General features: G+C 45.4%; 1 protein-coding gene across 1 annotated transcript; it reads left to right on the top strand.

Annotated features, from left to right (window-relative positions):
- The first annotated feature begins 15,894 nt into the window (after nucleotides 1-15,894).
- On the top strand, nucleotides 15,895-50,236 carry TBC1D21 (TBC1 domain family member 21). Its single transcript, XM_033167882.1, has 11 exons — nucleotides 15,895-16,150; nucleotides 21,030-21,137; nucleotides 26,492-26,595; nucleotides 27,874-27,968; nucleotides 33,514-33,624; nucleotides 34,408-34,508; nucleotides 37,879-37,975; nucleotides 39,573-39,670; nucleotides 47,412-47,528; nucleotides 49,847-49,936; nucleotides 50,174-50,236. Exons 1-11 carry the CDS (start codon nucleotides 16,058-16,060, stop codon nucleotides 50,213-50,215), a joined length of 1,056 nt encoding a protein of 351 aa, XP_033023773.1. The 5' UTR covers nucleotides 15,895-16,057; the 3' UTR covers nucleotides 50,216-50,236.
- The last annotated feature ends 21,853 nt before the right edge of the window (nucleotides 50,237-72,089 follow it).

Here is a 72,089-nt window from a genome sequence, read left to right on the forward strand (position 1 = left end):
ACAGGAACACAAGAGCACTCTCCACTGCTGTGGTTTCCAGGAACTGGCATCTAGCAAGATACTGCCTCCAACCATGCAGACAGAGCGGAGCCATCATGACTTGGAGCCATTGATAGCCGTAGCCTGGTGGAACGCTCTGTCGCAAGAGACCAGGGCCCTGCAGGGTTGGACATCTTTCCACAGGGCCTGCAAGACGGAGTTGTTCCACCAGGTCAGGGCTCAGTCTGACTCCTCTTTTTGTATAAGAACTAGTATGGAAGAGGCCTCCCAGCATTCTCACAGGCCCATATAAGAACAGCATAAACAGTTGGGCCTGGTGAGCATTTACTCTTCCCAACCCTAATCCTGCGGAAAGCCATCTAATTAGATTTTAATTTGATCCTGACATGTTTTTAGGAGGTAATTTAATTCTTGTTTGATTGTATACCGATGTTATATATCTGATGGTAGCCGCCCTGAGCCCAGTCTCGGCTGGGGATGGCAGGATACAAATAAGTTTATTTAGTATTATCAAGTTGGTGGTCATCACGGCCTTGCGTGGCAGTGAGTTCCATAGCTTAACTATGCACTAGGACAAGATAGTAGCCTCAGGTGAGTCCCTCTCTCCTTCCATCTAAACTACATCACAAGTGTGTTGGTAAAGATGTGAGTCGATCTACAGTGGCTGTCCATGAAACTAAATAGGAATGTGGCCTTTATTCATGTCAATCAAGGGGGGATGGTTAGACTACAGTTGATTAACCTATTGCTTGAATAATAACAAAAGCTTGCTGCCCAAAGAGCAGTATTTCAAATGTTATTTTTGGTGCAGCCTCAGGAGATAAATGCACACAGCCATCTCAACGTCCAGTTCAATGCAAAAGCAAGTTTCTTGATGCTACAGCTTTGTTGGGGGGGGGGGAAGTAGGTTGCTGATGTCAGGAAGAAAAGGTCTCATTTAGAGCTTCCTCTTGGAGCCTTGGCTCAGTCTGGCCACTAGACCCCTTCAAGTCTTTCAACATGACTGATGCCGAAGCAGCAATTTGAGAAGCTCCACGTTTATTATTAAAAAAAGAAAAGAAAAACTTTTCAATGGGAAAAATCATTTTCCCTCTTGATTTTCATCTCCCGTGTTTCTTAACTTTTTGGGCCACATCCAACAGCTCCCTTAGAAGGTTAACTGAGGGCGACCTCCTTTTTTTTAACTACAGGAATTTTATGGAAACAAAGCCCACATTGATGGGGGAACTGCAGCAAAAATGGAGAAAAACGTAGGGGGTAATTTAGATATTCTAATCTGACTATGCGGTGGTGGTGGCTGGTGCTTATTGGAAATCTAGGTTGGCATCATCCACTAATTCTAGTTTTGTCTCCATCCTCCTCCCTGGTGGAGCCTACGAGAGCAAAGATGAGACTATGGAGCTGATCTCTCCACTCCTTGGAGTGGTCCTAAGAAAGCAGATAGAGGCAGGCACACCAACTCTATATTTGTTTGAAGGGGGCCCAGCCAGTGGCGTTGCAAGGTGGGGGTGGGGGTGCGCCCCGGGTTCCATGTTTGTGAGGGTGACAAGAAGGCACCCCATGGGGTGCTTGCCCTGCCGTCCGGGCGCAGCGACATGAGCAGCCATCGTGCCTCCGCAGCCGCATGTAGAAGATCCTCCGTTCACTGCTACAGCCACGAGCATAGGATCCCGCCACCATCCATACAGTGTTCGATTGGCGCCGGCGGCAAACCGCTATGTACAACGCATGCTCAGTGTCGCACACATGTACTGTGCATAGCGACGACACACATGCACTGTACATAGTGGTTTGCCACCCGCGCTGCTGGAGCGCTGTATGAACGGCGGTGGGATCCCTACACCCCCTCCCAGCTTCCCTACCTGGCTCGCTATAAGCGGCTCCCACTTTACAGTGAGCCGGGGAGGGGTTGCGGGAGACAGATGGGAGCCGTGGCTCCCGAAAGGATGAAGCTTTGCCAGCACCCCAGCAAAGTGGCATAGCTCCCCCTTCCTCCGATGACTTGGGGTACTTGGGAGTTGTGGGGTGGGGGCGCAGAGGTGTAGGAAGGGGGCAGACATTCGGCACCCGCCCGCAACTCCCAAGCCTACCCCGAGCTGTCGATGGTGGGGTGAGAAAAAAAATCGCACCGGGTACCACCTGGGCTTGCTGCGCCTCGGGGGGACTGGTGCATCTTGCACCTGCCTGCGCCATGCCTCCCATCACCTCACAGGCCTTTGCAGCCTTCAGATGGACTGCACCAGTCCCCGCTGCGTTTCCCAACGCTGCTGAGACTGGTGCAGCCTCGCAGAAGACTGCACCAGTCTGCATAGCATCAGGAGACATGGCAAGTTACTCAGCACCACGCACCAACCCCTCCAGTCTTGGGGGCAACCCGGCACCACTGGGCAGAGGTTGGCAGACTAGTGCCTCATTCATCCAAATGGGCAAGCCTCCACAGCTATTTGATAATTGAATTCTACCAAACACTGGAAAAAGAGGAGTCTTGGTTTGGGGCTGGATCCTTGCCTTCCCCACACCCAGAACGGCCCAAAGCATTTCGGCCCTTGAGTCCACATTAAGGTTATTTTAAAAAATTTTATTAAAAAAAAACTTTTTTGCTATCACTATCAAAAGTAGAGCAGGTGTTGTGGGGGCAGATCAGCTTTATCTACTCTTGCAAAGTTTGTTCCTCTGTTCTGTACTCTCTCCCAGCCTCCCTCACCCCTATTTTTGCACATTTCCTAGTAACACCTGAACAAGCTGGTGGCAAGTTTGAGAGAGAATATGAAAGATTAATGGAGCTTTGTGTCCAAAGACTGGAAATTAGGCTGTTCCAGAATTTTAAGTTTTTCCACTTTCCCTGTTGCTGATTTGGCACATTAAGCCTTGAAGAAACTTGCTTTTCCGAGCAGTTTTGACCAGGGTGAGAGCTGCAGCAGCAGGGAACCTTGTGCAAGAGCCAAAAACGGGTGGGGAGAGAGTTTGCTGAAGTTTTGTCATTTCTTGAGGTTCACTTCTGCTTGTAGGATATACACTGATAACCTCCTAGAATCGGGGCCAGACTTGATGGGATGTGGGATGCGAGAGCAGTGATCATGTACCCCCGCATCTTCTTATACTGCTAAAACTGGGGTGCGAAAACTCTTTTCATCCTAAGGGTCACATTTCCTTCCGGGCAAGCTTCTGGGGGCTGCATGCCAGTCACGGAGAGGGCTAGAGACAGAAAAGGATGGTGTAATACAGGCATAGGCAAACTCGGCCCTCCCTCCAGATGTTTTGGGACTACAACTCCCATCATCCCTGACCACTGGTCCTGTTAACTGACCCCATGGACCAGAGCACGCCAGGCATGCCTATCTTTCACTGCCTCCTGCAGTTTGGCCAAACTCATGCTGGAGGGCTACTATTCCTGCAAGAAATAACACTCTGCCTTATGCTGCGTCATACCATTGCTCAGCATAATCTACACTAACAGGCAGGGTTTCAGAGTCTTTCCCAGGCTTGCCTGGAGGTGCTGAGGATTGAATTTAGGACCTTCTGCAGGCAAAGCAAGTTGTCTGCCACTGAACTGCAGCCCTTCCTCCAAAAGGAAGATCCACACATCCCTATGTGTGAAAAGAAACAATTTGGAAGCTCCAATGGAAGAGGAAGATGAAATGTTCTAGGTGGAATTAGCTAGAACCATTAGTGCAATCTTGGAGGGCACATGAGTCTTCTGCCTGCTAAATGTGTGCCTCTTTGCTGCTACTCATGCTTTGCAAATACTGCAAAGTCTCTAGCAGTCCCTCGTCCAAAGAATGGTAATCCCCATAATCACTGCTCCAGAATCTTTTCAGCACACAGGGAAATGCAGATCGTAGCCCCAGCTAGGCTTGCCAAGATTTTCGACTACATGCGCACAAGTGAATCAAAATATAGAATAGAAAAAATAGTATCCAAGTAACCCAGTTCCAGGGACACGGGTGGCGCTGTGGTTTAAACCACTGAGCCTAGGGCTTGCCGACCAGAACGTCAGCAGTTCGAATCCCCATGACGGGGTGAGCTCCCATTGCTCTGTCCCTACTCCTGCCAACCTAGCAGTTCGAAAGCACATCAAAGTGCAAGTAGATAAATAGGTACCACTCTGGCGGGAAGGTAAACGGCGTTTCCGTGCGCTGCTCTGGTTCGCCAGAAGCGGCTTAATCATGCTGGCCACATGACCCGGAAGATGTACGCCGGCTCCCTCGGCCAGTAACGCGAGATGAGCGCCGCAACCCCAGAGTCATCCATGACTAGACCCGTTAGCTTTAACCCAGTTCCACAAGCTGCAGTAATGGATGCAAGGCATTTCCAAGTGCTTGCTTGCTTTGCACGGTTCAAGCAGGATCTGCAACAAAACAATGCAGGACGGAATGCCTCCATTCAGGGTTCCAGCCAGCCAAACAGCCATGTCCTTTTCCAGCATTCCATGGTGGCTGGAGCTGATGGAAACAGGAACACTATGGGAAGGACCCCAGTTTTCCCAATACTGGTTTGGAGTATTTATTAATTAGCTATAAAAAGATGGTCCACAAGGACACAAAGGACACCAGGAAATCTGTGTTTTAGTAGCTACATTGGAATATATTAATATACCATAATATGTTGATCTTCATTTTAACAGCAGGGTAATCTGGGGCCCTCTAGCTGCTGCTGGACTCCAACTCACAGCATAACCAATAGCCAGCATAAGATGGGAGTTGTAGACATATCTATTTGGGCCACTGGTTAGCCATCCACATTCTACAAAGACTCCTGGGCTGAGTCTTTGAACAAAGGTCAACAGCAATGTTGCCCACTATTTATTGAATTTCATCGCTAGCAACCTGAAAATTTTAGGCACTTTCTCCGGCATAATCACATTGATAGCACCATAATTACTCTAAAGGAGCCTCCATTTTTGTTCCTGGAAAGCTTGCGTGTGTCCCCTGCCAAAACAAAATAAAACAGCCCCCAAAACTGAATGGTGTGAAGAATTAACTTGGATTTGACTTTTACTGCATGGATATAAAACCCTGGCTTTACCTTTGCTTCTTTTATAAATGTAAGGAAATTGACTTGGGTGCTGATGGAGAAATAACTAAATAAAAGGGCTTTTAAACAATTTATGGGCCCGTAAAAGGGTATGACAAAGGAGCAGAGATATCTCAGGCAAGGTTCGCTTTGTGCTTCAGCTAAAGGTGACCAATGGGATTCAGAACCCAAGGACACAGATAAGAATGTAAGAAGAACTCTGCCAGATCAGGCCCAAGTTCCATCTAGTCCAGCATCTTGTTCTCATGGGGCTAAACCAGTTGCCTTTGGGAAACCTGCAAACAGGACCTGCAAGCAACAGTGCTCTCTCCACCTGAGATTCCCAGCCACAGATATTCAGGGAGATGCTGCCTCTGATGCTTCTGGCCACTCAAAATCCTGGTATGGATGGGCTTCCCTATTCTCTGCAAATGACAAAGAGTGTTGTTCAAAATTAATGCGCAGTAGAGTTGAAAATATAAAGCTTTCCCTGTCAATAAAGTGAGTGGGACAACTCTCTGCGCCGCCACCTCCCTCCCAGTGTGGCCAGTGTGGTGTGAGAGCCAGTGTGGTGTAGTGGTTAAGAGTGGTGGATTCATAATCTGGTGAACCAAGTTCGCTTCCCTGCTCCTCCACATGCAGCTGCTGGGTGACCTTGGGCTAGTCCCACTTCTCTGAAGTCTCTCAGCCCCACTCTCCTCACAGAGTGCTTGTTGTGGGGGAGGAAGGGAAAGGAGATTGTTAGCCGCTTTGAGACTCCTTAGGGTAGTGATAAAGCGGGATATCAAATCCAAATTACTCTTCTTCTTCTTCTTCTTCTTCTTCTTCTTCTTCTTCTTCTTCTTCTTCTTCTTCCCTTTCTTTCTCTTTCTCCTCCCAAACCCACTTTGTTTTCTGTATTAGTTTTGACTGAGAGTTGACATGAAAAAAAAGAGGAGCATGCATCTTGAAAAACTCCACCCACTGCAAGATGAAAACTTCTTTCCCCACTATGGAGATAGTTTGGCAGTCTCACAAAATGAGTTGAAACCCTTTGCCCTTTCAGAGTGGAGGCAGGAAGGATTGGCCACACTCTGGTTTGGCTTTGGGACAATAATTTGATGTCATCATGGTAGCTTTGGGATCCATGATTAGATGGCTCATATATGATCAATGAAAGGAAGAAGGCAAGGAGCCAAAGCAGCTGCCAAGAAGCACAGTGAAAGAAGAGTGAACTGGTGTGAGATAGTTCACTCCTTAAAAATCTTCTCTGCCCTAACTAATCCTTTCTAATTAATTCATAAGGTGGGGTCCTGAGAGAACCCCTTGACAACATGGGACTGCTAGAAAATAGTTACAGGCAGGTAGCTGTGTTGGTCTGCTGTAGTAAAAACAAAATTAAAAAATTCCTTCTAGTAGCACCTTAGAGACCAACTAAGTTTGTTATTGGTATGAGCTTCCGTGTGCATACTTCAGATAGAAAATAGTTAATGGGAAGATAAATTCAAACTTGTAAACCACGTTTTTGCCTAGTGAGTTCAAACCAATGTGAAAATCAGCCGGCGCTATATCTTTGGTCTCCTTTTGCACAAGTTCCTGTTTACCTAGCTCCAGGTTTCTGCATTTTCCCCTCAGCCAAACTGTCCACTTTCCTCACAATAGCTGCACTGAATGACAAAACTCCTGCAAATGACACTTGTACTGCAGCTGTCACATTAGTGAACATTCCATGACATAGCAACAGTCAAGCCAATGAGGTCGCAGGTAACAGGCAACAAGAACATAGCATACAGTCATACCTCAGGTTGCGAACATGATCCACAGCGTTTGCAACCTGCAGTGTCACATCTGCACACGCACGTGATGCAATTTGGTGCTTCTGCATATGCGTGTGATGTCATTTTGTGCTTCTGTGGATACGCAAATACCGAAACTTCCGGGTTCGGCACAGTCCGCAACCCGAAAACGCACAACATGCAGCATTCGCAATCCGAGGTATGACTGTATATTATAGCCAAATTATGCTTTCTGATTCTCCCACATCTAATCTTTCTGAACTGTTCTCTGGGAAGCCACACCAGAAGTGCAGGCCCAATCTGCCATTGTTTGTGGATGACACATCAACTGCATTATAATCACATTGACAAGATTAGAGTCACAGCGGGTGGCACTGTGGTCTAAACCACAGAGCCTAGGGCTTGCCAATCAGAAGGTCGGCAGTTCGAATCCCCGCGACGGGGTGAGCTCCCGTTGTTCAGTCCCAGCTCCTGCCTGCCTAGCAGTTCGAAAGCACATCAAATTGCAAGTAGATAAATAGGTACCGCTCTGACGGGAAAGTAAACAGCGTTTCTGTGCACTGCTCTGGTTCGCCAGAAGCAGCTTAGTCATGGCAGCCACATGACCCAGAAGCTGTCTGTGGACAAACGCCAGCTCCCTCGGCCTATAAAGCAAGATGAGCACCGCAACCCCAGAGTCATCCGTGACTGGACCTAATGGTCAGGGGTCCCTTTACCTTTTACCTTTACCACTACAGATGAAGTCAGGTAGTTTCAACTGTGCCTCTGATTTTGGGTTTTTTAGGACTTGGGATTGCCCCCTGTTCCTTTGTCATAAGCAGGGATGGGAAAACTTTTTCAGCACAAAGACCACATTCCAATATAGACAACCTTCTGGGGGCACACGTAACATTGGTGTGTGAGGCCAGAGGCAAAAGTGGGAAGAGCAGTGGATGTGAATCAGACCTCATGTAAAGGGCTGCAGCTCCTCCAGACACATTTCACTATTGTTGATCCAGAAGCATCACTGCCCTTCAAGGACACATTCCAGCCATTGGAGCAGATCCAGTGAGGGGTGTGGCCTGGAGAGAGTGGGTGTGTCTTCTGGGATGGGAGTGTAGCTAGGCACAGTCCTGAGGGCCATGCCTGGAGGGTTGCATTCAGCCTGTAGACCTGAGGTCCTTCAGCCCTATAATAAAGTACAGCCTCGTTCTTCTTTACACATGTTAAGAGGATACTTGCCGTTTCCATCTGTCTTGTCTCATCTGCTGTGATCACTACTGTTGATGTCTACTGCTGCAGGTGCTGCAGCTGTTGTTTCTCATGGATCCTCCTCCTCCTCCTTTTCCTTTTCTGTACCTTAAATCAAAAATGAGATGTAACAGACATGGGCACATCTCTTCTGAAGAGACTGCCCGTCCCTCGACAGCTGCAGCGTCAGTAGGTACCTGTGATGCATTTGCTGGGCTAGTGACTGAAGGGATTTCCCTTTGGATTCCTCCGCCATGGATGGCAAATGAGCAGGCAGTTGGGGGCTTTGCAAGAGTTGGGGATGAAAAAGGGGGGGGGGGGGCAAAGAATCCATCGGAGAACATTCACCCGGAGAGACTGCACGTCAGCCTTTGTAACAATGACAGCTTTATTACAAAGAAAAAGAGGAGTCCCCACACCTCTTCATATTCCTTCAGGTCTGCTTCGAAGAAATAAACTCATTGACTTGTTGTCAGCATTTGCGGCTCAACAAAACCCTAACCAACAGCAAAGCCTCCAGTCACACCCACACCGTACATTCATTTTTAAAATATTTTTATTAACTTTTACATAACAAATTTAAATTCAAACACATCCTTCTCCTCTTCATGTCGGATTCTCTGAATCCTTTGACTTCCCTCCGCCCTTCCATGGTTACCGTTACCAATCTTTTTTCCAACTGCTTTTCTTCTTTTGTATAATTTGTTAAAGAAATAATAATCCATTTTCCCATAGTTTTCTGTACATTACAAGCATTACTCAAATCCTGCCAAAGTTTCTAGTTGTTTACAGTGTTCTCTTAAGTACATTATAATTTTTTTCCATTCTTTCTTGAAATTCTTCTCTTCCTCGTTTCTGATTTCCCCAGTCAGTTTCGCCATTTCGACATAGTCCATCATCTTCATCAGCCATTCCTCTCTCGTTGGAACTTTGTCTTCTTTCCATCTCTGGGCCAGTAATATCCTCGCTGCTGTCGTCGCTTACATGAATAGTCGTTTCTGCTTCCTCAGAATCTCTGAACCTAAAATGCCTGACAAAAAAGCATCTGGTTTTTTCACAAATGTCATTTTAAACATTTTTTTCAACTCGTTGTAAATCATTCCCCAGGAATACTGTAGTTATCTTGCACGTCCAACACATATGGTAGAAGGTGCCTTCTTTCTCCTTACATTTCCAGCAAACATTGGAAGCAGTTCTATACATTTTTGCTAGTTTTACAGGTGTCAAATACCACCGATACATCATTTTCATATAGTTTTCCTTCAGCGCACAGCACTCTGTAAATTTTAAGTCTTCCCTCCATAATTTTTCCCAAGATGAAAATTGAATATTGTGCCCAATGTCTTGTGCCCATTTTATCATTACTGAATTGATTTCTTCATCCTTAATATGCACACTGTACATTTGAAGCATATGGCATCCCCACCCAAGAACCATTAGAACTGTTGTTTGTTGAAGGTGCTGAGAATTGGGTTGCTGTGATGGGGCAAACTACAGTTCCCATAATTCTTTGGAGGGAGCCATGTGCATTAAATGTGTTTCAATGGGAATCATATTAATGTGATGAGTTTCAGTGATTTTGCTAGAACTGAATAAGACCAGTAGACAAACGTGGCACAAAAAATGCACAATGATCTCTCTGAGCCACATTTAGGCCAAAGTTAAGTTTTGGTTCTCTCCATTTTTCATTTTTCCAGTTCAGTTCAGTTCACCATATCTCTGCATCAGCTGTCATTTTTTATTTTTTAAAGAAAGCCCTCATGAAAATGTATTGGAATTTTAGTGCACATTCTCTCACCCAGTGGTCTCAGGGTTGCCCAGAACAGTGTCCTTCAGCCATCAAACGCCCAGGTAAATAGGGTTGTTTTCATATTCCTCCTGAAAGTCATTAATAATAGAGACACATGCCTCACCAGGGAGGGCATTCCAACAAACAAGGGACCACCAACGAAAAGACCCCGTCATGAGTCAACGCTAACCAGGCACGTCCATTAATTTCCATGGGTTTAATGAGAGTAGGACTAACACCGGCTACAATCTGAATGTCAGTGTTAGGCTTCAAAATACATATTGAAGGGAACCTGGCACTCTATTTACAATGCTGAACCAAAATCAGAGCATCGCCTGGGAAGAACATTAGGATCAAAATGGTCAAAACGGAAGGAAATAAGATTTGTGCCAAATCCTTCGGATGACTTTTCTTTAGGACACTTTTTGCAGGGAGGCAGCAAATGAATTGCTTATCAGTTTTGCAGCAGCAAAGCTGTGCATTGATAGCAGCGGTTAGCTGCTCGGCCCTCAGTGCCTGGATGAAGCACACAAGTCCCTCCCCCATTCCACTCGCCTCTTGCGGGCACTAAATAACCAAACAATTCTCTCAAGCATTTAGAAGTGGAAGGAGAAGAATTACGAGAGAACATTAAATTTTGTTAACTGGGGAACATTAAACTTTGATGGCTCCATGTTCGTTCTGTGCAAACCTGTGGGCAGAGACTTCTTTGGCAATTTCCCATTAATGCATCTTCCAGAGTGTTGCCGGGTATGTAAACTTTAAATAGATGGCTCAGCGGCTGAGAACTGAGCCTTTCATAGATCTCTTTGATAGAGCAGTTTTTTGTTTTGTTTTTTTAAGGATAAAAGGTTTTTTAAAATACAGGCAGGGAAAGGAATACTCACCGCCCTCCATCCATTCAAGATGGACGAGGCTGTCAGAGAAGCTAAAAGAGTTATTATGAATATGCTGGATACATGAACTTGCAATAAGAAACTCACCAGCACCACCTCTCCTTTTACCTGGTGGCAATATTCTACCGTATTTTTCGCTCCATAAGACACACTTTTTTCCTCCTGAAAAGTAAGGGGGGAATACCTGTGCGTCTTATGGAGCGAATGGTGGTCCCTGGGGCTAAATTGCCCAGGGGCCAAAAGCAGATTGTGCTTTTTATTTTACAAAGAGAAAAGGGGGTGTTGAAAGGACCCCGCTCAGCAGCTGATCAGCAAGAGATCGGGAGAGAGAGTCCTGGCTCCCTTTCAGCCCTGCCCTCCTTTGTTGAATGTGCTGCAGAGGGAGGTTGTTTGTTTCCCCAGGACATGTGACTGGCTGATTAGATTGGCTGATTAGATTATCTGTCTGCAAACAGTAGAAACTGCTCCCTTTCCTTTAGAAGCTGCAGAAATGTGAGTTGAACCCAATAAAAATGGGGCTTTTCCTCTTTGCTTTTCCCCCTTTGCAAAAAGCTGCAAAACTTTTAGCTGATCCTAAAAAAACCAGGGCTTTTCCCTTTGCAAAAAAAGCTGCAAAACTTTTAGCTGATCCTCAAAAAACAGGGCTTTTCCCTTTGCAAAAAAAGCTGCAAAACTTTTAGCTGATCCTCAAAAAAACAGGGCTTTTAGAGGAGGAAAACCAGAAAAATATTTTTCCCTCTGTTTCCTCCTCTAAAAATGAGGTGCGTCCTATGGTCCAGTGCATCCTATGGAGCGAAAAATACGGTACTTGGTCCATGGCTTCATTGTTTTCATGACATCTGGGCAGCTAGTTCCTTTGCAAGCCGTTTTCTTTGGTCAGACATTGAATCCTGCAAGACTGGGAGCTGGGAACACTGGAAGCTGCCTTATATTGGCCCATTTTGCTCAGTATTGACTGAGGCTGGCAGCAGCTCTTCAGGAATTCAGGCAGGGGATATTCCATACCCTACCTGATGTCAGGGAAGCACAATTTGCACCATCATATGTGATGCATGTCCCCATATCTATTTCACTGCACCTGCATGTGGCATAATCACATTAGGAATTCATAGCCATTTGCAAGCCCCCATAAGTTTATTAATCTCTATGATTTTTTTCCCCTTGTCCAAACAGGTCTCTCCAAAGATGATCCGGAAAGTCTTAAATGAAGTGTTTTGGATTTAGTTGACAGCTGTCTACTCTGATTTTGTCAGGTGCTGTTTATGAAATCTAACATGCCACCAACCATCAAATAGTATCCATACCAGGCACCCCCAAACTCGGCCCTCCAAATGTTTTGGGACTACAGTTCCCATCATCCCTGACCACTGGTCCTGTTAGCTGGGGATGATGGGAGTTGTAGTCCCAAAACATCTGGAGGGGTAAGTCTGGGGGTGCCTGATCCATACCATTGCATGGATCAAACCTGAGCATTAAATACTATTTCATGTCTGCTATCAAAGACAGGGAGGTGCTAATTGTTCTTCAAGTCATATATCAACTTAAAATGAAAGCTCGTTGTACATCTGATATTGAGCATTTGGGATATATTCACGTCAAATATTTGAATATTCAGAGAATTCCCAGTGACTATATGACATCAGTGTTGCTGGTGGAAAATTGAAGGAAGACCTTTGGGAGCAAATTGGGTGTTTGGTTTTAGAAAGAAGACTGAAGCCCTATTGGAAAGGGTAGAGCATGTGTTTGGGGTGAAGATGGTCCCAGATTGAATCCCTGGCATCTCCAGGCAGGACTGAAAACTCTAGAGTGCTGCTGTTAGTCAAATGAATAGAGTACTGAGCTAGATGGACAAATGATCCAACTCAATTAAAGGACAGCTTCCAATGAGCTAACACAATGATTTCCTTGATGTTTCCCTTGCCTAAATCAGCAAGTATATTGCTATTTTCTCTTTCTTAGTCATCGTCCCCCCCCCATATTGTTTGCAACCCAGTGATCAAAGCGCCTGTGGAGGTCTAGTAGCCTCTCCCATTTTGCTTTCTTGAAATGAACATTACTAGCAAAGTGCATTATTTTTCCATTAAAAATTCATTTTCTAGTGTATCACTTTCAGGGCAGGTAATTAACCAACAAGCAACACTGCCTTCTCCATTAACTGTCTCCAGAGTTTAAAGAGGTCCTCTGCTTCTGCTGTTTTTCTCTTTTCTTCTTCATTTCCTCTTCATTTCATACTCTTCCAATCCATTTGCAATTTCTTTCAGCTTCTATGGCAAGGAAAGACTCCATATCCACTACAGCTGGGCATCTGCAAAACTTCACCACTGAAGCTTCCTGAAGCCCTAAAAGCTTCACTGGTGATGGCATCATAATCTAATTTGATGGGGTTGGGGCCCATCAGATGCATCCATAAGCATCAATGAACCATTATCAACCTCCTTTTAGGGCTCCCTCAAATGACCCACTTATTATTTATTTCATTTATGAGCATTTATTGAGCAATCATCCTCATTTGCTTCCACAAAGTTTATGCACAAGTTACATTATATCCTGCCTTTATTGAGCATTCATTCTGCTTCATTATATACTCATCCTGATTTGCTTGCGATGTACTTATGCATCTACCTGTATAAATATCTATCATTCCTTCCGTACGCTGCAATGCATTTCCCCATGGCTTCCCTAACCACAGTGTCAGGCGGCAGAGGATCCAACCCCCACAGCAGATTGCCAGGAGCAGATAAGACAAGGGAAAGTCCTTACCATCTGCTTTTTATTTAATATTCACAGAGAGAGGCTTGGGAATGCAGCCTCTTGGAATAATGGTGTTGTCCTGAGTGAGTCTCCACCCTCCCGTCTATCCCACTTCCTCATGAGTCATTGATACGGGTGCAGAAAAGTTCCCTCTGACTTTGAGCTCTTTGCTCTCCTTCAATGCTTGCTGGGTTCTGGGAGGGGGGGGGGTCTGGAATGCTTTTTAAATATACTGTGTCCGTCATCTGCTGCCCTCCTGGTGCTTCCTCTCCCTCTTCCTCCTCCCCCATTATTCCCTGCTTTTCCCCTCATCTGCCTCTGAGCTCTGATCTCCCTCAAACCCCTATTGTAATTCTGAACTGTCTTCTTCTTCTCTGGAAGGGTCAGGCTGGGGAGGTGGTCTCCACCATTCCTCCTCTGCCCAGTCCCTGACACACAGAAAGCTTGCTGTGCTTTGATGAGACAAGACTTCATTTGCACAAACCTACATTTCCTGCCATGCACTTGAATCCCTTTTGCAAAGTATTAACTTACTTACCTTTGTGTCAGTATCCTCAATAGACGTGGCAACCAAAGGGCACACAAATAGGGACGTGTGGACCACAACTCACACACAATCTGTACTTATCCATGGTGCCATTTTTACCAGTTTCCAAAGGAAGCAAGTCCCTATAGACTATTCTATGATCCATAAGAACATAAGATGACTCTACTGAATTAAGCCAATGGCCCATCTAGTGGCCAACCAGGCTGCTATTGTGTGTCGAGACCTCGCGGCCGCCCCCTCGAGGATGAAATAAAACACAAGGACACAGGATATAAGGTTAATGTTATTGGGCAAAATTTGGCCACAACTTTATTGGTTACAGAATGTGAGCGGTATTGTCTTAGGCATTGAGCGGACATGACTATATCTGACTCCTGCCTGCAGAGCAAGAAGTCAAGTAAGGGTAAACCATTGGTAGGGGTGGAGCTCCATCGATTCAGACCAACTCAAGCTCCACCTGGGTTCCCAAGGGGTCACGGAATGGCCCTAGCCCCGCCCCGGGCTTCGGACAAGATCCACACCCCTGGATTCCTTTAACGGAATACCCTTAAGCTTGGAGGGGCAGGCGATGGCCAGGCCTCCCCTCCCCCATCATAAGGTCACCCAATGTCTAACCGCAACACCTTACAAAGTTGTGACAGTTGCTAAGCGGTTGGCAAAAGCCACATGACCAAGCCAATCTGCCAAGTGGAAAAATTCCTACCAGGCCCCTGACAAGGGCAGGTGACCAACCGAAGTCCAGAGCAAGGCCATTGAAGGAAACCTGCAAGTAGGGAGGGAGGGTGGGAGATTGAGGAAGCCCTCCGGCTTGCGCCTCTGTTTTAAAGTGGGTGCTAGCCATGCCCCCCCAGCCGGCCAATTGTCCGGCTGTTGACTTACGTAACCAGGAATCCTCCGGGCAGCGAGGGACAAAGTCCCCCGCCCACCCGGAAGTGAGAGGGCAGCCACGCGGTCCACCGCAACTCCTCCCCACAGGTAAGTGGAGCGGATTTCTCAGCAACTGATATTCAGCGGCATACTGTCTCTCACATGTGCGTATCTGCTGGAAGATCTGTTGATATCTACATCCAGGAGACTCTCAGGGATCCAGCAGCAAGGATCTCAGAGCAAAGACAGGATTCTAAAATATACTCAGGTGGAGAGAGACAAGAGGATTGTGGGCAAAACTGAAAAACAAAGGCTACAAACCAAATCTGTGTGAATGTAGGGTGTGGAGCCTCAATGTTTGCAGAAATGTGGAAACAATTTTAGGAGAGAAAACCTAAAGGGCACTCCAAAGAAAGAAAGAAAGAAAGAAAGAAAGAAAGAAAGAAAGAAAGAAAGAAAGAAAGAAGATTTATGAAGACTGAGCATTTTTGGTTGCTATGTAATGCTGGGGGGGGGGGTTGTCTCGGAAGATGACATAGCAAGCTGGGACAGGAACCCTCTAACATTTTGTTGCAGGGCCCACTTGCACATGCCCAAGATACACACTCTCTGCATGTGAAAGAGCATCAGTCACCACCAACCAGGTAAAGCAACTCTGGAGAAGGCTTTGCCCCTGGTGGAGGTAGGGCTGATGTTACACCAGCTAGTTTGACTTAAGGACAGTGACCCACCTCATCCCACCAGTAAGCCACTTCTGCCCATTTTCTAGAGCAGAGATGGATAACCTGTGGCCCTCCAGGTGTTATTGGACTCCCATTTTCCATCAGCCCCAGCCAACATAGTCAGGGGTCAAGCAACATCAGGAGGCCACAGCTTCCCCAACCCCATTCTAGAAATATAGAAACATCTCTCACACTAAGTATCTCCAAATGCCCTTGCCCCTTGAGAGAACATCCATTCTGCAAATCCTTTCTTCATCCAGTGACCTCATGCCTCTGTGACCTCATGCTACTATGGTAACCACTTTCAGTTCTGCAGGGGGAAACAGTTGACTTCATCTCCATGAGTCTCATTCATTTGATGGAAAGACAAAGGAGAAGATCAAGGGAGCCTTTGGCTTCTCTAAGAAGTGTAAAGGGAATTCAGATCTGTTTGGTTTGGAGTGGTATAAGACTCTTTTTGTGGGACGATGCGGAAAGGGATTTCTGCAGAAAAGGTTGAAGGCCCAACGTCCTCTGAAGAAAATATTGTAGGACTCAGGGCTTCTATCTCAACTCTACTGGTGAGTTCCCCTCCATTAGCATAATGAGGACCAATTGGGAGAGCTGGTGTTGAGGAAATCATGATAAGGCATGATAAATGTCCTCAAATATCTGAAGGGGTGTCATGCAAGAAGATGGAACAAGCTGTGTTTTGTGGTGCTGCAACAAGGGGTGGGAATGGCAGGGAAGCATATTTTGTGTAAACATCAAGAGAAACTTCCCTGACCATTGGCCAGAGATGCCCAGCAAGATGTTGTCTACCCATGGTGTAAACCATAGTAAGCCAAATGACCCAGCAGTCCTACTCAGTGCAAGTATATGTAATGGTGATGGTGGCAGCAAGGGCTTCCTGTTTGGCATTGACCCCCCCCCCACCTTCTATTTGTGTGGTCACCTGTTGGATTTGCATTGTCATCATGGGAAGCCATGCAAATACCCAAGGCTATCAAATTACCAGTAGGTATAAATGTAGCATTCTCTCCTAGCAGACTATGGCCAGCTCTCAATTTCCCCGTCAATGATTTTTCGATCCGAAGAGATTCCTGTGCCTTGAAAATCCCATAATTTCTTTTTCAACTCCATAGGCCACAGACCTTCTGTGATTCTGATGAGATTTGCTTAAATGGCCCCCTCTACCTGATGTCATTAATTTTATTTCCTCAGTCCCTCTCACCCAGTTGTTTGTAACTAATTACACCTTCAGTTTTGAAGCTCCTTTGTAACTAAACCTAAGTACAAATATCCCAGCTCAGGTTTCTCAATTGGAAAATGTACCGTTTGAGAAGGAAGTGAGAAGAGATATATATGCACACAATGTTTATATACTATTTGATTGTAATAAAACCTCAGAGCAGTCATATAAACATTTTGTTTGTTTGTTTGTTTGTTTGTTTGTTTGATATACCACCCTTTATCCAAACATCCCAGCGGAGTGTACAAAATTAAGATCATAATTTACACATAAAAACATAATACAGCATAAAATAACAACAACAACAGGCCCTCCACCCCACACTTAACAAACCATAGATTACTTAATGGCTGAAGAGCTGGGTAAAGAGGAATGTTTTCACCTGGCACCTAAAGTGATGTAATTATGACACCAGAACAGCCTCTCTGGGAGAGCATTCCATAGATGGGCAGCCACCGCAGAAAAGGCCCATGCTGTCACCCTCCAAACCATGGATGACAAGTGCAGGGTCCTGGTTAGTTCATATAGGAAGGGGCGGTCCTTAAGACATTGAGGTCCTGAGCCATGTAAGCCTTTATAGGTTAGCACCAACTCTTTGAATTGGGCCTAGGAACTAATTGGCAGCCAATGCAGTCAGGCCAGGATCAGCGTGATATGTTCAAACCATGTTGCTCGGTTGAGCAACCTGGCTGTCAAATTTTGCAGCAGATGAAGTTTCTGAACCATCCTCAGAGGCACCCCCACATATAACGCACTGCAGTAATCCAACCTAGAGGTTACCAGAGCGTAGGCCACAGAAGTTAGACTATCTCTGTCCAGATAGGGGCGTAGCTGGGCTACCAGCTGAAGCTGACAGTGGCATGGAGTGGGCCTCTAGTGACAGTAATGGATCTGGGAAGACACTCAAGCTATGTACCTTCTCCTTAAGAGGGAATGTAACCCACTCAAGAGCAGGCAACCTACCATGCATCTTGTCAGGATGCTGTCAGCAGCTCCCGGCTGGTTGCCCAGGAAAGTATAAAGACAAGGAAAAGTTTCTTACTGCCTTTTTTTATTTCAATCTTACAGGTAGAGGCTATAGAACCCAGCCTCTTGGAAAATGGCATTGTCCTGAGTGAATCTCGCCACTCCACACCCCCCACACACACATCTCTCCCACTTCCTCATTCATCACTTCTATGGGTGCTGCTACGTGCCCTCTGTCTTTGAGCTCTTTGCTCTCCTACTTTTAAGGCTCGCCAGGTTCTGGGAGGTGGAGGGTCTGGAATGCTTTCTAATGACAAAGTGTGAGGTGGGTTTGTTCTGGCTCTCCCATGATTTCCCAGCTTTTCCCCTCATCTGCCTCTGAGCTGTGACCTCCCTCAAGCCCCTGTTGTCAATCTATACTGTCTTCCTCTTTCTTCTCCCTGGAAGGGTCAGGATGGGGAGGCGGTCTCTGCCATTCCTCCTCTGCCCAGTCCCTGACAATCCAGTCTAAGGAACCACCCACTAACAGTGCCTCTGTCTTATTTGAATTGAGTTTCAGTTTGTTGGCTCTCATTCAGTCCATTACTGAGGCAAGAGAGCAGTCCAGCACATCTACTGCCTCACCTGCGGATGTAAAGGAGAAGCAGAGTTGTGTGTCATCAGCACACTGCTGACAACATACTCCCAAACTCTGGATGACTCCACTCAGAGGCTTCATACAGACATTAGACCACATGGGGAATAAAATATATTTGAGGCTATTATATGTCTCCACAGCAAACTTTTTCTTTGACAGTTTTGCAGTACACTGTAGAAAATGACACGGCCCGTTTGGAACGCTGAAAGCTTTTGCAATACAGATCAGTCAATGAATGGTGAGGACCACCTTTGTGGAAGGATTTAAAGCAATGCCCAAGGCAAGAGTGGTTTGTGTGGCCACATATGCATTGCCCCCCCCCAAAAAAGTGGACACAAATTGGCATACAATTTGCATTTGTGCATTTGCATTTTATATTCATCTACACAAGTTATAGCTGAATAAGTACAATAAGTGCCCTGTCAGGTTTTACACTGTAGATTTTAAATCTGTATTTTACCTACCCTAATTTGATATGTTTTTAATTTAACAGAAGCCATATGCCACATCCTCCACAGAAAGCCTCTAAGCAGTTTACAAGGAACAATTCAAATATTCATTTTTTAAAAAAAATAATGATAAAAGCAAACGCTAGAAACAAATGGGCATAAAATGTCCAGGCATGTTTGAATATTTGTTAATTTAACAGATTCCTTCTGAAAAGGATATAAATGCTAGGTTATGCCCATCTAGCAGTTCGAAAGGACACCAAAGTGCAAGTAGATAAATAGGTACCACTCCGGTGGGAAGGTAAATGTCGTTTCTGTGCGCTGCTCTGGTTCTCCAGAAGTGGCTTGGTCATGCTGGCCACATGACCTGGAAGCTGTACAATAAAACGAGATGAGCGCCGCAACCCCAGAGTCGTCCGTGACTGGATCTAACAGTCAGGGGTCCCTTTACCTTTACCTTTTTATCTCAGTCTGTTAGAAACCATTAATTTATCATTTGTTTTATCTCAGTCTGTTATAAACCATTAATTTATCATTTATTTATTTATTTATTGACTTATTATTGTGTTTTAATGCACTGAATCAACAATTTAAAAAATTGCAATACAACAGCTGCAAAACAAATAGAGAACCCTTTCACACAGATAACTGTCCTCTTTTAAGTAGGACACCTGGCCACCCATGCAGCAGACCTTCTGATGCTTCACACTCTCGTTTCATCCTCCTTCTCATACTAAGAATTTTTGTCCAAACCCTTCTTTCCGTGACATATATTTGCTGTCTTCAGTGCCAGTACCTCCCAGCAACATCCTCAGGCAGCTGCTGGGGTCCATGGCCACCAATGGCTACATGTGGGACCATGAATTAACCCTGGGTGGTGAAATACCATTTTAATTCTGCAGTGTCCCCAATGTAGCCTTGCTCCAAGGCACTGTGGGAAATTGAAATGCTAGGAACAATGGGAAGCTGCCATTTTTATTTCCCACAATGACTCTTATTCCCCACGCACAGCTACCTATGGCATTGCTCACCCACTCTGGGAACTGTAGCTCTGTGTGAAGACTATGGGGAGTCTCCTAGCCACTCTCAGCACTCTTAAATTGCAGCTCTCAGTATATTTTGTCGGAAGCTGTGATATTTTTAAGTGACATCATAGCACTTTAATTGTATGATTAGAATGTGGCTGTACACCCCACGGGGAGGTGAGCCTTTTTTATTCTCTTTCGATATATATGTATTTGCAGTTTTACTGGGTAAACCTCCCCCGAAAGGCAACGATTTGAAACACACAAGCGGGTTTGAAAAGAACACTGCTGCTGCTTCCTCGGTGGAAGGAAGGGGAAAAAAAATCTTGGATTGGAGTTACTTTCTTCTTGCAGAAATACCAGTACGTTGGGAGATGCTGGGAGACTATGGAGGGGAATTCTGGATGGCTGCCCAGAGCTAGTGGTGTCTTTTTGTCTGGGATTTGGCATATTATGGCTCCTGTTGGCAGAAACCAAAAAATGGAATTGCTGGAAGTGGACAATATTAGGGGGAAATATTTCACCAGAACTATGAAGGCGAAAGTTTGAATAGGCCAGTGGTTGCAAACTTAAATGAAAACAAAGTGAAGGATTAACATCGGAATGGTTTATTGACTAATTAAGAAATGCAATGTGATATTAGATGATTAGCATTCCGTGAAATTCGGGGCATGGGAAGTCACCTAAAGATACAGTATATTCTGGCGTATAAGACTACTTTTTAATCCAGGGAAATCTTCTCAAAAGTCGGGGGTCGTCTTATACGCCGGGTGGAAAATCTGTGGTTGAGTATATCTCAAACTCTATATTTTAACTGGAAAAGTTGGGGGTCGTCTTATACGCCCAGTCGTCTTATACGCCGCAATATACGGTATATAATTTGGCAATATATTTGGCTTTCTTTTCTTTTCTTTTTTATTGTATTGTATTTTGGAATGTTATAATGTGGTTTTTATTGGATTATTAAATTGGAAAATATTATTTTAAAAAGAGAGAGAGAATGTGGCTGTACACACCTTCCCCTAATATCTGCATCCCTACCTGTTTGGTATCCACACCATGGGGTGGGATATCCTGAAGTCCTTTTGCATTGCATCCTGGTGAACGGCAATCTCTTGACTTTGTTTCCAGGGTATCAAGAAGTTGCCCATTGACAGTTCAGAATGGCAAAGTTATTTTGATGAGAGCGGCCAGTTACTCAAGTCAAAAGAGTTCATTTCAGCCAAGATCCTGGAAAGGGTGAGTGGTAGCTGGGAACCGTTTCTTGTAATGTTTACATATATATTGCGTTTTTTAATTGCACTGTGGGCTGAATTGTGTTTCATCTCTCATTTTATTTGCACACCACTTGGGGAGTATTTTTGATCAAGTAAGTAGTTTATAAATCTTCTAAATAAATAAAGATACATGAAGGCAGTTTTGTATGCGCAATGGATGCAGACTGGAGGTGATGAGGCAGTTTCCATTCTCATGCTTGTTGCTATCATTTGCCATTTTTTTACATGCAATATTAGATCTACCTTTTAAATGTTCCCTTGCAATGCTGATGGCATGTCCTTTCTCTTGGAAGCTGCAGTTTTTACTCTGGGTCAATATGGGGCATCGGTTAGCATGTTGAACTACAGCTGGGAAGGCCTGGTTTGAAATCCCCACTCAGCAATGAAGCTCTCACTCGGTGACCTTGGGCCCGTCACATTCTCTCAGCCAAACCTACCTCACAGGGCTGTTAGGAGGATAAAGGGGGGAACCATGTACACAGTGTTGAGTTTCTTGAAGGAAAGGTTGGATTTAAAAAGTCACACTCTCCATTGCATCCAACCAAACGGTGATAAAAAGTCGACGGAATCTCTCCATCATATAATCTTTATCTGTTCCCTGCATAGTGAGGCTCGGGCAAAATTACTAAGACCAATAACTCAGAAATTTACAGGTGCACCAGCTGAGTCACACCTTGCCTTACTCCTGCAAGACAATGACTCCTATACAACCTTGCAGGAGGCAAGGTTTCTAAACTCTGTCATATCTCAAAAAAGGCGCTGTGGCCAACTACACGACCACTAATACTTTTGTTTTCTGCTCCTTGGTTGCAATTTTAAAACTTGTATTTGTGCTGTGGTTTGTTTCCCTATGACTCCAGGGTCTATGGTTTGCTGTAACTTTATGTCATATATTCCATATTTTATGTTTTTATGGGCTTATAGCCGCAATAAATTTGAATTTGAATTTGGGGGGGGAAACGGCACCAAAAGTTTTTAATCATAGAGAGAAAAGAATAAAATTAATTTAATTCAGGGGAGGGGTCTGGAAGAGACTTATGTATCACTCAAGATGGGTGAGGTATTAATTTATTAATTAGTTGTAGTAGTAGTAGTAGTAGTAGTAACAACAACAACAACAACAACAACAACAACAACAATACCAAAATAATGACACATCCAAATGTGGTATAATATCGTGCATATCCAGCACAGGTTCATTTTCTTACAAATTTGAAATAACTCCCAACAGACCTAAAATCAAAGGTCTGTCTCTCTGTACAGCCTCCATTAGCCTGGAGCTGTTTTGTCTTCAGGAGAGACCTCATTACCACACCTTTGCCTTCGGTGGCTTTCAGAGAAAGAAACACTCTTCAAAATGACAATTTGCAACTGAAGAACCCTCTCACATGATCTAAAGTTAAACACCACGTGAGAGGTGGCAGAGCAGATACATTAACAGTTTATTAGTAACCCATAAGGTTTCCAGAGAGCTCTTCTTAGATTCAATGGAATTTTCCGTGTTAAACTTTCAGCAATACACATTCAAACACATAAAGAGTTATTTCCCATTTCAATATCAATTGAACAATTACTCTTAACATTTAAGACTGGGAAAATGTGAAACACAGAGAACTGAAACTGTCAGATTTCTTCATCTCTACCTGTCGGACTGCTCAGTCAGCTCTCCGGTTGCTCACTCTTGATGGGCAACCTCAAGGCCTGTACTACTCTCTCTTCTTCAGGTTCTTGATCTTCAAACCAGACTTGGACCAACCAACCAAGCTGTGCTCCCAAAGCACACACAAATACCCCCATAGCCTGCTACAGCCCTGCATTCATTCATTCATTCATTCATTCATTCATTTATTTATTTATTTTGTGAACATTCAGAATAATACTCAGAACGAAGGTAATATATATATATATATATATATATATATATATATATATATATATATATAATGATGCTGATTTGGGAGAGCGGAGTGGTTTCCTCAGAGTATTGTTATATGATTCATCTCTTCAGATTTTTTTTCTATAAGGAGGGGAAATAAACCTTTTAGAAGCATCACTGGGGCAAGGACACGATGGCCTTGTTTCTACATCCCTGAATGGCCGAGTGGGACTAAGCTGTCTATGAGCATCTAATACATGTGAAAGATTTGTGACTTTCCTTCCGCTAGCTCGTTTAGCACATCTCCAGAGCCAAGGTGAGGTTGCCATGGTAATCGGAAGCCCTGGCAGCCTCAGAAAAGGATTCTTCTCCAGGGGAGTTTCTTTTCATGGCAATGGAAGCGGTCTTGCCCAGCAGATAGGTTTGGGGTCAGAAGGATTTTCCTTTCACTGGCGTTCCAGCAGAACCTAGAAAGAACTGGAGAAATCCACCTTGGGGGATGATAATCATCAGTGTTGCAGAGCAGCCAACCAATTAAACTTGGATTAAACGGCTACATTTTAAACCAAATAAATAACATGTGGGAGCTGCAACAAAATGTTGCAATGTGGAGTGCTCCTTTTTTTTAGGATTCCTGCCATTCCCTTCCATTTCCCCACCACCACATTTTCTTCCCCACCCCAACAGTCAGTCAACATTCCTTGCCCACTGTGTATGCTCATTCCTCATTAGACTTGGGTTTTGGGGGCGAGGGATTCCCCTCCCCTTATTTCCCCCCTGGCCCAGTAATGTTTCTTTCTACTTCAAAAAAACCCTTTGGTTTCCTGAAGCACATAGAGATTTCCCTCTTGTTCATGGGTGATACTGTTTTGCCTACATAAACCAGGGCACTCATAGTCTAAACTCTGGAAATATGAGAAATCATCACACAGATGTTCCACAAATGTTTTAAATAGCATGAGTCTTGTCCACAGCTACACAGTGTAAACCATGGGTGGTTCTTTCACATGTGGTGGACTTGCAAAAGGGTAAAAGAGTACAGTGGTACCTCGGGTTACATACGCTTCAGGTTACAAACTCCGCTAACCCAGAAATAACGCTTCAGGTTAAGAACTTTGCTTTAGGATAAGAACAGAAATCGTGCTCTGGCAGCGCAGCGGCAGTGGGACCCCCATTAGCTAAAGTGGTGCTTCAGGTTAAAAACAGTTTCAGGTTAAGAACGGACCTCCAGAACGAATTAAGTACGTAACCAGAGGTACCACTGTATTGGGAAATAATCTATAATGAATTGAAAAAAATGTTTAAAAGTACATTAAAAAACAACAACTCCAGAGTCCTTTTTGTGGGGATAATCCAGACGGAAATTCACAGGTGTCAAAAAAGATTATTTATGTATGCCACTACTGTGGCCCATGTTTTGTTAGCCCAAAAATGGAAAATGAGCAAGGTCCCAACCAAAGAAGAGTGGCAACTTAAGCTGACAAAGTATGTGCAACTTGCAGACTTAACATATAGAATAAGGGAACAAGAAGAACATATGTTTAGGGAAGACTAGAAAATGTTTATTGAATACATGGGGGGAAATTATGTACACCTGAAAATGTTGGCAGCATTAAGAGACATTGAACAGTGTAAATAAGTTTTGATGGATGTGATAATGGAAAACTGAATGGTTTAGTTTTTGTAAAATATGCAGGGATTTATGATATGCAAAATGAACCATGGAAAGAGAAGAAGGGAAGCCATTGATATTTTAAGGGTGTTTAAATGAGTATTTTAAATTGTAAAACAGAAAAGTTAATAAAAATTAGAGGGGGGGAGGGAGGGAGGGAGGGAGGGAGAGAGAGAGAGAGAGAGAGAGAGAGAGAGAGAGAGAGAGAGAGAGAGAGAGAGAGAGAACCATGGATGGTTGCTGAACTCCTTCAGCTCTTGTCATCTTTGCCCATGCCCCCCTGATTGTGGCTCATGGGGTTGAATTCCAACAGCATCTGGAGAACCACAGGTGTGGTCGAAACCTTTGCAGTCCAATCTTCTACACATTGCCCTGAAATAATTCATATTAAAGGCAGTGAGGCATGCTTCCAAGTAAGTGCCTTCTCGGTGTTTTTGGACTTCAGCTCCCATAAAGCCCAGCCAGCATAAGCCAATGGCCAGGAATGATGTGAGAGCCAACGGTGTAATCTCCAACCAATCCACCTGCCAATTAATCCAATGAAAAGGTTGAACATTTTGCATCTCCCTATTACGTCTTTGGCAAATTAGTTTCACCCATCATGCAAGGTTTTTTTTTCAAGCAGTCTACATGTTCTAAAGTTGTTTCTTCAGTAGGTGAGAAGTGCTTTTCCACCTTCATTGGAGGGAAGGAGACAGCCACAAAAGCCCAAATGAACCCAGGGAAACCTAGCACTTCTGAAGAGAGCTGTGAAAATGTTCTCTCTCTCCCCCCTCAAGAGCTCCACAGTCTGTCATAAATGTTAGTCTTTGCCTTGATAAATTTAGCCAGTGCCGTGACCTTGGCAGATCCCATTTGTCTCTCGTGTAATTTTATCAAAATTGCCAAGTTATTTCACATCTGCATCCTTTTCCCTTCTCATCTAAGCCACAACATCTGTCTTTGGGACTTGGAGAGTGCTTATTCTCAACCTCTGAACTTGTTGCTTTTCTACCTGGAAAAGCAGTTTGATTGCCACTGATTGCTTACTCAAGTTTAATTATTCTCTAGCGCTTTTAATTTGGCTTTGGGAGAAGGTATTCTATTGGTTAGTTTCTGCTGGCATCAAAACACAGCTAAGCTGTTGAGGGAATGGATCCAAGAAGGCATCATTTTCCATTCCACCCTTTCTTCAGCACATGCAACACTGTTTCCATTCCACTGCAGTTCACCTTTCACCAGAAACGAGGTCATTTTTTTCACCATCTGCTATGCTGCAATTTACATGACATAATTTGCATTGTTATTTTGTTATTCCAACTCATTCATGTCAGTGCAAAGGAAACGCAATGCAAAGGGTGGGCAGGATGTAACCATTTGCAGACTGAACGCAACAACAGTGAATACCCAATGTATTGGCAGGGTTGGTTTATATTCCAAATATAGGACAAATAAATGAACATTTATGACAACTTTTCTCCTGTTTCTGTTTTTGTTGGAATTCTCTGACATTTCATCTCAGTGAAATGGGGGGGACCCAGACTATGAACCTGTTCCTTCAGGGGGAGTGTAAGCCCTCCCAGGATAGGTCATCCACCTAATTTTTGGGCACAGGAACTACCTCAACCACAGCACCTCTGTTTTATCAGGATTCAGCCTCTTACATAGCCTCTCACTTCTTGCCCAGACTATAGACCCTTGTGTTTGGTGGGGGGGTGATGGAGATGGATGAGTAAGCTACCTGACACACCTTTTTTGGCCTCACCCCCTCCTTTTGTTGTTGTTGCAGGGTTTGGATCCCTCTGTGAGATCAGAAGCATGGAAGTTTCTCACAGGCTATTACTCCTGGAGGAGTTCCTTTGACGAGAGACTGACAGTTGACAGCATGAGGCGGTGTGTGGATAATGTCATTATGCAGTTTAGTCACTAGATGGCACTAGACTTAGTTGTGGCTGGGTGGAGGCAGGAGCTTCCTGTGGCTGTTGTCTGGAAGGAGACTATAAAGTTCCTGTATAGAGTCCTGTCTTAGATGACAGTAAGCACATGAAACAGGTCTGTTCTCCCCCAACACACACACACACACACACACACACACACACACACACACGTGTAGCACAGATTGGTCCATTGGGGCAAATGGAGCACTGTTACACTCTTCCCTCAGTCCCGCCCACCAGCCTGTCTTCTTACTTACAGCCAATCAGGGTGTGGCTCTGCCTGTCCTTGGATCTGGCGCCACTTACCATTGGTCTCCCTGCCTTCTGTCCCACCAACCAATGAGCACCAGCCACTGCTGCACATCTGAGCTTGGGGCAGTCCTCAAGAGAACTTTACATCAACTAAAATCCAAAATATCCCATGAGCAATAAAATCAGAGAGCATGCTGAGTTAGAATCACAGAATTGTAGAATTGTGGGGTTGGAAGGGAACCTGCAATACAACTACCAGCATTGCAGCGATCTCAGCTAAAGCATCCAGCTTGATTCCTTTCCTAAGGAGTGTTACATTCAGTTTGACAGACAAGGGAGGAATGTGTCTGCTTTTAAAAGTTTTAAGGCACTGGGGTAAAGGGATGCACCTGTGATGCTCATTCAGCCTCCTGTTCTGCCCCTGCTGCTGCCTTTGCCCACAGGAGGCCAAATAAGTGTGTTTGGGAAAACAGATGAAGGAACAAGCAAACCCAGTGGCAGCACTTAATTCACCAAGGCAGTGGCAGAAGTTCCAGCTGCAGGTTTGGCTGATAGTAAAGGTAAAGGGACCACTGACCATTAGGTCCAGTCATGTCCGACTCTGGGGTTGTGGCGCTCATCTCGCATTACTAGCGAATGACTCTGTGGTTGCAGCGCTCATCTTGCTTTACTGGCTGAGGAAGCCGGCGTACAGCTTCCGGGTCATGTAGCCAGCATGACTAAGCCACTTCTGGCGAAACCAGAGCAGCGCACAGAAATGCCGTTTACCTTCCCGCCGGAGTGTTACCTATTTATCTACTTGCACTTTGACGTGCTTTCGAACTGCTAGGTGGGCAGGAGCTGGGACCGAACCTTTTAAATATCCCCCACAATATCACTTCAATCTGGGCACTGTCGGGAATTCAAAAAGAGGAGGGGTCCACTAGAGGGCACTAGCTTATATTCTGTTCTGTGCAGTGACTATTTCCTCCCTTCCTTGCAGGAAAAGTTATGAATCTTTGTGCAACATGTGTGAAAAGATCCAACCTCTGCTGGAGACGGAGAACAGGGATTTCATGGAGGTGCGAAACATCATCAGTGAGTAGTCAGAGTGCAGCGATCAAAATGAAGGCAGCTTTCACAATAAATGGGATCTGGGTTTTACCTGGGTGGCTTAAATGCAATCAATGGGCATAGGAAACTGACTGATCCTAGGATAAACCATTGCTCCATCTAGGCTGGGGGTAATGGACATGGTGCCCTCCAATCCAGATGTTGTTGAACTCCAAATCCCACCAGCCTCAGCCAATAGTCAGGGATGATGGGAGTTATAGTCAGCAAGATATGGCAGGCATCCTTTGCCTACCCCAGATATAGCCCACTAGAAGGCAGCCCTGTTTAGGAAAGTTTTTAATCTTAGAATGTTCCCTGACAATCGTGTTTTTACTATTCTGTTGGGAGCTGCCCAGAGTGGCTGGGGAAACCCGGCCAGATGGGTCGGGTATAGATAATAAATTGATGATGATGATGATGATGATGACGACGACGATGATGTTATTTGACTAGCAGCAACTCTTTGGCAGAGGTCTTTCTCATGACCTGCTATCTGAACCTTTCTAACTGGAGCTGCTGGAGACTGACCCCTAGACAAAGTGCAGATTCTACCACTGAAATATGGCCCTTCCCCAGCCACATCCCTTGTAGGGCTAGCATAAACGTGCTTTTATTTACCCTTCTCTTTGTTTTAAAAGCTTTCTAAGTAAGGTCTGTTTAATTTGAAAGTATCTCTGGCCACCTCCAACCACCTAATCCTGGGGCAGCTGCCATGGGGCCATCTCGATGTTTTGCAGTGCAACTCACATCCCTAACCATTGGCCATGGCGGCTGGGACTGATGGGTTTGCAGTCTAACAACACCTGGAGGGCCACAGGCTCCCCACCACCACCACGATTGGTTGTCTCTGGCTTGAAAAGAGACCTCGTTTCTACAGGATTACAGCCGTATTAGTAATGAAGAATTGTGTTACTGAATGGTCTGATAATTCTTTTCGCCATCAACTGCTAAACTATGGAAAGAAGACAACCCTTTCTGTGTTCATGGTGAAGTCGTCTTCATTGCAGATTCAGTGGTTTCCATCACCACAGGAACACACTTTGCCTTAGTTTGCATGGCTTAGTGTGAATGTGTGGTCGCCCAGAGTTGTGGCCAAGTTGCTGTTTCTCGATTCCTCCCATTGCATTTTTGTGAGCTGACCCACGGTTTGGCTTAGCACATTATCCAAATGGCCATGGCTTAGCCATTGTTCTCTCCTCTGGACTGGGTTATTGAAATGAAATTTTGAAATAAAAAACTGTTTAGATAAAAACGATTTTTAAAAATTGTGCATAAGGTGACACGTAAGGTCACAGGAACCTCAAAAAGCAATTGATAAGCATAAAAAGTGATTTACAAGGAACAGTTTGAGACTACATATGACGTGAACACACACACACACACGAATGATGGCTACTGTTGTGTGACAATTTCAATTTTTTCAAACACTTCAAATATTACATGAGATCTGCTGGATTGCATCCAATTTCATACTTCATCAGAAACAAAATGGAGAATTTCTTGCAGTTGGCAGTTGTAGATCCCCCTAAAGCCGATTGTTTGGTTTTTCCAAATTGTATCTTGTTCATCCAGTATAGTTGTTCTACAACAGGTATGTTCAACCTTTTCAGACCCTGGACCCCTTTCTGAAACCTTTACCCTATATTTGCCTGGTGGTTGAGCTCCTGTTGTGACCCACCTTTGGATCAGACATGACCGACTAGTTGAAGACCAGTGTTCCACAATACCTTAAATCATTGGAGCTTTTTGGTGTGAGCTAGGCAATAAGGGATGAGGGAAATGACCTAAGGGACGCGGGTGGCACTGTGGGTTAAACCATTGAGACTAGGGCTTGCCAATCGGAAGGTCGGCAGTTTGAATCCCCACGACAGGGTGAGCTCCCATTGCTCAGTCCCAGCTCCTGCCCACCTAGCAGTTCGAAAGCACATCAAAGTGCAAGTAGATAAATAGGTAAGCTCCAGCAGGAAGGTAAACGACATTTCCGTGCACTGCTCTGGTTCGCCAGAAGCAGCTTAGTCATGCTGGCCACATGACCCAGAAGCTGTACGCCGGCTTCCTCAGTCAGTAAAGCAAGATGAGCGCCGCAACCCCAGAGTCGTTCGCAACTGGACTTAACTGTCAGGGGTACTTTTCCTTTACCTTTTAAGGGAAATAGGGGTCTCCTAACAACTCTCAGCACCCTTAATGAACTATAGCTCCCAGAATTCTTTGCGGTAAGCAATGACTGTTTAAATTGATATGGTATTGAGTTAAAAAATGATGTTCCCAAAGTCCAAGGCCACAAAAGCCCCAAAGAGTATATTTTCTCACAAATGACAGGAAGGCAAGCATGTAAGTGATTATTATGATTATATTCAGATTCCCATGCAAGCATCTCCCAGTTGTATAACAAAAAGAATATTAAACGATGCCACAGAATTAATGTTACAAATCAATGTAATGGTCATAAATCTGGCCAAGTGAGCCTAGAGAAAGATTTACAGCTTAGGTGGGACCCAGGCGGGACCTTCAGAGGTAATAGATATTCCATCTCGGCAGAGGATTCCTTAAGCAGGTCACATACCCAGGGAAATGTTCCCCTTTATTACTGCCCTTCATTCTCCCAGGAATTGGTCTAAAATGAAATCATTTCCCACTTTTATAGAAAAAGATAACGTGTTAGATAGCAGTTCCTCAACGATGCGCACTTCAAGGGCACTCGGGGTTTCAAGACATCTCACCTTCACCATTAGATTTTTGAAATTTCCTGTGTTGTTTTAAATCGTCTCACTGCTTTTTATTTTACATCCCCCTTTTTTACAATCAGTTTCTTCACTTGACTATGAACTCTTTAACCTCTAGATGTGTGGATGAATTAGCATACATAAATGAGCGGTTTTCACTTCTCTTGCTCTTTGGAGAAAGACAGCAACTCTATTGGTTGCTAACATAGCCATGCGCTAATGTGTTTCTTTAAGCAAACTAACTAACTGGGAATCATGGTGAGGAGGGAGCTTGCTTGGAGGTTCCAGCAGGAGAGCGCAGCTATCGTATACCCTTGACCGAAGAACGGTACACTCCTTATATCTGGGATGGTCGTCCTCTTCCACCGAGCGCGCAGCTTCGGGAGGGACGCACATGGAGCGGTGAGGGAGGAAGGGGATACCCGCCTAGCCAGCCAGATCAGCCGAATCAACCCTGGCGATCAATGGGGTGACAGATGTCGCAGCCAGATCGCCCTCACATCCAAGGTGAGGAGGGAGTAGAGAGTTGCAACCCAGCTGGAATGGATCTGGAATGGATCTGCAGCTTTTGCCTGGGTCTGTCTCTGGAAGTGGCGGTAGGGTGATCAACTCCAGCCGTAGCAGCAAGTAAAGGAGAAGGAGTTCTGACTGCAGCAGCCGCAGATCCATTCCAGCCTTTTTCTTCTCCCTACATCTATCTCTGTCTCATGGCTCTGTCTCTATCAGAGCTCTACTCAACACCTTTCATGGAGAGCAGTCTGTGGGGATGAGCAGTGCCGAATTAAGTATAAGCTAAACAAACTATAGCTTAAGGCCCCACTCACTTGGGGGCTCCAAAAAAATGAAAGGGGAAAAAAACCTGGATGTACATTTCCAAAATATAAGATAAAAAACAAATAAAATAAAACCTACATACAGCAACAGTGTTTTGTGTTGTGTAGCCTCCTATGATGTAAGTCATGGGCCCCGCCTGCTAGCCAGCTCCCTAAAATATCACTGGTTTGCACATTTCTATATATAGGGTGCCTACATTCTGCATGTGCAAATGGCTTTCGATACCTATTAGGTCCATAAATTACCATATAGCATATATTCAACACAAAGAACAGAGACAATTTGCTGTTGACAAAGGACAGCTGGACATATAAAGGGCCCCATTACCTTCAGTAGCTTAGGGCCCCATCAAACCTAAATCCGGCCCTAGGGACGAAGGGCTGCTTTTGTGGTGCACAAGAAAGGAGGAGGAGGAGGAGCTAGTTTGTATTTTTCAAAATAAAATTTATTTGTTAATTTCAAAAGGTAACTTTTCGTTTCAGCTGAACATGAGTAGGCATGCCACTTGACTAAGATCTCCGCATAACCGTGTAGAACTCCTATGATTCTGCCTTTGACATTGAGTGGGTGGGTCCACAGTGGTCCATGTCAGCAGAGGCAGAGCCAGTGCCATTGGTTCTGCTGCTCCTTCTCAGTGCGATAGTCCAGAGATGGGGGACCTCAGGCCAGATTCTCCCTGCAGTCCCTCTTGGGCTGCTCAGCTGACTGCAGGGCCATCTTAAGCATATCCGGCACCGTGGTACAAAGATCCCTCCGGCGCACCCCCCTTCCCAGAGCTTTCTACCATTTTTTAGGGCTGGAGGAGGCGGGCAGCGTCTAGAGGGTGGCTTCTCCAGTGGGGAAGAGGCGGAGGCTGGATGCAGTGCCTCCCAGCTCAGCTGGCCGCTTCGTGCCGCGGTGGCAACGGCAGGCAGCACACTGAGCGAGCAGGCCTGCGCCAAGCAAGCAAGCAAGCGAGGGCGCATGCGCTGCTTCCACCGAGCGTTGGCTCAGTTTTTTCCCTTTTAGCCTTCTGGCGCCCCACAGAATTCAGAACCTGCAGGCTAAAATGGAAAAAACCGAGCCAACACTCGGCAGGAGCGGCGCACGCACCCTTGCTCACTCAGCACGCTCGTTCAGTGTTCCCGGACTTTTGCCTGGCGCCCTCCAGAACTTGGCGCCGTGGCACCCTGCGCCACTAGCCTCTATGGGTAAGGCGGGCCTGGCTGACTGAGACACAGATTGTGCAGTGGGCTAGATGCAGCTTGGGGAGTACAGATCACACACTTCTGAAGAAGAGACTCTTAGAGACTATGCATACTGGCTGTAGAGTGTGCATTTTGCTCAGACAATGCACAAAATGCAGTTGAGATGTGTCATTCCCCAAAGCCTGTTGGAGGTTGTGCATAATGGCCAGATGAGGAACAAAATTCAGTCCTGGCTGGGGATTGTGCATAATGCCTGGAGAATGTACTAAAATCTGGACAATATTTGGGCATTTGGAATTGGAGGTCTATGGAACCTACCAAGACCCACACCTCACTTGGGTCCATTGTCAATCTGAGAGCCTCCTGAGCAATTGCAACAGCAGGGAGGGCACTCGAAAAAGGGGGGCACTGAGAGAAGCTTGCCTTACCCCACAAACAAAGAACAAAATGCCCTGGGGCCATTACTGAAAAGCAGAGTAGGTGACATTCGTGAAAAGATCCAAAGATTAAAAGGAGACAGTTGGAGTGTATTAGAAGGAGAAAGAGGAGATACTAATGTGCAAATGAGATGTTTTAATGCATGCTGTGAGACCAATCAGCAAGTGAATGTACTGCCTGGCTCACTGGCATCTACTACAGCATAAATTATAATGGTTGAGATGGAATTCAGGTCTTTGCTTGCAGCAAGCTGGCAATATCACTCAGAGGGCTTGCTGCACCTTTCTCTCCTTGTACTCTGGCTTCATTTGTGGCAATAGCTCCGTGTGGCCATTTCTTTTTCCACAGAATCTGATGTTCAGAGGCTTTACATCAAAGATGCACAGGGCAACACACTTGTAGACAAGAGCCAGCTGGAAAAGATCCTCCTGCTGAACTATGTGTGCAATGTGAAAGCTGGTAAGTAGATGAACAGAAAATCCCATCGTATTTGGCCTATGTAGAGGTTAATTCTGATGCCATTGCCAACCCACACTATTTTAGTTTTTTCTGGTTTCCCTCCCATTTCCCCCAGACGAGATTTCTGGCATATACAGTTGTGGTTTAAATACAATTGCATTTCCTACTTGTCTCATGGTAGACAGGCAAAGTGCTGTTGAATTTTTTTTTTAAAAGGCTACTGTTGTTGTTGTTGTTCAGTCGTTCAGTCGTGTCCAACTCTTCGTGACCCCATGGACCAGAGCACGCCAGGCACGCCTATCCTTCACTGCCTCTCGCAGTTTGGCCAAACTCATGTTAGTAGCTTCGAGAACACTGTCCAACCATCTCATCACTGTCCAGGCTACTGTACCCTTAGTTTAAAACTTCCTGGTTTACCTGGGCTAAGTCTGGCAGGACAGCTTACTCTATGGTCTTAACTCCTTCATGCATTAATTAGACTTAAGCATGTTGGTTATATGACACTGGTTATCCCACACTTGTGGCATGGGAGTGATGTGGGCTCTCTTGGGAGGAAGTCTTCAGACTCAGAGGAGCCTGGTACAGCAGTGTCCTCTAGCCTGGAAGGAACATAAGAGGGACCACGTGAGGGGTGCTTGAGTGTGGGTTGTAACTGGGGACAAGTTGTAGCAGTGAATTCTCTGGTTAGAAGAATGTGGAACTAGAATAATTATAGAACAAGAGAGATGGGCAGAAAGTTTCATCTCTATCTCCCCATCCCACACTCTTTCCGCTCTCTGGCAGAATATCAGCAAGGCTTCCATGAGATGCTCTTGCTTTTCCGCCTACTTGTGGAGAAGGAGCATGAGATCTACTGGCTCTTCCAGTTCTTCCTCCAAAAAACAGTAAGTTAGTTGATTGATTGATTGATTGATTGATTGATTTTCACCTTGCCTTTGCAAGAGGAAGTGTCCAAAGCAGGTTGCAATATTTTTAACTAATCGAGAAATGTGCAAAAATCAGAATGGAGCCAATAAAAGAACTCACCAGCAGAACAAATCAAAATACAGCAGGGAGACTAAAGACTCAAACAGAATGCTAAATGCTTGCTAAAAAGTACATTCTGTAAAGACCATCAGTGATTGGGCGTTTGGTGGCAGAGTTCTGCAGTCTGTATGCTGTTGTGCAGAAGACCCTTTTCCTTGTTTCTCACCAACTGCACCACAGCTGGTAAGAACACAAGAAGAGTGCTGCTGGATCTAGTCCAGGATTCTGCTGTAACCTCCTGGGAAGCCCACAAGCAAGGCCTGGGTGCAACAGGGCTTTCTCCACTTGTGATCCCCAGCAACTGTTATTCAGAGATATGGTTTCTATCAGGTATTGTTAGCCATTATGGGTCCACACTGTCTCCATAGTCAAAACATTTTAGAGCTGGTAGGGCCTTTGGAATTTATACACAACCCTCTGCTCTTTCTTTTTTTAAATAATTTTTATTAAATTTTACATACATTCTTTTAAACATCCATTGATATTCATCTCTTATACATATTTTTGACTTCTATCAACTTCTACTCAGGATTTTCAAATTTTGTAATTTCTTATTGTATTTCCAATTTCACTATTACTTTTTATCTCAACAATTAATTATTACCATCCAAAATTATTTCCGTAATGTTTCTAAGATTAACCTTACAAAACTTCTTGTAAGCCTACTAGCATGATTTGTTGTTCACAAATATTTCTCGAACTTAGTCCAATCCTTCAGGAATTCCTGGTCCTGCCGGTTTCGAATTCTTCCTGTCATCTTATCCAATTCTGCATAGTCCATTAACTTCATCTGCCAATCTTCACTCATCGGTAATTCTTCTTGCTTCCATTTCTGTGCCAGTAACATTCTTGCTGCCGTTGTTGCGTATAGGAACAATTTTTTATCTTGTCTATTAATCTCTTTTCCTACAATTCCAAGCAGAAATGCTTCTTGTTTCTTTATAAATGTATATTTCAACATTTTTTTCATCTCATTATGTATCATTTCCCAGAAGCCTTTCGCCTTCTTACATTCCCACCACATATGATAAAAAGTTCCTTCTTTCTCTTTACATTTCCAACATTTATTACTTGTTTTATACATTTTAGCTAATTTTACTGGTGTAATATACTCAACCCTCTGCTCGATGCATGGTCTGCAGCGCAGGATTCTACAGAATCCCCGAGAGATGACTACCCAGCCTCTGTTTAAATGCTTGCATCAATGGGGAGCCCCCCATCCCCACTTAATGCAATCCATTCCCCTGGTAGAAAGCTCTTACTATTAGGAAGATTTGCTGAAAACGACTTCCTAGCCAGTTCTGCTCCTTACTTCTAGTCCTGGAACAGATTATAATAAGTACATTCCATCTTCTACTGCCTGCTGAAATATGAGAGGCCCCATCAGTATTGGCATTCCACCGGCTCTTGAATACGCATGTTTACACAAGCATTCTCCTGACCTCCTTGCTTGAATTCCTGGCTTTGATTGTGGTTTTTGCTGTTCACTGTTTTAATAGGCTTCTTTACTATGTATTTTAATTGGCTTCTTTATTATGTATTTTAATTATAGGTGTTTTAATGTGGTTGTTTTGCTATTTATTTTAATTACAGGTAGCTGTATTTTTATAATTGGTTTGATACACATTATGTGGCTGTGTGCTTTTATTGTTTGTCAACTGCCTCTGTATATCATAGAATCATAGAGTTGGAAGAGACCACAAGGGCCATCCAGTCCAACCCCCTGCCAAGCAGGAAACACCATCAAAGCATTCCTGACAGATGGCTGTCAAGCCTCCGCTTAAAGACCTCCAAAGAAGGAGACTCCACCACACTCCTTGGCAGCAAATTCCACTGTCAAACAGCTCTTACTGTCAGGAAGTTCTTCCTAATGTTTAGGTGGAATCTTCTTTCTTGTAGTTTGAATCCATTGCCTCGTGTCCGCTTCTCTGGAGGAGCAGAAAACAACCTTTCTCCCTCCTCCATATGGCATCCTTTTATATATTTGAACATGGCTATCATATCACCCCTCAACCTTCTCTTCTCCAGGCTAAACATACCCAGCTCCCTAAGCCGTTCCTCATAAGGCATCGTTTCCAGGCCATTGACCATTTTGGTTGCCCTCCTCTGGACATGTTCCAGCTTCTCAGTATCCTTCTTGAACTGTGGTGCCCAGAACTGGACACAGTATTCGAGGTGAGGTCTGACCAGAGCGGAATACAGTGGTACTATTATTTCCCTTGATCTAGATGCTATACTCCTATTGATGCAGCCCAGAATTGCATTGGCTTTTTTTAGCTGCTGCATCACACTGTTGACTCATGTCAAGTTTATGGTCTACCAAGACGCCTAGATCCTTTTCACATGTACTGCTCTCAAGCCAGGTGTCACCCATCCTGTATTTGTGCCTTTCATTTTTTTTGCCCAAGTGTAGTACTTTACATTTCTCCCTGTTAAAATTCATCTTGTTTGCTTTGGCCCAGTTCTCTAATCTGTTAAGGTCATTCTGAAGTGTGATCCTGTCCTCTGGGGTATTAGCCACCCCTCCCAATTTGGTGTCATCTGCAAACTTGATCAGGATACCCTCAAACCCATCATCCAAGTCATTGATAAAGATGTTGAATAAGACTGGGCCCAAGACAGAATTCTAATAACAATTAGATCAATTCTAATAACAACAACAGCCGCCCTTCAGATATTTGAATGCCAGTATGTTGTTGAGCAGCAGGGGAGCCAGGGGGCAATTGTGCTTATACCCTGCTTGTGGACTTCCTGGAGGTATGCGTCCAGCAAGCTGGATCCTATCGATAGACATGAATTCTGATACAACAAGGCTCATGTGCTCTAACTCATTTACCTGTATACATTTGTTAAGCCATCTTATGGGTCCTGGTGGGTGGGAAGCTTGGGGCGGAAATCTTTTAAAAGAGTGCATTTGCTTGATGTAGGGAGGTCTCTGAACTCCAAAGAAATGCTGGCGGTTTTTGCATTCTGTGCTGGGGAACAGAAGATAGCACATCCAGCATTTTGCTAGATATCCACAATAGGGACTCCTCCCGTACAGGTCTGGGCAGAGTACAAACGTGTCCCTGGAACAACTATATATTTCGGTTTCCTGGGTGTCTTGGGGAAGATTTATTCCCATCATGTGGACTGACCTATGCAAGATCAGGACGCAGCCAGCCCGCACCATCTGGCCTCATCATGCTCCTTTGAATATTTTCACAGCCCGGGGTTCTTGTTTTCCAGGAGAATAGCTGCATTATGAACGTTGGGGTGGAGAAAAACCTGATCATGCTTAGAGCCTTGATTACATTTATGGATCCAACCTTTGCAAAGCATTTGGGTAAGTTCTGCCACCTGTCCAGATTCTTCAGATATCACGCTGCACCAACATACTTGCAAAAGTTTTGGGATTGCCAACCACTCTAGCAAGCCACAACATACGGGTAGTGAAAAGTATTGTTGGCTTTAAGGGTCAGAAGTTATACAGGCCGAGATATGTGTGCAGAGTCCCTATTACTGATATTTACGGTAGTTAAAGAGACAGATTCTTTCCCTGCTTTTCTTTTATTTATTATTTTCAATTTTATACATTTCAATAATTTCACAATCCTTTTAACATTTCAAAACTCAACTTCCTTCCCCCTCTTTCTGTGGTTCCTTATTTATATATATATATTTTCTGCATATTCCAAATTAACTTAATTTGCTCATTTATTCATCTACTTCAAATATATACTCTTATAAAACTGCAGGTTATTACAATAATCCTGCCAATGTTCTTATCTGTTTACAGTTTATTTGTAAATATTCCATAAACCATTTCCATTCTTTTAGAAAAAAAATGTTTGTTATCTTGATTTCTTATTTTTCTGATAAGTTTCACCATTTCAGCATATTCCACAAGTTTTTGTATCCATTCTTCTTTCGCTGGGACTTCTTCTGCTTTCCATTTTTGGGCAAGTAGCATTCTTGCTGCTGTAGTTGCATACACGAATAAATTTCTATACAATTTGGGTAGTTCTGTCCCTATAATTCCCAAAAGGAAAGCCACAGACAGATGTGTTCGTGGTAAGAGCAATTGGATAATGGAATAATTTGCCTAAAAGGTTGAAGGTCTTCAAACCAAGGCTGGACATCCATCTGTTGAGAATGATGTAGCTTTGGATTCCCTGCATAGAGCAGGAAGCTTAAGTAGTTGACCTACATGATTCTGTGTTTCTACCTTCTGTCCTCAGGGACGCAGGTGGTGCTGTGGGTCAAACCACAGAGCCTAGGGCTTGTTGATCAGAAGGTCGGCGGTTTGAATCCCCGGGATGGGGTGAGCTCCCGTTGCTCGGTCCCAGCTCCTGCCAACCTAGCAGTTCAAAAGCACGTCAAAGTGCAAGTAGATGAATAGGTACCACTCCAGCGGGAAGGTAAACGGCATTTCCGTGCGCTGCTCTGGTTCGCCAGAAGCGGCTTAGTCATGCTGGCCACATGACCCGGAAGCTGTATGCCGGCTCCCTCGGCCAGTAAAGCGAGATGAGCACCACAGCCCCCAAATTGTCCATGACTGGACCTAATGGTCAGGGGTCCCTTTACCCTATACCTTTACCTTCTGTCCTCAACTCAGAAGGCAGCAGGGCAGGAAGTCTTGTAGCTCACTGTTCCAAGATACCATCAGCATCATTGATTCACAAATCAACAATAGGAAGGCATTCCCAGGGGCGGCGGGCTCTCCTTTGCTGTTGGTACTTAAGCAGATTCTGGCTGGCAGGGCATCCTATCAGGAATATTGTTGTTGCATCCTGCTCTGCCCTGCAGATCCTACATTGAGAGGAAGTTGAACTAGATGAGCTCAAAGGTACCTATTTGTTCTGTTAGGTCAATCCGCCAGTCCCTCTGGGTTGAGATAGGATTCATGGGTATCTAAACTTCCGTTTCCTTAATATTTCTAGAAGAGAAAGGTCGAGTGGTACAGTCCTTGTTCCCTTGGTTCTGCCTGTTTTTCCAGCGAGTTTTCAAGTCTTTTGACGATGTCTGGAGACTTTGGGAGGTGAGTGGTTTTTGCTATGTACTTGGCTGGAAGTTTATGCTCCTGAAGAGATGCTGGATATAAAACACCCCTCAGTACCTGTTTGGGTGACTAAATGGACAAATCGTCTCGCCTGGTATATGGCAGCTTCATCTGTGCATCTTAATGCATTGGCATATTTTGCTTGCTACCATGCTGGCTAACTGGATTTAGATTGCTTCCACATGCCATTCCTAAGAGCAACAGTGATAGAGAGGCAGTTCCTAAAGCAAATGCATAATTAAATGAGAATATATATCAAGAGGGGGGCGGAGAGGGAGAGGGAGACTCTCAGCACAGTCCTGGAAACCTGCATTCAGATTCCAGTGAGCAAAATCTTGTTCGTGCAGCGGATGCCACAGTGGAGTTTAAATGCAAAATCTGTTTCACTACGGCTGGCAGTTCTCTCCGTTTTGTTGACTCTCTGGGCAAAAATTAGGGGGCTTGGCAGCCTTGCCAGACGAGAAGCAGCCTCTCCCTGATGCTGGCCAGTGATTCCTGCCAGCTACACAGCTGGTGCGCATTAGTGGTTATTCCACAGCTCCTCTTAAAGCCTTTTTCTTTTTTTGCCTTTTTAAGTCGAATCCCAAATGGAGGCCAGGACTGCTGCTGTAGCAGGATGTTCTGACCCCGCCAAACAGCAGCCATTTGTTTAGCTGCCTCAGCCGCCCCTCCTGTACCCCGGTGCCTTTTATTATTTCAATTAATATGTGCAGAGAATTTTTCCCTTGTGTATGCCCTTCCTGCTGAGTCGGCTTCTGCACACCAGCCGTTTGTCGGTAATTATGTGGAAGGGAGGTGAAAGGGCAAAGCTCCATCTGGGTTGGGAAAGGAAATTTCTTCGCTATCTCCAAAGAAGCTCAATTAATCCAGGCCATTAGGATTTGCGTTGGTGTTATTGTTGTAGCAGGTCGGCCTCCTAGCCAGTTCCTCTAGGGGTCTTTGGGCTTCAAGCAGTTTATTGCAAATGCCGTATATCCTTCCTAGGGTTGCCAGACCTCAGAGTTTGACCTGATTTTTTAATGTTTCAAGGTTCTTCTGTGGGTCTCTAGTGGAAGGAGTAAAATTTCAGGGTGAAGGGTCAGAATCAAAGGGACAAGCTCATTTCCTTATGGCTTAAGAGGTTTCTTTCTTTCTTTTGTAACCCCCTCTCTCAAACGTCTGTCAGTCTCTACCACCAAGGAACCAAGCAAAGGAAGGACTGTGGGCCAGTGGTGGGGCATCTGCTTTGCATGTAGAAGGTCTCTCTGCCAATCAGTGCAGACAAATACTGAGCTTCCTATGTGCCTTAAGTCAGGCTTGTTCCAGCTATGTGCAATCCTTTGTCCATGTCATAGTCAAGGCCGTCTTTACCCGGGGGTGCAAAGGGTGCAGGGCACCCAGGCGCCAAATTCTGGGGGGCCCCAGGCACCCGCTGCGGAAGCTGCCTAAGCTCTTAACTATCTACCTATTATGAAATAATAAATAATTTTGATCAAGCTAGAAAAACAAAATACCTATATACCTAGGTATTAACGAAATGTATACCTATGGTTTCACAAAAGGACTTTCAACTTCGTGCACTCATTTACCAAAGAGGCGCCGCGCTTGTCATTCACAACGGCGGCGCTTGTCAGACTCAATGACGGCGCTTGTTGTTCACAACAAGAGATAAGGCATAAGCGTGGTGTCTGACATAAGCATAAGAAAAGTTAATTTGGGGGCTAAACTAAATTTAGGGGGTGCTGGGCGGATCTTTGCACCCCGGTGGTGCATATGCTAAAGACAGGGCTGGTCATAGTTGGGTTACAGGCAGAAGTCTGGGATGAACCAGGAACCTTGAATTAATAACCATGGAATGAGTCAGTAATCAGGGTTGAAGGACTCATTGGAAAGCAGAGTTGAGGAGCAAGCCAGAACCGAACAGCCACCAATGAAACATGGACACACTAGAGCACCTGAAGATATTCCTGCTCAAATAAAGCTCATCTGGAACAGGAGTCCTTTTATACTGTCTCCTGCCCAAAATGATCCAATGACCTGCTAGAATGGGCAGAGTCAATTCAGAGCATGAAGAATCCACTGAGAAGCTACACCTGCAGTCCAGTAGTTCACCACACCAATCCAGATGTTCCTGAAATTGTCACTAGGCTCTACCCCTCCCCTAACAGCTTCCTCCCCTTCTGCACCAGCTGAGACCACCCATCCCGAGCCACAGGAGAGCTTAGTACAGGCTTCCTCAAACTCGGCCCTCCAGATGTTTTGAGACTACAATTCCCATCATCCCTGACCACTGGTCCTGCTAGAGATCATGGGAGTTGTAGGCCACAAACATCTGGAGGGCCAAGTTTGAGGAAGCCTGCCTTAGTAGCAACCTTATCCCTGCCCTCTTTCCTCCACCAAATAATGCCACATTAGTTTTCCCTGCACTGGTTGGAAAACATCGATCACTTCTCCTACCTGGGCAGTTATCTTTCCACAAGGGCCAACATTGATGCCAAAATCTAGCATCGCCTGAGCTCTGGGAGTGCAGCTTTCTCCTGATTGAAGTGCACAGTGTTTGAGGACCGAGACATTCGCAGGGAAACCAAAATGCTTGTTTACAAAGCTATTGTACTACCAACCTTACTATATGCTTGTGAAACATGAACCACTTATAAACACCATCTCCAACTCTTCGAAAGATTCCATCAACGGTGTCTCCGAAAAATTTTACACATCATTTGGGAAGACAGGCGAACTAATATCAGTGTACTGGAAGAAGCAAAGATCACCAGCACTGAAGCAATGATTCTTCAACATCAACTTCGTTGGACTGGTCATGTTGTGCGGATGCCTGATGATCATCTTCCAAAGCAACTACTCTATTCCAAACTTAAAAATGGAAAGCATAATGCTGGTGGTCAACAAAAGAGGTTTAAAGACCGTTTCAAGGCAAATCTTAAAAAATGTAGTATAAACACTGACAACTGGGAAACACTGGCCTGCGAGCGCTCCAGTTGGAGAACAACCTTTACAAAGGTGTCATGGGCTTTGAAGACACTTGAACTCAGGATGCCAGGGAGAAACGTGCTAAGAGGAAGGCACGCTTGGCAAATCCACACTGTGATCAACTCCCATCCAGAAACTTATGTCTCCACTGTGGAAGGACGTGTGGATCCAGAATTGGCCTCCACAGTCCTTATGGACTCACTGTTAAAACAGTGTTTATAGAAGACAATCTTACCCGGCTATGAGTGATCGCCAAAGAAGCAAGCACTGGTTTAGCTTACTTCTGCCTTGCTTAAGAAATAACCAAAGGTCAGCTTCTCTGTTGTACAGTGTGGTACCTCGGGTTACATACGCTTCAGGTTACATACGCTTCAGGTTACATACTCCGCTAACCCAGAAATAACACTTCAGGTTAAGAACTTTGCTTCAGGATAAGAACAGAAATCGTGCTCTGGCAGCGCAGTGGCAGCGGGAGGCCCCATTAGCTAAAGTGGTGCTTCAGGTTAAGAATGGACCTCCGGAACGAATTAAGTACGTAACCAGAGGTACCATTGTACTGGCAATGCGGCAGAATTGAATTTAGCTAAGCTCTATTTGAAAATATGCATGCGGGAAAAAACTTTTCAGCCCATATCAGTCTGTGCTCCACAGGAAATCTGAATTTTTCTGTTCATAAAGGGCTTTGCTTCATTTCCTTAAGGCTGCAGTGACTCAGTATCCTAATCTTGGGCAGGGCATGGAGTGGAAAAGGAAAATATGGGGAAGGGAAAGCAGCTGAACAGTAAGTTATCTGGTCTCCTCCAAATCTTGAAGGTGGGCCTCATTGTGGCAGGATAAACCCGCAACGGTCACATCCACACCTAGGATTCTCATCTTCCAATTTTGTCCCTGCATTTTAGAGTTCTGGAATTGCCTGGCTTTGCTTCCAAAGTAGATTCAATGCATTAAGAATTCTCAATTTTTCTTGGTTTTTAAACTCTCCAAACGTTGCATGTGGCACACACCCCGCATGCACATTCTGGTACAACTTTCATTGACTCTGTTGCATTCACATCTTCCTCCCCCCCCCACACACACACCTTCATCGTTAATTCACACGCAAGCCTAGATAAAACAGCCCAAATATCTTTATTGGTTTTAAATCTGGCTTTCCGAATGAATGTTTCCACAACACAAAAGGATTTTACTTATTCGTGATTCTTGAATAGTTGTCCCATATAGGATCATTTAGAGATTAATATTGCCTCATCAGAAGCCAGGCAGAAGATGAACCAAAGTTTACTGAAGTATATGTCAGTGAGAATAATCTTTATTTTTATTGCAAGATCTTTTAAACCCACTTCCTCTTCCTAATGCAATCATCATACTTCTGTATGATGTTGTTATTTTTAAAGGAAGTTTAGCTTCTAGATGTATGGATTAAATTAAAAGTGTGTGGTATATATATATATATAAAAGCCTTGTTAATAACAACAACAATAAATAAGCTGCCCTCCACCCCGAGGTCCCAGGATAGGTTTACAACAATTAAAACACAAAATTAAAAGCAGTTTAAAACATATTGCATCCTAGAAATAAGGTGAATTCTTAAAATATACATCCCACATGGCAAAAGTGTGGGTAAAGAGTTGCACCTTCCACAACTAATTCTATGTTGCAATGCAATTACTAATGAAGATTCTTTTGGTGTGGTGTTTTACTAATGCACAAGACCAAAGCCCCCCTCCAAAAAAAAAAAAAATCCTGATGTGCAACCACACCAAGAGAGCCATTTTGCAGTGTTTTGTCAATGCACCTGTGCACAGGGGAAGGGTCTAAGATATGCAAATTCTCCGAAGGAACAGAAAGCTGTGAATGAGGCGTGCTCCAATTCTGAAATTGTTGTTTGCCGTTTTCCTAGTTAAACCAGAATCTGGGATGAGTGGCACACAGAGCAAAACAAATCAGGGGAAAAACAAAGGAAGTTACAGAGGAAATTGACTCATTTCTAAGGCTCTAGGTGCCTTGTGGTTCCTTCTGGCACCCTGCTATGTGTCAGACTAGACACTTCCTCGAATGGTGTGCTGAACTACTCCTTCTATACAGATCCTGATAAGTCAGGGATAAGATTCTTTGCAGTGTGATCTTCTGGTGTTACAAAGCAGGCATCTTCTATAATAACCGGGCATCACAGTTTGGCTCATATCACCTTGTTGTCATCCTTTCTCCTTCAGACATAGTGTATGTCTTACACAAAACAACACTTGGGTGCACACATTGCTGTCAACCTAAAATGACTGATGGGGAAGAGAAAGTAGAATAAATGCTAAGCAGAGATTTCAAGTGGTTCAACCTTCTCCCTCTCCCCATCCTCCATGACATCCACTGATTCTAGTGAGGTACGCTGGAAGAATTCAGTTTCTCTGCATTCCGGTGCAAATTGATCTGATCTGCAGCAGCTCCCAGACCAATGTGCCGAGTGAGATGGAATAATCCTTCAGATCTTACACTTTTCCGAATGTTTCAATACAGTTTTCAGCTCAAAATGTAGCAAAGTGTGCCCAAAATTGCAGAAATGTGTTAAAATATGTACAGTGATAGAGAACACATATTTAAATGCAAATTTAAATAAAAACTTTTGTGCAGATCTTTTTTTAAAAACAAAACACAACCACAAACAGCAAGTGGCAAATATGTTGGTTGCAGTGAGCATTTTAGTAGCCACATATTCAGGAAAGGACAAATCAAAATAATCCCTGGAATGAAGTGACTCCCCTACGAGAAGAGGTTGAAGCGTTTGGGGGCATTTGAGATTAGAGAACGGGCGAGGAAAAGGTGACATGATGAGTTTATAAAATTGTGGGTGGCATTGAGAAAGTGGATAGAGAAAGATTTTGTCCCTCTCTCACAGCACTAGAACTTGCGGGCATCTAATGAACCTGAATGACGGAAGTTTCAGGACAGAGAAAAGAAAGGACTTCTTCACACAGTGCAACACAGTTAAATTCGAGAACTTGCTCCCACAGGAGGCAGTGAGGCCACCAACTTGGATGGATTAGACAAATCCATGGAGCATCAGGCCAATCAATGCCTACTAGCCATAATGGATATGGTTGGTGCTGTGGTCTTAACCACTGAGGTGGCTCCTTACATGGGTCTCCCACTCCTCATTTAACCCCTGCAAAAACCCTGTCGGTGTCAGGAGCTGGCCAGCAGTAAATGACACAGAGTTAAGTGAAGCTAACTCTTCATTAGAAAAATCAGGATCGGCACAGGAGTGCCAGGCCTAATGAGCACACCAACTCTCTCTGGTAGGTCTTGCCCCTTGTGGAGGCTGGAGGTCCCTGCCAGTGGTCTCTTCCAACTCTATGATTCTATGATTCACACAGCTGCCTAAGTGCCCTCCTCTCCCAGGGTTTCTGCAAGCAATCTGAGACTGTGCCAGCATGCCTGTCCTCTGCTCCTCCCGCTTCATGCCTCTTCTGGGAGACCAGCGAGGAGAGGAGGCTGTTGCAGCAGCAGGAGGAGACACCTGTGCCTCTTCACCAGCCAGACTCTCTGTCTCTTGGACTCCTTCCTCTCCTGCTTCTGCTTCTGGACTTCTCTTTGCCACAGACTCTCTCAGCTCACTAAGCCCTATTTACCTCTTTAGCTTTGTCGCTGTGGTCTAAACCACTGAGCCTCTTGGGCTTGCCGATCAGAAGGTCGGCGGTTTGAATCCCCACGACAGGGTGAGCTCCCGTTGCTCTGCCCCAGCTCTTGCCAACCTAGCAGTTTGAAAGCACACCAGTGCAAGTAGATAAATAGGTACCGCTGCGGCGGGAAGGTAAACGGCATTTCCGTGCACTCTGGTTTCCATCATGGGGTTCTGTTGTCCCAGAAGTGGTTTAGTCCTGCTGCCACATGACCCGGAAAGCTGTCTGTGGACAAACGCAGGCTCCCTCGGCCTGAAAGCGAGATGAGTGCCACAACTCTGTAGTCACCTTTGACTGGACTTAACCACCCAGAGGTCCTTTACCTTCTTTCTTTCTTTCTTTCTTTCTTTCTTTCTTTCTTTCTTTCTTTCTTTCTTTTGCCCTGGCTCCAGGGTCAGAGGCCTTTCTGAATGCCAATTGCTGGAGACCACAGCAAGGGAGAGTGCTCTTGTTCTCAGATTCTGCTTATGGGTTTCCCGCAGGCATCTGGTTGGTCCCTGTGAGAACAGGATGCTGGACTAGATGGGCCATTGACCTGATCCTGCAGGCTCTCCTTGTTGGGGTGGGGGGACAGGTTACATCTATAAAAGAATGGGGACCAGGAATTTGGCACAGGATTCTATCATATAATGTATCCCATTATATGAAAATATGGGAATGAATGTTAAGTAAGTGCAAAGATTTGTTAAAACTTTGGCATAAGCTAATTTTTAAATGTCATAATAAATACACAAACACAGGATAAGCTGTTTTAGAGGTTATATAACAACAAAATGTGTTGAAGATAATATTCAAAATGTATGGCTCACACAAGAACAATAGATCATGCACAAGCAACATTTGTTACAACACCCTCCAGAATATTTATAATGATGGTATTTTACTTTTCTTTTAACTTTTTTTTTTGGGGGGGGGAATCTTCTCTGTCTATACAAAATTAGAGTTCAGATTTTTTAATGAAAAAAAAAATATCACAAATGAATGCAGAGATGGAACAGATGTACACATATAATTGGCACAGGCTGGGAATAGACTGATCCGTTCACCCCTAATTCTAGCTTGTGTTGGTCTCCTCCAAGGTGTTTCTGACTGGGCTGCCTTGCAGAAACTTTCAAGTGATTGTAGCCTACACAATGTTGCAGACAGTGAGAGATCAGATCCTGAGAGAAGACATGAATGGAGAGGACATTTTACTGGTGAGTCAGACTATCAGAACACCTAAAAGTTACATGAGATGCAATTTAAGCACCAGGACTATAATCCAGGGTATCCTGGAATTCCCACATATGCAAACTACCTTCAAAAATCTTGGTGAATGTTGTATGCTGCCCTGATATTTTATGATACAGTGGCATAACACATACTCTTATAAATAAATAAATGTTGAATGGTGAAGTTGTAGGGTTGGAAGGAAAGCAATGGCGTACACCTAGAGAACGTCTAGATTTTTGCTGCTGCCTACCACAAAGATCTTCTTGCAGTCCATGGGACTCTCAAGAGTCTCCTCCAGCACCATAATTCAAAAGCATCAATTCTTCGGCGATCAGCCTTCTTTATGGTCCAGCTCTCACTTCCGTACATTACTACTGGGAAAACCATAGCTTTAACTATACGGACCTTTGTCGGCAAGGTGATGTCTTTGCTTTTTAAGATGATGTCTAGGTTTGTCATTGCTTTTCTCCCAAGAAGCAGGCGTCTTCTAATTTCGTGACTGCTGTCACCATCTGCAGTGATCATGGAACCCAAGAAAGTGAGTCAAACTGCGAGAGGCAGAGAAGGATAGGCGTGCCTGGCGTGCTCTGGTCCATGGAGTCACGAAGAGTCGGACACGACTGAACGACTGAACAACAACAACAACCACAAAGATTATAATGCATCAATATGAGCTAACCATATTCAGCAACCATGCTATAGGAAACCTGTAACCCTCTGGATATTGTTGACCTCTAACACCCATCAGCCCCAGCCAGCTTGGTCAATGGTTACGGATGATGGGAATTGTTGTCCAGCTACATCTTCAGGGCCACAGATTCCTGATCTCTGCTGCTGCCAGTTGGTTACTCTCCTGATAAAGGTCACCTTCAAGATCATCTAAAGTTCATTCTCTTACATGTGCTTTTTTACTCTTTAGACTCTTTGGTTCAAGCCCTATGTTGGGCAAAAAAGATTCCTGCATTGCAGGGGGTTGAACTAAATGATACTCATGGTCCCTTCCAACTCTATAATTCTATTATTCTGTGAAGATTGTAATAGTTGGGGGAAATTAATATGCTTTATACATCAGCCCAGCAGATTGCAACAGCCTGGATCCTGGAAAAAATGCCCAAGGTCATTTGGATGAACTTGAATTGAACTGTGAACTGAATGTGAATGGACTAGTTCATTTTGTGAAGGGATGAGCACGAACCAGTATTAGTTCCTGTCAGGGACTGCCCAGATCCTCGTGAGGAGAAGGCAAGGGAAGGTCCTACTAGGGAGGAGAGCCGGGGCAAAGGGATTTCTTGTGAGGAGTGAGGGGAGAGAGGTCCTCCTTTCGAGGAGGAGGGGGACAGGAGGTCTACTCGAGAGGAAGAGCTGGGTGGAGGTCCTGCTCATGAGGAGGACAGGGAGAGAGGTCCTCCTCGGGAGGAGGACTGGGAGAACAGCCCTTCGTGAGAGGAAGTCTCTCTACATTACAGGAAACCCCAGCCAATTCTGTCGGTGGACTCCTCCTCCTCTAGCAATTCACCGGAGGTCTCTCCAAGGGAGGAGGAAGTGCAGGGGCTTGGAGACTCTGGGCAAAGACCCAGCAATGCCAGTCAGAGAGGATCTGAGGAAGAGTTGCAACTTTCGGCGCCAGCACAGCATCGGGGGGTCAGGAGGCACCGCAGACATCATTTTAGGGTGCCAAGACTTTGGTGTTGGGCAGGAAACAGGAGAGCGGCACTTCCGGATTCTTCGAGTGACTGATCAGTCATGTTTTGAACTAGCTCTACACTGTAAATAGCAATGCACAATAAACAGTCTTAGCAACTGAAGGCTCTTTCGTTACTCATGAGCCACCCTTGGAAAGATCCTGACAGTTCCTTTTCAGACTAGTCCCTAAAATAATAGCTTTCTAAGCTCTGAGTTTAATTCAGATATAACAATCAATGAGTGCACAGTCTGGGCACACAATAGTTGAGTAGTACAAATCAACAAGTCTAACCCTTTTATGCAAACACATGGACCTGTGTTTGGTGTAATGTGTGAACAAGACTCAATGCCAGCAAGGAAGAGTAATAGCAGAGTCGGAAGGCTACAGGGGTTGGCGGCGCCACCCTTCAGGGCTGTGGGCATCACCAGAGATGCTTCCCACTGGTGCTGGAGCCGACTGACTTTTAGTCTGATCACTCAACATTCTTCTTACATTCTAATATTTTCATATCAGAGACTACAGTACATTTGCAACCAAACTAACAGAAATGGCAATATAAATCTGTGAAACAGCAAGCCTAGGGGACTGATAAGCTGTCACTTTGCTTCTCTGTTACAGCTGTGCAATAACATCGTAGATCTAGATGCCAATGAATTGATCTCCAAATCCTGTAACACGTATGAGGTTCTCCTGAAATATAAAGATAAGGTAAGAAAAAAACTGGAACTCTCCTTCCAATATAATATTTCTGGGTTCGGGGAAGGATTCCATACAGAGGCTTAAGCTTTTTCTTTAAAAAGAAAAGCTTGTCCTCACAATAACAAACAAAGGCAGCTCAAACTCCAACACAACTAGACTTTGTTACTAATCAGGCAAAAGCCTGAGAAACAATGATATATTCCCCTTGTTATATGCATTGCTGATGTGTCCTCCATTTGTCCTCAGGTTCCAAAGGAGTTCAAGGAGTTCTTTGGTCAGTCACCGTAATAAAGGTGCCATGTTATAAAAGTCCAAAGAGTCATGTGGCCCGAGTGGTGTTTGTGACACAGAATGGAAATCAACTGAGGGCAGATGCCCTCTCTCTGCTCCTATTGACGTGGGTCAGAGCAAGAAAGGTAGACTAACTGCATGCACTGTTGTCTTAGCACCAAATGGAGCATCAAGCTAGTTGAAGCCAGACCAGATCCACAGACAGTGAGAAAGATTCCATCCTTGGTACCATGTTCATAAAGATGATTGAACCTGTGATGTGGCTGGCTCCCCTACTGAACATTACCGAGCATAAGGAACGGGCAGAGTTCAAAGGCAGAGTAACTCTGTGCACGCAGAAGGCCCCAGATCCAATCCTTTGCTTCTCCGGGTAGGATGGCTGACAGTCACAGTGGACAACACTAAAGTGGCTGCTCCAAGGGTCTGATAGGGAGTTTCCTCTGTTCCTATGCACCACTTTATTTAAGATTCTGTTTCACATTTCCCCATGGCAGGATCACCTGGAAATATGTTAACAGCCCTCCTTTTGAGAAAGGGATCAGGTGGTGGCAATGACCCATCTCTGCCTGAGACCCCAGAGAGCTGTTCCTTTCAATGTAGACTGGGTATGAAGAAACTGTGACTGTCCAGATGTCATTGGACTCCAAGTCCCATCAGCCTCAGCCAGTGTGGTTTATCATCTGAGATGATGGGAGTTGTAATCCAACAACTCTTGGAGGGCCACAGGTTCCCAATTCAAGCTGCTTCCATCCTCTGGACAAAAACTTCAGCACTTCTTTTGAGACTTTCCAGCCCTCAAGTAGCACGAAACGCCAACCGACTCCGTAACGTGCACTTTCATTTGAAGGGAGATGGGGAGATGGAAGCAAGTCCTTGCCGAGTAAATGTTTCCATTGGCCTTCTCACCCCCAGTCCGCTCTTTCCTTCTGCCCTGCTAGCCTCTCCTCGAGCTGGAAGCGCAGGCATCAGTTTCCGTGGGTGCCTGGCTACTTAAAAGCCAAATAAACAAACACGAAAGGAAGAAAATTGCAAACGAAGTGGAGCGAGGCTGCCCGCCGAACTGTGACATGTTGAAAGTGACCTTGACAGACTCGGTAGAACCTTGATTTGACACTTATCAAATGCGACAGAAGGAGACGCAGCGGGAGGGAAGGGAGGGGCACCTTCTCAACATTCCCCCCAGGACTTGCTCAGCTCTAGAGCTAGAGTAACTCAGTGTGTCTTAGGATGCTGGTGGGATTTCTGGTTACAGAAATGGGCTGTGGCTTTGCTTGTTGTTGTTGCTTTGCTTCCAATGAGGACGCCTCCTGCTTTTCAGGAGACAGCCCTCTGTTTCAGAGGTGAGCAATTAGATTTGGTCAGCAGGGTGGATCCTGATACCCCCAACCCCTGTGGACCACTTTGGCAGGTGATCAGGCCTGCCCACCTATCAATTACCTGATATCATTATGACATCAGGTGACAGCTTCAAAGGGGCTCACTGCCAGTGCCAATCAGCTGATTGTCGCTAACAGTGAGCCCTGCTTTGTCCTTTTGCAGGCATGGTTGGGATTCACACAATGCCTAGAAGTGGGAATTTTTTATCTGCAAGCTGGCAAAGCTATCAGCAGAGGGGAAATGTCCATTCGCAGGCTTAGTTTGAAGTGTGGTTCACTGTCATCGTCAATCAGCTGATCAGCACTGTCAGTGAACCCAGCTTGCTGATGAATAATGAAGAAGAAGAGTTTGTGTTAAGTTGTGGGTGGGCACAGCAGACAACGCAGTGATTTTCAGGCAGCTCTTGTTTATTCTCAGGCTGGAACAGAAGGGAGCTAAAGGGCTCAGCAGCCTGCTTATATAGAACTCAGCTACAATGCAACAGTAACAACTTTCTGTAGTTACCCAATCCCTGAACGTCACTTTTCAATCCTTCATTTGCATGTGCGGACCTGAGTGAAAACTGCAGCAGAATGAACTATATACACACACCCCTAGTGGCCTAGGGTGAGAACTTCAATACACAACAGTTAGGATTTGATATCCCGCTTTATCACTACCCGAAGGAGTCTCAAAGCGGCTAACAATCTCCTTTCCCTTCCTCCCCCACAACAAACACTCTGTGAGGTGAGTGGGGCCGAGAGACTTCAAAGAACTGTGACTAGCCCAAGGTCACCCAGCAGCTGCATCATGTGGAGGAGCGGAGATGCGAACCCAGTTCACCAGATTACGAGTCTACCGCTCTTAACCACTACACCACACTGGCTCTCAATCAAGAGCCGGCTCCAAACTCCCAGTTGTTCCTTTGTAGCTGCACCTTTACCTGCTGCATGTCAGATGCCATAGATGATGCCAGGTGTGCGGCAGGAGGACATGGTTTGGGGGAAATGACCTTGCAGGTCAATTAGGACCCCTGCTGGGCCCAGTTAGGCCCTCAGGCTGGAAATTCCCCACCATTTGTCAAGCGGTGGGTTCTCTCTGTTTGAAGGACTATCTGATCCAAGTCTGGTTTGACAACAAGCAACTGCAAAAGGTGAGATCAGAGGCCTTGAAGTTGCCAATCCACAGTTAGAACCTGGACAGCAAATGGAGTAGGCAGGCACACAGGCCAGTCTTCTGCACTGCAGTGAGATACACTGACTTCCTAAATAAATTATAACAATTGCTTCTAAATTTGTAGCTATACATATGAATTAACTTGTGCAAATTTTATGCAAATCTCTTTCCTCTTTGGTGGTGTTTCCCCCCCCCCATGCATTCCCTGCTTTTTAGCGATGTGTCAGCAGCTAAGGTACTCCTGCTGGTGTCTGTTTTTGTGCAAAGCAGACATTACTCAGTGACAGAGCGCATGTTTTGCATGTAGAGGATACACCCAGTTTAATCCTTGGCTTATTTGGTTAACAGATCTCAGCTGGAGCCAGGAGTAGGTCAATGAAAAACACCGGTGTCAGTGAAGTTAACACTTTATTCAAATAAATCAAAACAGCACAGGCCTAGTGAGCACAGCAGCTCTTCCCAGTAGGTCTTGCCTAGTAATGAAGCAGTTGTGAGCACTGGAGGTCCCTGGTCTCCCAACCGCTCTCAACCCAGTTCCTTCCCCAGCAGTCTAAGGCTCTACAGGAGAGGGAGATGCAAAGCAGACTCTGGCCAGGGGGCCATTTTGGCAGGTGGGTTGGGCCACCGTGACACAAGCTTGTTTTTTATGTAGCTGAGGATCCTTTGTACTGTACTGTCAGCAGCAATTCCAGCTTACAGCAAGGGATGTTGGGGAATTCTGATGAAAAAAAGAAACCGGAGTGGAAATTGACAATGTTCCCTTATTCGCCCCTTTTCCAGAACAGAATTCAATCTGGCAAATCCAGTTAGTATTTCTTGTTGTTGCTGCTTTCAATCGGCAAATGATACTTAATGGAGCCCCCCCCCTCAATTTGCATCGTTTCCCCCTAGCACTGAAATGCCAGGGGTCGAAGGAGGTGATCACAATGTACCATATTTTTCGCTCCATAGGGTGCACCGGACCATAGGGCGCACCTCGTTTTTAGAGGAGAAAACAAGAAAAAAAAATTCTGGTTTTCCTCCTCTAAAAGCCCTGGTTTTTTTGAGGATCAGCTCAAAGTTTTGCAGCTTTTTCTGCAAAGGGGGAAAAGCAAAGCTTCTTTTGCAAAGGGGGAAAGCAAAGAGGAAAAGCCCCATTTTTATGGGGTTCAACTCACATTTCTGCAGCTTCTTAAGGAAAATGAGCCGTTTCTACAGTTTCCAGACAGATAATCTAATCAGCCAGTCACATATTGCTGGGGAAACAAACAACCTCCCTCTGCAGCACAATCAACAATGGAGGCCTGGGCAAGGGGGCAGGGCCAAAAGGGAGCCAGGGACTCTTATCTCTCTCCCGATCTCTTGCTGATCAGCTGCTGAGTGGGGTCCTTTCAACACCCCCTTTTCTCTTTGTAAAAAAAAAAAAAAGCACGATCTGCTTTTGGCCCCTGAGCAATTCGGCTCCAGGGACCACAATTCGCTCCATAGGACGCACAGATATTTCCCCTTACTTTTTAGGAGGAAAAAAATGTGTCTTATGGAGTGATTGCAGACTGCAGCAGAATAGAAATGGTGCTGTATGCAACAAATACAGGGCAGGGCAGGAAACAAGGCCTTCTTGCATCCCAACTTACCCCAAGCCACGCTTGGAGCAGGCTTCAATGAGGAGCTCTGTGGGTTTGAAATAACAGCCAATCACCAGTCCCACTTTAGGCAGCCATCAGCTGTGCTATGGAGTACCCAATAGGGAGCACTGATCCCAAGGAGCTTGCTAGAAGTGTTGACCAGCTGGCTATAAAAGTGAAGGGCCAGCCCTATCATTAGGTAGAATAAAGGCACTATCTCAGGTGGCAGATGTCAAGTAGCAATGGCGCATTGGACAACAGACCTGTGTGCCCCACCTACATTAAGCCAGATCCCCTCAAGAAGACACAGCACTGTGGCTGGCGTCAAAAAGTAAGAGTCAACTGACGTCCTGGTCAGCTTTTGTAAGTGGAAGGTGAGGGAAGCAGTTCCATCTTGTCTTTCGCCTCAGATAGAAAATTGCCTTGGGCCAGTCCTGAAACCAGCAAAGCAGAGAGGGAACCCCTTTATAATTAAAATGACTTTTTGAGACCTGTAGGCAGGTGTTCTGAATCCTATATCCTGGTGCATCGTACATGAAAGACCACCTCTATGAACAAACAGCTGGCGGCTGTGCCATTGCCTATTAGTGAAGCTGTTCATCTTACGTGATTCTGCAAACATGGAATTCCACGTGGAATCGAGTATCTGGTACAGAATTTTAATTGGTGAGATTCTTAACTTCACTGCTTGTTTATCCATTTGTTTGTTGGAAAATGTTTCCTCGTAGTTGTGGAGGGGTGTTTGAATATGTGCTGGGGGGGTACTCTTCGAAGGGAGATGCTGTACTGAGCAGAGCTAATTTTTCTTTCTTCGTGATCTCCAGCCATTTTTTCGTGACCCTTGTGTGAATTCAGCACATCTATTGCATACACATCTTCTCCAGATGCTCCAGTGCTCCTTATGTACACATACAAGCATCTCAGCTGAGATCCTGGGTTCAGTGGGATGGGAAGCCTGTTGCCTTTCAGATGTTCTTGGACTCCAGATGTTCTTGGACTCCATCTCCCATCATCCTTGGCAAATGGCTCTGCTTGCTGGGGCTGATGGGATTCGGAGCCCAACAATAATTGGAGAGGCATCATATTGCCTTTGTTGTTGTTCAGTCGATCAGTCGTGTCCGACTCTTCGTGACCCCATGGACCAGAGCACGCCAGGCACGCCTATCCTTCACTGCCTCCCGCAGTTTGGCCAAACTCATGTTAGTAGCTTCGAGAACACTGTCCAGCCATCTCATCCTCTGTCGTCCCCTTCTCCTTGTGCCCTCCATCTTTCCCAACATCAGGGTCTTTTCCAGGGAGTCTTCTCTTCTCATGAGGTGGCCAAAGTACTGGAGCCTCAACTTCAGGATCTGCCCTTCCAGTGAGCACTGAGGGCTGATTTCTTTAAGAATGGATAGGTTTGATCTTCTTGCAGTCCATGGGACTCTCAAGAGTCTCCTCCAGCACCATAATTCAAAAGCATCAATTCTTTGGCGATCAGCCTTCTTTGTGGTCCAGCTCTCACTTCCGTACATTACTACTGGGAAAACCATAGCTTTAACTATACGGACCTTTGTTGGCAAGGTGATGTCTTTGCTTTTTAAGATGTTGTCTAGGTTTGTCATTGATTTTCTCCCAAGAAGCAGGCGTCTTCTAATTTCGTGACTGCTGTCACCATCTGCAGTGATCATGGAACCCAAGAAAGTGAAATCTCTCACTGCCTCCATTTCTTCCCCTTCTATTTGCCAGGAGGTGATGGGACCAGTGGCCATGATCTTAGTTTTTTTGATGTTGAGCTTCAGACCATATTTTGCGCTCTCTTCTTTCACCCTCATTAAAAGGTTCTTCAATTCCTCCTCACTTTCTGCCATCATCTGTCATATTGCCTACTACTGTTCTATGTGATACATTCCAGGCCAGCCCCAGGATCCTTCACACATTTGACCCAACCCCTATGCTGTTGATCAATTTATGAATATAGTAGTCCCAAGGAGGCACCAAAAGAAGGGGTAGGGGAAGAGATGCATAGCCATTACAAGCTGCCTTGTGTACCCAAGCTGAAAATAAGTGCATAAGTGAAATAAGCCCGTACAAAGAGCTGAACTAGGCTGCTATTTCTGTTCCTGCAATCCTTAAGACCCTTCTTTAAAGGGGGGGAGCTTCCACTTCTCTCCATTGATTAACACTGTGCTTTTAAAAAGGGTTGTGTGTGGTTTCTTTCCCCTTTGCTGACTGCTGTTATTTTAATTTGTCATTCAGCAGTTTTAAGAGTTTTCTGTTTTAATGGATGCTTTTAAAAAATGTCCAGGGAAAAAAGTGTTTGCATGTCACTTTGAGCACTCTTAAGCATGCTGGGAAAGTGATCCAAGATTTTATCTAAATAAGTAAAATACTGCAACCAGAGTGATCCCCAGCTCTGAATAGTGTTGTGAGTCCCACGTTGCATCTTGCGAAGGCAGAATCTACCAGATAATTCACACCTGCTCTTACCTTCCATTCAACACATCCATTGCTACTTCTTGTTCTCCTTCCAGGCAGTCAAAGCCTTCCCTGGGGTGGTCATTTACCCATCAGCAAAAGTCTGTACGATTTGCATATAATTTACAAATACTAATTTGTATATATAATTTTCTTCTTGTTATCCCTCCCTTCCTCCCAAAGGAGCCCATATATGTGCATGGATGTATAATGAGAAACAACCGCTATGATTTTAATAGAAACACAATCCATCTCATATGAGAGAAGACTGCATGACCAGGTGACCTCTTTGCCTGCTCAGTCCAGAGTCCCTGTCAATGAGCAACTTCAATAATAATAATAATAATAATTTATTATTTATATCCCGCCCATCTGGCTGGGTCTCCCCAGCCACTCTGGGCGGCCTCCAACAAATACCAAAATACAATACAGAGTCACAAATTAAAAACTTCCCAAAACAGGGCTGCCTTTAGGTATTTTCTGAATGTCAGGTAGTTGTTTATTCCCTTGACTTCTGACGGGAGGGCGTTCCACAGGGCGGGCGCCACTACCGAGAAGGCCCTCTGCCTGGTTCCCTGTAGTTTTTGCTTCTCGCAGTGAGGGAACCGCCAGAAGGCCCTCGGCGCTGGATCTCAGTGTCCGGGCTGAATGATGGGGGTGGAGACGCTCCTTCAGGTATACAGGACCGAGGCCGTTTAGGGCTTTAAAGGCCAACACCAACACTTTGAATTGTGCTCGGAAACGTACTGGGAGCCAATGCAGATCTCTCAGGACCGGTGTTATGTGGTCCCGGCGGCCACTCCCAGTCACCAGTCTAGCTGCCGCATTCTGCCCCTCCTGCACTCCCTTCTGAGTTCTTTTCCTTTATCCCACACTTGGAACAGACAGCCCTTCCAATAGAAGACTCCTTTACATGGAGGACTGTCCTCTTCATAGAATCATGGAATTGTAGAGTTGTTAAAAAAAAAAAACCTCCAAGGGCCATCTAGTCCAACCCCTTGCAATGCAGGAATCATACCTAAAGAATTCCCGACAATTGACCATCCAACCTCTATTTATTAACCTCCAATGAAGGAGGGCCCACCATCTTCCAAAGTAGCCTGTTAACTGCCAAGCAGCTCTTAGTGTCAGAAAGTTCTTCCTAATGTTTAGCTGAAATCTCCTTTTTGCAACTTGAATCCATTGCTTTGGTTCCTGCCCACTGGAGCAGCAGAAAACAAGTTTGCTCCATCTTTCATATGACAGCCCTCAAGATGCTTGAGGATGGCTATCATATCACCTCTTAGTCTTCTCTTCTCCAGGCTAAATATTCCCTTCAAAAAGGAGGCTGCCCTCCATAAAACACATAGCCACCTTAGGCCTTCCTTTTGATAACACTCATTCCTACCAATTCTATTGCAGATATTAATATTGTGCAGCTTGAAGCAAGAGGATGAATAAAAACTGACTCCTCTTGGAATAAAAACTGTACAGACCCAAAATATGGTTTCAAAGCTTTGCTAACAGAACTTTCTTCAAACAGACTTAAAACAATAAATGATACATCCAAGTCAATGCATCAAATCATATGCATGTCCAAGCAAAGACTCAGCTTCTTACAAATATGAAATAACTCCAAACAGACCTGAAATCAAAGGTGAATCTCTCTCCACAGCCTCCATTACAGCCTGGAGCCGTTTTCTCTTCGGGGGGGGGGGGGGAGAGAGAGACATTAGCACACCTTTCTTCTCCAGTATCTGAAGAACAAAGACTCCCTCAATATGGCGATTTGCAACTGAATACATTGCTCATGTGATCTAAAGTTAAACAACATGTGACAGAGCAGAGCAGAGATATAGACTAACAGTTAATCATCAACCCATTAGGTGCTCAGAGAGCTCTCTTGCTCAGTGGCATTTCTCCAATGTTCCCTTTAGCAATACTCATTCAGACCCATTTTTCCATTTCAATGTACAACAATTATACTTAACAGACCCTTCAATATGTTTCCTGTGAGGAGCAGCCTCTCATTGGATACATTAATCGTGTATCCTGTGTGGAGAGGCCTGCCTTTTGGATGCTCTCAAAAAATGCACAACATTTTATCTTGGCACAATCAGCACAGAGAGAAGGAACCTGCTTTGTACCAGGTCAGACCACGTTGTCAGACCATTGAGGAGAGAACCACCACAACCAGAATCCAGAGGGCACCATCTCGACTTCCCCCTATCTACTCAGAGTGGCAGTGGCTTCCCAGGGTCTCTTGCCTTTCCCATCTCTTGCTATCAGAAATCATCTCAGGGAAATCCTTGCACTGTGGCAGGCAGAGCAGAAAAACTGCCGATGTCATATTCAGAGCCACTAATAAGCTGTGAAGGTGTCCAGTGAACATTAATATAGAGTTACATCTTCCTTTTTCTGGAAACTGGCTTTTATTATTCCGGACGTTTTGCTGATGCCGGACTATTTGTTTTGCAACGGAAGCTCCCTGGGTGGGAATCAGGGCAGTCTCTGCTAATACAGCCTGACACATTTCATCTAGAAGGCAATACAAGTTGAGCAGGAGAAAGAGGCAGGAACAAGAAATTCCCCCAGGGCAGAGGATCTGTCTCATTCAACTCCAGGGTTGGGCAAAAGACCTTGGATGGCCATACCATATACTCCAAATGTCTCTATTTACCAGGGAGAGTATTGTATCTGTTTCCTCTTCTACCTCTGGCAAATTTGTGTTCCCATTATTTTGGCCCTTCATGCATCACAGGGCTTTTTGAGGGGGTTGCTGTGCGAGTTACAAAACGTGTCGTTGGGTGGGGTCTCTCCACAGGTAGCTCCATTCTGACATGGACTGATCTGGGCCTCAGACAAAATTGAGGGGCCGTACAAAGTCCCTAATTAAAGATGCAGCCGTCAACATTTTTTCCTCCGCCTCCCCCTCCTGACCACATGCTTAATTGGGGTTTTAATTAAATTAGGCAGCGCACCACTGAATACCAGTTTCCGGGGTACAAAACTATGAGTCACTTTTGTCTCCGTGCTCTGTTTATGGCTGGGGTTGGGGGACCTCAAGCCTGGAGGCCAAATACAGTCCTCCAAGCCTCTCCATCAGACCATCGAGACTCTCCCCCAAGAGGATAAAAAGGCAAAGGTAAAGGAGTTTGGCCAAACTGCGGGAGGCAGTGGGGGATAGGGGTGCCTGGCGTGCTCTGGTCCATGGGGTCACGAAGAGTCGGACACGACTGAACGACTGAACAACAACAAAGGACCCCTGGACTGGTGTGCTTTTGATCTGCTAGGTTGGCAGGAGCAGGGACCGAGCAATGGGAGCTCACCCCATTGCAGGGATTCAAACTGATGACCTTCTGATCTACAAGCCCAAGAGGCTCAGTAGTTTAGACCACAGTGTCACCCATGTGCTCCCCCAAGCACACACCCCAGGTAGACCCTCTTTTTCACCCTCCTCAAGTGATTTAGCCTGGCTTGGTTGTATTTTTGAACTCTGATAATGCCTCTTGCTTGCTTGGGTGGAGGCCAGAGAGGGCCAGGTGAGTCTGTGCAGAAACCAGGTGACTGTACAATGGTAAAGTCTGCATGTATTATACCTCACAGTTTTGCCTCTGGCTCCACCCACCAGTGGCTTGTTGCAATAAGAGAATGCAGCCCTCAGGCTCAAAAGAGTTTCCCATGGGACGCTGGTTGCCATTGTGGGAAACATACTAGACTAGGTAGGTCTTTGACCTCATTAGACCAGGTATGGGGAAACTTTGGCCCTCCAGATTTTGCTGAACTACAACTCCCATCAGCCTTAGCAAGCATGGCCAATGACCAGGGGTGACAGGAGCTGCAGTTCACCAACACCTGAAGGGCTGCAGATTTGCTATACCTGCATTAGTCAGTGCTCTTCAATGCTAGTCCTACTCAGAGTAGACCAATAGAAATCCATGAGCCTAAGACAGTCATGTTCATCAACTTCAATGGGTCAAATTCAAGTAGGTCTAGCAGTGGCTGCCACTCCTTCTGTTGACAGTGAATGTTTCCTGACACTTTTCTTTATTATTTTCGCCACTAATACCGGTACTTTGTATGCACATTCCTGAATATTTTTGTGTGTGAGAGAGAGATCTTGTCTGCCTCTCCCTTGATTGTTTGCTGCCTCGAATGATTAGGAAAGGTAGCAGTATAAATAGCTAAAGAAAGTAAATGTAAATATTTTTAAAGCGGTGGTGGTTTGTTCTCAGCAGTTTTCTGTTGAGAAAATTCCAGGCAAACAGACTGTCCCCGAACCAAAAAAAAAAGCACTTGAAATTTCTGTGCAGTCCGACCCTTTGTTTCTGTAATTAAAACCTGCTTCTCCAGCTGTTTGGCATCCATGGGAGAAAGATTTTAATGAATGTAACTCTTTAAGATCTCAACAGGGGGTTCCTTGTCTCTCTCCTCCCCTTGCCCTCCCCACAACACACATACACACACACACACACACACACACACACACACACACACAATCCACTGTGGGATAGACAAGAGGGATATATCAAAGTGAATTTTTGAAGGAGTCCAATCCTGACAAGGAAAAACAGCTTTGCAAGGAAGGTGAAGCAGATCCACCCGAGACTCTCTATAGGTCCGTCCAAGAGATAAAAGAGTAGATTTGGATTTCTGCACACACACACACACACACACACACACACACCAGTCTCACCTCTGGCTACCTCCATCCCAGCATTCCTCAGATGCTCATTGCCGTAATTGTTGGAAAGCATCCAGGACCGCTTTAGTAATGGGCTCACCCTAACAAAAACCGTTCTCCCCTGGCCTCTGAGCATCACAATGCCATCACTCCCATCTCTTGCCCTTGTAGCAAAAGACCATGCACAGCCAGTGGGAATGAGGAAACAACTAGGGTGACCACCTTGTCTTCTACATGGGTCCCACTGCCTTTATCAGCCAACATTAAACAGGTATAACTGCTTTCACGATATACAGCCGGAGTAAGAGTAAGACCGGCACCAGTCACGGAAGGATTTCAAGCGTGCTTACTCCAAACACACACTTTGGACTCAAAGGAATCTAATACTGCTACTTTGTGCCATTTCCTCTGTCAGGCAGGAGAGGGTTTTCTGCAGGTCTGGTGAGTTCTCGAGCTGCAGCAATAGTTTCTCAGGCTTCACATACCCTGCAGGTGTCCTGGGAAAGATGGGACATCCTGTTTTTTTCTCACAAAAGAACGGCGGTCATTTTTGATGCCATTATCTCATGAGATTTCACACCATGGTTTCCCACCCAAAAAGGGCTTTTTCTGGGGCCAGAATCTCTACAGGGCTTCCTTCAGATGTCTTCCAAAGGTTGTATAGTTACTTATCTCAGGGGGGGAAAGCAAAGAAAGCTATCACAATGAAACATCAACATGTACAAATATATGTGGCATTCAGCAGTGCTATTTTTCTAGGAAAAGGGGTGTCAGGACCCACTAAAAACACCTCCCTTGTTCTTTTAGAGTGGCAATGGTGCCCACCTGAGAGGTACCCAAACCCACCTGAGAGGCGCAGGAACCGAATTCCTGTAAACTCGGGGGGGGGGGGACCTGAAAAAAGCCCTGGCATTCAGCACCAACAAATCAGTACCAGATGCCAGCTGGGAAACTGTGTGCTGCTTTGGTAGTGCAATATTGCAAATAATAAACTGCTGGCAAGAGGGCTATCAGAATCTCTCTTTCTCCCTCTCCATGTAGGTCCCATGAGTCTCCCCTTCCATTTTCCCAACAACCCAGCAAGGTAGGTCAGGCCAAAAGATTGGGACAGCTACATCTGCCCCTAAATCCGGCACTCTTAGTTACCACACCATCCTAGATCTCTTCCCAGACTCCCTTGCTGGAGCCCCCAAGGGGTTCCTTAACTTTCTGTGCTTGGCACCAATATGGTTTTCGCTTTGTGTTTTATGGCCCTTTTATACTTATCCCCTTATTCTTCTGGCTGGTCTCCTGCATCTTGGAGAGCAGGCCCTGGTTCTGATTTTGAAGAATCACCCAAACAGGGAAAAAATAAATTAAAATAACCCTTGTGACAGATCAATTATATGCGCGCTATAACTACACTGCCACAGCTCTGTCTTTTATATATCATGGTTTTATCACCCTGCAATATATTATAAGATGTACTTATAACAAGATGTGTTGTGTACATAATAGATCTGTCACATGGTTGATTGATTACTTTTCCCTGTTGGGGCAATTACTCAATATCAGGACCATTTCTTTCTTTCTGTCTACTTTTGCAGCACTGAGAATCGCCTTTTTCCTTCTCGGTGGCTTCTGTTTCGCGCGGTATGCAAATATTCAAGAGGTGCTGTTTAGCTGTACGGGTGGCCTAACTAACTTGGACAAGTGTGGCAATTTCTGACCCTCCAAGTGTCCCTATTTTCCAGGGACAGTCCCACATTTACAGGAGCCGTCCTGGTTTCTGATTTGATCCCAAAATATCCTGCTTTTCCTTAGGACAGGCATGTCTAACAGGTAGATCGTGATCTACTGGTAGATCACTGGACGTCTGTGGTAGATCACCGGAAGATCAGTGGCTCCCCCCAAATAAGCTAAAAAACTTTGGCTCCTCTAAAATCTTTGTCCTGCACCCCTAAAATGACCTGAACCCCCCAAACAGAGCTTTCCTTCCTAAAAAAAGCTCAACAACTTTGACCTGAACCCCCCAAAAGGGGGGTAGATCACTGCCAGCTTTTAACTCTGTGCCTTAGGAGATCCCCATGTTCATCAGAGAAATGCCGGCGGGTATGGAGTTATGCTCAGAAAGGAGTTTCAAAAAGGTTCCACACCCAGTGGTGGATGGTGCCCAGCCATTAGGTGTGGTGAATCCCTCCTCCATGGGTGACCCACCCAACCTGCCACCACCAATGGCAGAGATGCAGCTTCAGCATTGGCACAGATTTCACCAAAATGGCACACGACCTTGCCAGAAATCGGCGTTGATACTGGTGGTGGCAGGGCAGGTGACAGGCGCGCCATCTAGGGGAAAGCCAAGGGGCTGAGGCACCCCAAAATTTTCAAGGAAGGATCGGGCCCTTTCAGTATTCCAGAACTTGTGGCAGGCCCCACTAGGCCTACCTGCAGCCACAGCCGGCCCTGCCGGGCTCTTCTGTGGCTGCAATGGGCCCCAGGGAGGCCAACAGTAGGTGGCACCAGAGCTACTGATAGGTGGAGCCCACTAATTCTTGTGTTGTCCCCATCATCCTCCCTACTGAGCTCTATAGTGACAACACAGAGACTAAGGAAGAGGAAGCTGACTGGTTGCGCCACCTGCTGGGCCCTGATGGACCAGCTGCCACTGTCCTCTTACCAACGTACAGCAAAACAGACAGGGAGTGAAGCCTTCAGCAATGTGTGTTTATGGACGGTGCAATGCACATCATGATCCGTGGGAGAAAAAGAGGCATGTTATGTGCAGATTCCTATTTTCATTTAAAAGGGACGCGGGTGGCGCTGTGGTCTAAACCACTGAGCCTCTTGGCCTTGCTGATCGGAAGGTCGGTGGTTCGAATCCCCGGGATGTGGTGAGCTCCCATTGCTCTGCCCAACCTAGCAGTTCGAAAGCACGCCAGTGCAAGTAGATAAATAGGTACAGCTGTGGCGGGAAGGTAAATGGCGTTTCCGTGCGCTCTGGCTTCTGTCACGGTGTCCCGTTGTGCCAGAAGCAGTTTCGTCCTGCTGGCCACATGACCCAGAGAGCCGCCTGTGGACAAACGCCAGCTCCCTCGGCCTGAAGCAAGATGAGCACCACAACCCCACAGTGACCACAGACTGGACTTAACCACCCAGCGGTCCTTTACCTTTACCTCTCTTTTTTTTTTTACCTTATTTTCATCTGTGAAGCAACAGAGAGGGTGAGGCAGTTGTGGCGCAACTTCATTCAACGGAAGAAGTCACTAACCCAAAGGACAGGTTGGGCTTTAAATGGCTGCCCATGGCTGCTCTTTCGGAACAACGAATAGCTCTGACAAGGGAGAAAATCCTTTTCCCCCCACCTCCACCGCCTCCTCCCAGCAAACAGCATCACAATGACCTGCTAGGATCAGGAAGGATTTATTGTACTTGCGGTTTTTGTCTGTGTTAATTGTATCTGGCCTGGCAGCATTGGAGGGAAATGGCCCTGATTTATTATTATTTTTAGACTGTGGGAAGGGGGGGGGTTGCAATCTCACCCTTTGTGATTGAGAAATGAACTGTGTGACAGCTGCGGATTTATTTTGCAGGTGAATGAGGGATTGTTCCAAAAAGAATTTGCTCATATTAATTATGTTCAATCCCCGCTGAGATTTTTTAACAAGATTATTCTGTCTGAGCAGCGCTGCTTTGCTTTATAAAAAAAAGAAAAAGAGGAGAGAGAAAAGAGAAGTTCTGGTGTGTTAGATGTTTTCTTTAAAAAAAACAAAAACCAATCGATGGGAATGGTTTCCCCGCCCCCCCCCCCAACTCTCCTAACTTGTAAGCAGAATTGAGCAGTGTGTAACAACGGCATGAAAGTTGAAATATGAACAGGTGTGAGACTGTCGAAGGGGAGAAATATATTGTTGTCGCCTGAAATCCGAACATTGCAAATTCATGCAGGGGCAGAAGAAAGGTTTAGAAATGGGGAGGCTTGCTGATCAGAAGGTTGGCGGTTCGAATCCCTGCCACGGGGTGAGCTCCCGTTGCTTGGTCCCTGCTCCTGCCCACCTAGCAGTTCGAAAGCACGTCAAAGTGCAAGTAGATAAATAGGGACCGCTCCAGCGGGAAGGTAAAGGGCGTTTCCGTGCGCAGCTCTGGTTCGCCAGAAGTGGCTTTGTCATGCTGGCCACATGACCCGGAAGCTGTCTGCGGACAAACGCCGGCTCCCTCGGCCTATAGAGCGAGATGAGCGCGGCAACCCCAGAGTCGTCCATGACTAGACCTGATGGTCAGGGGTCCCTTTACCCTTTGCCTTTAAAGGTAAAAAGGTCAGACCAGTCAAATTCGACTATGGGGTGTGGCGCTCATCTTGCTTCAGGCCGAGGGAGCTGGCGTTTGTCCACAGACAGCTTTCCGGGTCATGTGGCCACCAGGACTAAACCTGATAGGTAAGAACCAATAAGCTCCGGCAATCTTTTGTTCTAACTGATCAGGGGAGACTCTGACTTCACCGAGGGCCGCTGCAATAGGGTCCTCCGAGTCAGAGGATGGCAGCAGAACATCCTCGGATACGAAGGACACAGAAACCACGAGCTCATCCTGCCGACTTGCCTCTGGGACTGACTCTGATTGCAATTCCCCTTCAAAGAGCCTTTAATCTCCTCTCCTGAACAAGGAAAACCCAGTCCCAGCTGGGAAGATGAAATTGAGGCGAGGGAGAACCTTAGATGCTGCCTTGACTCCCCTGGAGAAAATGCCATATATTTATATTTATTAATAAGCAAACTCAAATCTCTGAATGACACCACCCACTCGCAAGAGGAAGGTACTATCATACTCAGAAACACACACAAAATAATTATTTGGCAAATCCTCTACGGGACCTCCAAAAACAGTTCAATGAGGACTGAGTCTATTGTTGATGTTATTTTTACTGTATTCTTAAGAAATCGGCAACCCTTCCAGTGAAACCTGCAAGTAGGAAAAGGACGTGCCAAGACTTTGGCCCCATTCAGATGAGCTGTTAATTGAGCCCTCGTTCCAGTTTGTTTGCAGGGAGGTTAGACAACATCAGCTATTGACTGAGCATTCGTTCTGATTTGTTTGCAGGGAAGGGCAATAGCTCAGTGGTGGAGTGGCTGCTTTGCCTGCAGAAGGTCCCAGGTTCTATCCCCGGCATCTCGAGGTCTTACTGGGGATGTCTTCTCTCTGAAACCCTGGAGAACTGCTGACAGTTGTAGACAATTGAGCTACATGGACCCAACTGTCTAACTCAGTAGAAAGCAGATTCCCATGTGCCTATAAAGTTAGGCACCTTTACATCAAGGAAGTGTTATCCCCTTCGCTTTCCATATTGCAAAGTGTCAGTTTGGGTGGGCGAGAGGAAATGAGCTTGTTGTAGAAGAACTCCAAGTCACCTTTAATTGCATGACCTGAATTTGCTGGTTTGTGATTGAATCTGTCTCAGAATTAGTGATCACCTGAAAGCAGCCTTTGGCCCAGTTGACCTGTCCAAATCATGATCTGGCCAACTAGAACAGACAATGTTCCCTCCCTGATGTGCTCTCCCTGGTCCACAGTAACCATAGCTTGCCATGCTTTGCTTATCAGATGAAGCACGATTTGCTCCCAAACCCAAAGAAGAAGCCACGGCTTAAAGCCCAGGTCTGTTGAGATGTTGCTGAAGTTTGTTGTTCCCAGGCTCTGATTCCAACAGTCTGGGAATGACCCCTCTCTGAGTTTGGCTCTTTCTTTCCACCTGCTTATCTGCTTGCCTGACAGGGTTGAGCTAGATGAGGAGGAGTGGTGGCAAGCCCCCCCCCCCCCCCCCGGTGAGGCTGCACCCATGGAAGAACCTGGGGGAAATGGAGGAGTTCGTACCTGGAGAAGACTGGTCGCGGCACTCCTCGGAAGAGGAAGAGTCAGATGGAGAGGGGGAAAGACCAGAACAGGAGGAGGAGGAAGTCGAGCCAGAATCAGGCCCTTGTGAGGAGAGAAACAGCCCTTCCCCTCCTCCCTTCTCAGCTGTAGAGCGTAGAGCTGAGAGACGCAGGGAACAATTAGAGGCAGCTGCAACTCGTAAGAGACGTGGTTGCAGGCCAACTACTTAAGAAAGGCTAGCTCCTCCCTTCACTAGCACCTGCAACTGGTATGCTGAGTGCGTGGTTGCTCTTGCTCGTTCTGTTCCTGATTCCTGGCTTGTTCCTGACTCCTGGCTTGTTCCTGACCCTCGGCTTGTTCCTGACTCCTGGCTTGTTCCTGACCTCGGCTTGTTCCTGACCCTTGGCTTGTTCCTGGCTCCTGGCTTTTCCCTGACTGACTTGGCTGGTTTCTGACTTGGACTGTTTTGACTTCGGCTTCTCCTGACCCCATACTGATATCTGACTTCAGCTGGCTTCTGACCCGGACTGTTTGACCTTGGCTTATCTGACTGACTGCTGTACTTCAGCACGCCAATTTGTTGGCGCCCTAACATTGCCGTTCCTCTACCACAGGCATCCCCAAACTCGGCCCTCCAGATGTTTTGGGACTACAATTCCCATCATCCCTGACCACTGGTCCTGTTAGCTAGGGATGGTGGGAGTTTTAGTCCCAAAACATCTGGAGGGCCGAGTTTGGGGATGCCTGCTCTACCACAGCCTGTGCTCTTTGGGGCTGATGGGTGTTGTAGTCCCAAAACATCTGGAGGTGGGTTAGCCCTGCTCTAGCAACTGCCAGCTGTGGGACAGAAAGGAGAAAGCAGATTGGAGGAGGGAGGAACGATGCCGTGGAAATAACCCAAGCTATTTCCTGGCTTTGAGGGGGAATTGATGGGTTATTTGGGGCTAATCCATTTCAAGCGAGAAGAGCTCATCAAAAACACCCATGTTTTTCTTCCTTCGGATCAGCCAAGGTGAACCTTTTTTTAAAAAAAATAAAAAAGCACTATGCAGAGTCCCTTTTTGTTCTCCACCTCCCCGCAACCATCTTGTAAGATCCCAGCTATTCATGTCCTTATAATGCTGCAAATCTGCCTGGTGTTCGGGCAGCTTCATTGCCGACTGATAAGATACAAAGTGCTTTGCAGAATGGTTAATGAGGCGCGTTCCATCAAGGCCCTTCGTCTGGATGCCATCAGAGTAAATCAGGACCATTGCAGGCAATTAAGCGGCAGAACACGTCGCGAATGCAGCCGGAGTGTGGGCAGCGGTAGGAATGCGCAAGGCCTCCCTGCCTGCCTTGTCGAAGGCGACAGGCAGGTGCTTTTGCAAAGGCTTTTCCGGCTGCCAGCAGCAAGGGCTCGAAGGTGTGGGGAACAGAGCAAAAGGGAAATATGGGCGTGCACACACGCGCACACACACACACCGTGCACAATTGACTCCGCGGTGATACCTTATGCTGTTCTGCATGCTTTCAGTGGGGCAGTTGTATAATTTTAGACTCGGCTCTTATTTGCTCTTATCTTTAGATCAGGGGTGGGGAACCAAAGCCCCTCCAAAGGGCATTGGACTCCAGCTCCCATCAGCCCCCGCCAGCATAGGCCCGCAGACCCTCCAAGTGTCCCTATTTCCCAGGGACAGTCCCGGGTTTTTCAGAAGCCTCCCCAGTTTCTGATTTGATGTTGGAAGGTATAGAGCAGGCATAGGCAAACTTGGCCCTCCAGATGTTTTGGGACTACAACTCCCATCATCCCTGACCACTGGTCCTGTTAGCTAGGGATAATGGGAGTTGTAGTCCCAAAACATCTGGAGGGCCAAGTTTGCCTATGCAAACCCCCTGAGCCAAGGAGATAAGTAACTGTCAACCTTTGGAAGACATCTGAAGGCAGCCCTGTATAGGGAGGTTTTTGAATGTTTAATGTTTTGTTAGTTTTTAATATATGTTGGAAACTGCCCAGAGAGGCTGGGGAAACCCAGCCAGGTGGATATATATAATATAATGAAATTATTATTGTAGTTATTATGGAATAGGTTGTCCCTACTTTCATCGAAGAAATGTTGGAGGGTATGGAGTTATCCAACCCCTGAGCCACCTGAAGGCAGCCTTGTATAGGGGATTTTTTTTTCCTGTTTAATGTTTTACTAAGTTGTTACATATGTTGGAAGCTGCCCATAATTGCTAGGGCAACCCAGCCAGAAGGGCAGGGTATAAATAGTATGATGATGATGACTTAAGATGTCCCTATTTCATCGAAGAAATGTTGGAGGGCATGGGTCAGAGATGATGGGAGCTGCAGCTGAACAACCTATGGGGGACCGCAAGCCCCCCATTCCTGCTTTAAGGGGGTGTAACGAAACGGATCTAAGTTAAGGGATTTTCAGAAACCCACGGTGTTTTATGAGTTAATGGGCACCCCAGTTTGAGTGGCAGGTATCTCATAGGAGGCGGGACATTCCGCTCTTTAAAAGGAGGGAGCAGCTGTTAGAGAGGGGAGGGTGGTGACTGGAAGAAGGAGGGCGTGGGGCCAGGATAGTGGTGGGTAGGTTAGGATAAGTTAGGATAAGTTGAAGATGTGTATATGATGCTGAAAGAAAGAGTTTACACTGTTATGAAACTAAGCTTATAAACCATTACTGAAACTGTTATATTCTGAAAGAAATAAAGACTTCTTATTGTTGAGCTAAGAAAATATCGTCGTTCATTTGGTCCAGCGAGTTATGTATGCTCATGAGGAGGTGAACTTAGGGAACAGACAAAACTGACCTGCAGGGTGATAGTTTGTGTCTTGGAGTTCCCTCAGGAGGGGCTAGTGGGCGGAAACCCTGGTATTGCCACAGAGTTGCTAAGAGGGCTTAGCTAACTGATATAGAGAGGGATCTAATGAAAGAGAGACCCCGAACTGTCGGCAAAGAAGAGTTTAACCCCTGAAGCCCAGAGCGGAGGTTATAACCGGCCACGGCCGCTGGACACGAAAACTCCCGTTACTAAGGGATCCCCAGATTATAAATAAAAGGGGATTGAAATAACAGACGGACCTCAGAGGGACAGGTGGGGTGGATTGACATTTGACCCAGAACACCTGATTAGAAATTCACTTAGTAACAAGGCGAGAGTGTGAAGTGGAGGTTCGTGGAGGTCATGCTTCCAACTCTACAATTCTGTGATTCTATGATAAGGTAGACAAAATTCAAAGGAAAAAGTCCTTCAGGCTGAGCAGAGGAAGAGCTCGCTGTCTAAATCCTGCCAGATTTTTTTTTTTTAATGTGGCTACTATCACCTATACTATAGCTATACTTCAAAGCAACGCTAGTGAGGATATATATATCTCCCCCCCTTCTCTCTCTCTCTCTCTCTCTCTTTCCAAGAGGGAGAAATGCCTCTTCTTTTTCTTTCTGGCACTTAAAAAACGACTGCAAAACATTGCACCTGAAAGAATATCACCTCAAGGAGGGATCAAGTGTGGAAGAGCAAATTTCGCCTCTGTGTTATTTTTCAGAATGGTATGATCAGAGAAAATCTGAAGTTGGCCTTTGCAAGCTTTTGGTTATTCTGGATCGAGTGAACCAGACTTTGGGCACAGTTCTGCTGCATTCAGATCAATGAGCGTTTTTGCCAGGAACTTCAAAGAGCGGGGAACATTTGAAGAGAAAGTGCCTTGACATGAGAAGCACACCGAGGGACGTCAAACTCTGCATCTGTTTTATTTTTCAAAAGAAATGTAGCTCCGTGGTTGGAGCTTTCTGGGATATGGGTTCCTTAGGGTGATTTCAGGAAAGTCTCTTAGAATGTGGGTGCCCATGTAATAAAAGGAACCTGGGAGATTGTGGCAAATGTACTAATTTTCAAAAACGGTTTAATTTCATTTATTCCAAAGCTCTTAATCACACAACACATCAGCACGTGTTCTGCTGGAATATAATTGCCATTATATCAGTGGTCATTGCCGCCGAATGGCTGTGTCTCCAGAGTTTTTATACGTTCTACCAGTTCTGGTTCAGGTGGATAGCCGGGTTGATCTGTCATAGTCATAATAAATAACAAGATGAAAGATGAAAATTTCATCTTTCATCTTGTTATTTATTATGACTACCAGTTCTGGTTGGTGCCCGTTGGAACTGGCAAGGTGGAAACAGGGAGACCAATAGTAGGTGGAGGCAGAGCCAATGGTAGGTAGAGCCAACTAAGGGTAGATCTACACTCGTGGTTTATAATATTAAGGAAGGGTTAAGGAATGAATGCCACAATGCAATGTATTGTTAATAATGTGCTATTAATAATGTGTTATTAATATGTGACACCAGAGGGCGCTGCAGAGCAACCAGCCACCAGCAATAGGGAAACTGTGTTGTCAAAGGTAAGGAACGTTTTTAATTTACCAGTATGCCCTGTGATGTTTTAGAACAATATTTATTAATAATTTAATTTTATTTTATAATTTATATACTGCCCTGTACCCAGAAGTCTCAGAGTGGTTCACAGAACAAGATAAACATAAAAACCCACAATATATATAATCAAAATAAAAACAACAAGCCAATAACACACACACACACCCCAAAAAGAGCCACATTTTAAAAGGGCATGGGATGTCAATCAGATCAACCAAAGGCCTGGTTAAAAAGGCATGTTTTTGCCTGGCGCCTGAAGGTGTATAATGAAGGCACCATGCAAACGTCTCTGGGGAGAACATTCCACAGACAGGGAGCCACTGCAGAGAAGGCCCCGTTCTCAT

Source organism: Lacerta agilis, chromosome 13, assembly GCF_009819535.1.
Source record: "Lacerta agilis isolate rLacAgi1 chromosome 13, rLacAgi1.pri, whole genome shotgun sequence".
Classification (NCBI taxonomy): Eukaryota; Metazoa; Chordata; class Lepidosauria; order Squamata; family Lacertidae; genus Lacerta; species Lacerta agilis.

Coding starts and splice junctions, on each gene's coding strand:
- TBC1D21 (XM_033167882.1), top strand. CDS start 16,058: ATGCGGAAAGGGATTTCTGCAGAAAAGGTTGAAGGCCCAACGTCCTCT. Junction 16,151..21,029: donor CTTCTATCTCAACTCTACTG/GTGAGTTCCCCT, acceptor CTTTGTTTCCAG/GGTATCAAGAAGTTGCCCAT. Junction 27,969..33,513: donor GGAGGTGCGAAACATCATCA/GTGAGTAGTCAG, acceptor CTTTTTCCACAG/AATCTGATGTTCAGAGGCTT.